This window comes from Cupressus sempervirens, chromosome 10, assembly GCF_028749045.1.
Source record: "Cupressus sempervirens isolate cs-2001-9-10 chromosome 10, ASM2874904v1, whole genome shotgun sequence".
NCBI classification, from domain to species: Eukaryota; Viridiplantae; Streptophyta; class Pinopsida; order Cupressales; family Cupressaceae; genus Cupressus; species Cupressus sempervirens.
The window spans coordinates 285,353,135-285,425,223 of NC_143127.1; positions in this window are offsets into that span (position 1 = coordinate 285,353,135).

Consider the following 72,089-nt stretch of genomic DNA (forward strand, 5'->3'; position numbering starts at 1 on the left):
AGAGATATTTAAGTGAGGATTTTATTTTTAATTAAAAGGGGATTATTTTATTTAATTAAAAGAGAAGATTTTCTTTTAATTAAATAGGAGCTATTTTATTTAATTAAAAGAGAAGTTTTCTTTTAATTAAATAAGATTTAGAATAAGATGATCAAACCTTAGGAAATATTGAAATAATTGAATTAATTGAAATTTTATCAAGGAAAATCATTTGAATTGATTTAATAAAATATTGCAATGCATTGATTCGAAAAATTGATAAATTGATAAATTGAAGAATGGGGGCCCATAGTCTAGGTGACCATTTTAGGGTGCATACATTTTCCCCTCTTTGACTGATGTGTGATAATTTGAGGAACACATATAGTCAAAGAATAAATTTGAAGTGTGAGGTTGATTTGGGATCACAAAACAACACAGATGTGTGGTCAACTAGGGGACACAACAAGACAAAGAATACAAATTTTGAGAATAATTTTGTCTTGACAAAGACAAGGTTGTCCTAGGTGGACCAAAGATTGATAAAGCTAAATCAAGGATTGAATTTGGATAGGTACTACCCCCTTGTGATCGAAATCAAAATGAAATAGAGGAGAAATAGCATATTGATAAATTTGATCAAATGGAACTAAAGATAAGGTTCTTGATGTAAGATGAAAGATATAAGGCTCATAGAACTAAGGTAGATCATCAAGAATTAAAGATTATGCCCCAAATTTGAATTAAAAGAAAAGAACTGGAGTGAAATTGAATGGAAGATAGAAGCTTGGATGAGGTGGAAAGAAATGGAAAGAAGAATGAGAGTTTTCCTCAAGAAAGAGAATGCCTCAAAATCAATCAACTATTTGAGATAGAAAATTTTGATTGAGATCATGAAAGAAGATAAGGAAATGAAAATCAAGACATGACCATAGTTGATTAAAATTCCACAAGAAAGATGAAGGAAAACCCTCTCAAACTCATAATGAAACCTAAAAATGCAAATTAACATGAAGTATAACAATGCAAGCTACATGAAAATGCAAAGGTGTACTTGCAATAGAGAAACTATAACATTGGATTTTATATTCATCATTCATTAGAGAATATTAAAGAACTTATTTTCATCATTGGGCCATTATTAACAGACATCGTAAAATCACACAATCATCACTAGTCACAAATGCAACTATGAAGATATGAATGTTAATTCTATCAGTTTGGAATGTGAAAAGATTCTAACATAAGCATCAAAAACATAAAGGTCAAGATGACTTCGATGTTAGCTTACCTAATTTAATGTAGCTAAACCACACTCACATCAATGCATAAATTTTGGGATGACCATAAGAACGATTGTGCAAAAACAATCAAGGATGATGCCTCAAATCTCTTAAGTGTTTCAAGGGGACAACAAGAGACACTCTAGAGTTTTAAGACCACACCCACAAGCAAAAAGCAAAGAAAATTATGCTCCATGCCCCAAGTCCTCTCACTATGCATACTAGAGAGAATTATTAGACAAGGTGACACAACAAAAATTAATAATAATTAGCACTCAAAGAAAAGATCATGACATAGCTCAACCATTAAGTGTTTTTGTTAAAAACTTTAAGTGTATTAACTAATACTGAGTTCTTAGGATAAGGATCAAATTCTTGCAAGTAGGTAAGATCACATGACAAAACTAGGTAGGACCAAACCAATAGGTGTTAAAAAAACACTCAATGTTAGGGGCTGTATTGAAAAATATAGTTGGGGTGGTGTTGAAAAACATAGTTTGTGAGGTGTCCTAAAGACTAATGCATCGAAGAGACCAAATCTAACATAGTTATGCACCCTAGATAGAGACAAAGACCAATTCCAAACCAAGGAAACAAGGACAAGGAACAATGGAGAAAGGCTAAGTGTTGAGGACACATGCTAAGAAATAGGGGTGCAAAGGCATCGAGTAGCACTCATTTCCAGGTTTTCACCACTTGGATCTTATTGCAATTTTTTTTCATTTCTTTTTGTATTTTTGGAATTTTTTTTTTTTTGGAGATACATTAAAGTGCCTATTGCTAGGTTTCCATTAAGATGATCATTTTTTAGGACATCTTCCAATTTTTAGAATTTTTGACAATATATCATTTTTTGGGATTTTTGAAATATATCATTTTTTTTAAAGGATTTTTTTAGGATTAATAAATATATACAAAGGATTCCCCCAGGCATCATGGATAGAACTTCTTTAAGTGCAAGATGTTGATAGGATAAGGGAGTTGCTCTCCCTCTTCTATAGACAGTAAATAAGCACCAGACCGAAAAGTTGTAATGATGTAAGGTCCAAGCCAATTAGGTTCAAATTTACCCTTTTGATCTCTATGTTGTTGATTCTTAGGATTTTAATATAGGACAAGATCTCCCACCTTGAATTCTCTAGGGAAAACCTTTTTGTAACTCTTGAAGTCTCATGGCATGGTAGTCTTCATCTATAATAAAACCTTTGAGAGAAACTCTGAGTGAATGAATCTCAACCTCTAAAGGTAACACTGCTTCAATGCCATATGTGAGGGAAAAAGGAGTAGCCCTAGTAGGAGTATGAATACTCATTCTATAAGCCCACAAAGCCATATTTATCTATAAATGACAATCCATACCACTTTTATGAACTATTCTATGTAGGATTTTTAGAATGGCCTTATTTGATGCTTTTTCTTGACCATTTCCTTGTGGAAAGTAAATGGAGGACCAATGTTTTTTAATCTTGAATTTCTTGCAGAGTTGTTTAAGGTCCTTATATTTGAAGTGGCCTCAACTATTATTGATAATTCTAGAAGGTACTCTATATTGACAGATGATATGGTTCAAAATGAATAGAGTGACTATCTTGGCTGAGGAAATAAAAATTGGGACAACTTCTATCGATTTAGTAAAGTAATCAATAGTAGTGATAATAAAATTGTGTCAACCTAATGAGTTGTGATGAATCTACTCAACAAGATCAAAGCCTTGTGTTGAAATGACCAATGAGAAATAGAAGGAATGAGCTCCCTACCTAAAGCATGTATCGGATTACAATGTTTTTGACACTTTTCACATGCCTTTGCAAAAGATGCTACATCAATCTACATCATGGACCAATGGTATCTTGCCCTAGGAAAACTTTGGGCCATGGAAAGACCATTGGAATGTCCCCCACAGATTCCCTCATGGATGTCAACTAACACTTGATTGGATTCTTCCTTTTCTAAGAATCTAAGAACTATTCATCTAAACTCCTCCTATACAAATCACCAAAGATAAGGGAATGGCGAGAAGCATTTTAGGTAAGGTTTCTACATTTCGATTGGTTAAAGGTTTCAGGTATAATACCATCATGAAGGTATGAATAAATGACACCATAATGGGATGAATCACAACCAAAAAGGGTACAAATAACATGACTTTTTGGGAATCATAGATAGGGTGGTGTAGTTCTTCCACCAAAATTTAAATCTAGATTCATGTTGCTCTAACTAAAGAAGTGAAGAAAGTGTAGGCATGGCATTAAATACTTAGTTTTTTTCTTGAGGTATTTTTTGAAATGTGACAAATGTAAAGTATCATCTCAAGGAATCAACCATCTTCTTGTAAGGTACCGGGTTCTCATTTTTTGTTAGATGTTCATCATTGGCTTGGTTGATTATCAGCTGTGAATTTCCATAGATGTGTAACTCTATGATTCTCCAATCTATGGCCATCTTAAGTCCATTTGTTAAAGCTTCATAATTTTCTAATGGTGACAAGGACTAAGCCAAGTGTACCATCTGTGGAGCCTCATCTGTACCCAAATTGACTACTTGTGTTGGTTAAATAAGCACTGAAGATTTATCTTGAAAGTAGCTAGGTAGAAAATCAAATACCTCATCCTTATGCACCTTGAAGAGGTTTTCACCCTTGGATACATCATTTATTTTTACTTTTTTTGGTTCTGACACCACCACACAGTGGTTTTCACCATCTGAACTCTTTTTCTTTTTCTTTTCTTTTCTTTTTATTTTGTGACTAAGGTACTTAATGTCTAGCTATGTCATGTTGGCAGTCAATTCACTGGTGGAAGAGATAATGAGCTCACTGGCATTCAAGTAACAAGATATCTCATAGTCATTTTGAAATGTTAAGAGCTTAGGTTCTTGATAGTGTTGGGACCAATCAATAAGGTTGGGATGAGCAAGGGGTAATTCAATGACTGGTTCAAGGTTGTGAATATGAATATTTTCATCTCTGGTCATAGAAAATTCAGAGTCCATCAAATAACTTCCTAAGCTACCCAAATCAAGATTCATCCTAACAAGCGAAGAATCATCCACTAAGGCAATATGTGAGTTCAAATCCTCTAATCCTACATGTGACTCATTAGCTACCTTGGGTTGAGAACTATAAGAGTGGATCACATCAACATCTGTGTAAATTGTGGAAGGCTTTGAAAAGGAATCCCATTCATACTCATGTGAACTCATTTATGAACTTCTACTACCATGCTTACACCATGAAGGCTTGGGATGCCTTAATGTCAAAGCTTTAATATCATCAAGGGTAACACCTTCTCTTTCCACTAAACTATCTGAACTTGATTCATTTTGTTCCATAATTGCAACTATCTCATGAGTGGCTACACTATCTAAATTTTCTCGAAGGAGACTAGTGGAAGGAACCCAATCTTCAAACATATCTTATTTATTTTCCAAATTAGGTACATATTCTAGTTCATCTTCACTATCCAACATCTCAAGAATAGTAGTAGTGTTCTTATTATTATTTGAAAATCCTAGGCCAACCATCTCCTTGGACTTGCATCCAAAAAGAACATGATCAAGGGGTTCAGCTCTAGCATCCAATCTATGACTTAGAGGGCCATGTCTAGGATAGCCCATCTATTGACAAGAGCATACATTATTCCATAGGCCTTAGGAGAGGGAGAGAAGTTCTCATTGCACATATATTTCTCTTCCCTATAAATCCAGTCTCTAACAGCTACATCCTCTTTCTCATCTTGAATAGGCACTGAGAACTATACAAATGTGTCAAATAATGTTATAGCTAAAGAGGAAGGTCTCATTTCTTATGAAGGTTTTCCATAAGACCTAGGAAAAATCAGTAATGTTGTGAGGAAGTTGAGTTGATACCCTCCCATGCCAAGTTCGATTGATTTGAACTTGTCTCTACATTCAACTAAAGCTGCATTAAAATCATCTACTTCTCTATTGAGGGAAACATGAGTACTTGCTGAAATTGAGTTAATAGATAAAGTATTATCCCTAGGTATAAAAATATATATTTCATTGTAAGAGAACTTAACATAGTGATGATAGGTAGATGACACTACTTGCATATCATGAATCCATGGTCTATCAAGTAATATATTGTATGCAAGGGGACCAACATCAAATATTTGAAATAAAATATCTTTCTCAATATGGCCAATCCTAATAGTAAGGATGAACAACCTCTTTAAACTTCTTTCTACCTCATCACAAGCTTTGATAGTGATATTTCTTCTAATATCTATGACTTTTTTAGAATAACCCAATGTCTTTAAAAGACTCAAAAAAAAATATCAAGCCCAACACCACCATCAATAAACACATACCTAATAGAGGTTTTTTCATGAATTCAATATGGAGAGAAAGATTATGTGGGTGGGTCAAAAATTTAGCATCTTCCTCTAAAAAGGTGAGGTAATGAGGGCTAGCAATATGATTAACCATGTTTTATAATTGATCACCATCCAAATTGTTGGGAGCATTCATTGTGTACAAAGCATCCTCAAGGACTTTCTTATGTCTTAGAGATAACTCTAAGAGCTCAAAGATCAAAATATGAGTTGGGGTTCTTTGCAACTAATTGACAAGATTATAGTTTGACTTAGGATTGACTATTGGCTTTGAGGTAACATTCTTAAATTTCACTTTCTTTGGCTTACTTGGTTGACTTGAATTGGTTCCTCTAATGAAAAGGGGACATTCACCTCGTGTGACAACATTGAGACTTTGAGATGACACTCTAGAGTAAGGAACCCTTAGCACCAAGATAGGTTTTTCATCAAAGATAGGAGAAGAGTCCATGTCTAGATTATAACCATAAGGATCTTTATTTCTCATCATATTGACATTCTCCACATTCATGTAGGTGTAATTGATCTTATCTTTTCCATTCTTAGGTTTAGAGGTTTCCTCCTTATCATAATTGAGAAAAGGTTCTTTGAAGGTCGTGTGATCAACATTAGTGTTCAATAAATCCACTTGAAGCTTACCATTCTCAATAACATCTTGAATGATATGCTTGAGTTTCCCACAGTTTTCAACATTACGTCTGATGCTATTGTGAAACTTGAAATAGGCTTTCTCATCCCACCATCATGGCTTAACCTCAGGTATATAGAACTTTGTGGGATCAAAAGGATGCACCAAGTTGTGAGCAATAATCTTTGTCAATATCTCATCATACAATTCACCAAATGTTGCAAAATTTTGCCTTTCTCCCTTTGACCTATCTTGGTATCTTGGCTTACTTCCTTGTTGACTAGCACTAACCAAATGAAGAACACCTTGATCATTAGATTTGGAGGATTCAACAACTCCATCATTGACCACTTGTTTATTTCTATTCCAATATGAATTCTTTCCTTTATCTTTGTTGTTGTTTCTTTGGCCATTGTTGTTATTGTTTCCATGTTTAGCCAAAAATCATTGTTCTTTCAAAACATCCTCATTTCTAAATGTGGTTTCAAGCATTATGTCAAAAGAATCAAAAAATATCTTCTTAACTTAATACCACATTTTTGGAATCATGTTGCTAATAATGATTTCAATCTTCTCTTTTTGATGGATAGTTGTAGAGTATCGAGAGCATTGTTGTCTCCACCTTTGCAAGAAAGTGACAAAGGATTCTGCTTGATTTTTCTTTGTGTTACACAAGTATAATAGGGTAATAGATCCTGAAAGGTTGTATGCAAAGTATTGAACAAATCTCTAAACAAGCTCTTTGAAAGTCTTAATAGGAGGAGTTAATAACAAGAACAAATTTCCATAATCAGTCATAGTAGAGAGATGCATATCCTTATTCAATTGTGTGCCATATTTTTGCATCAACATTTTGAATCACACTCTGTGATCCGTCATCAGGATAAGAAGAGCTATAGGAGATAAATGATTGATTGCAGACTAGTCAGGAGGACTTATGTTAGTGAAATATTTCATTTCTTGACCCTTATGAGTCCTTGGAAACAACCTCATAAATTATGATTCTTCATGATGAAATTTAAAGTTCATGCTATAAAATTGATGTACATGATCACATGGATCCCCATTCCCATCATACTTGTCATATTGGGGAATCTCAACCTTTCTAGGAAAGTATTTCATATCAACACTCTTACCAAAAGAGTTAGGACAAATCAAATCAAGTGAGAAGGAACTCTTATGTGTCATGAAATTGTCCACAATACTCTTCACTTGATTAAATTGTTCTTCCAAAGATAGATCTTGCCTCCTAATTCTTTTGTCTGCATCATAGTTGTAAGGAACTTTAGTGCCCTTATCGATTAGATTCTTTAGGAATTCATCTTTATTTTGATATATATACTTCTTCACACACTCTTGGAAAGAAGGATCTTTTTGCATTCTCATAAAATATAAAGGGTCATGATCAAGATTCAAACTACCTCTTCCATACTATGAACCATGGTGAGCATATTATGAAGGTTGTCTTGAAATCTTAAGAGGTTTTGGTCTCCTATAATAATCATGCCTTGCACCCCCTCTTCCTTTAAGGCTAGAATATTGTGAAGGTGTTCTTGACCATCTTCCACTTTTTAGAATCTTAGTAGGGGTGGATGGAGGAGAGTTGTTTCCACCACCAACATTAATGTTGTTAAATTGATCATTAAGTTGTTGAGCCAAGAGTCTATCTTGATCATCTTGAAAAAAATTCCTTTTTATTTCTAACAAATCTTGTCTTTATTCTTCCATATGCTTAAATTTCTCTACCTTCATATCTTGTTCCTCCTGGAAGGCTTTCTTTTCACGATTGAGTGTATTAAGTTCGTCACTTGTGTACATTTCAAATGATTTGAGTAGTGAACTTGGTTTTGACTATCTAAACAAGTTGTTCATATATGTTACATATGGATTACGAGGATGATTTACCCAAATTATAATTAATTGAAATTGAATTTTAATGGAAGTGAATGTACAAGAAATTACTAAGACTCTCCAAGCATGTTATCAAAGAATCCAAAGGTTTATCTTCTCAACAAGTATGGTTTCTAACTCATTGAATCCAAGAAAGGTCACTAGCAAAATCAAAGATTACTAATTCAAGAGGTCAAAACACAACAACCCAAAGTGAAAATAATCTTCCAATAGTTGGGTAAGTGACCTAATTTGACTCAGATCAACCAAGGAGGACAAAAAATGATAGGATAACAAATCAAGAAAGGTTTCAACTTGGGAACTCAGTTTTCTTGTTCATTTTAATTGACCAACTAGATGCATCAATAAATTTCTATCATAAATCAGGCATGTATGACAACATTCAAGGAGTTCAAGAAAACATCTACAAGTAATGGGCAAGGGACAAAATAACAATGTGCATAAAGAAGAATAGTGTCTTAGTATTTATCTAATCCCTAGAACTTTTCCAATCATGCACATAGTCCTAGAAAATAAAAATTGGGTTGCACTATGGTTTTAGTAATAGTCAAATATTCAACTCTTGCAATCTCAAGTGGGCAAAATCCAATCCTAGTGGACCAGGATTTTGACACATTTTGAGAATTTAATCAATCAGAGATGCTAAGGAGATCTGATAGCCCAACAAAAGAATACACTCGTGGAGATTTCTTCCACAAGAAAATTTATATAGTGGGTGTTGCTACCACGATGAAAATGGCTACTACTGCTTGAGGTTCCATCCATGTGGTTTACCCAATAAAAGGAGAGTCAACTATAGTTAACCCTCTCTAATCAAGGAAGACTCACAAAATTGGACCACATGGGAACTTGGTTCAGATTCAAGGGTTCCAAGTTTCTAATGTACCCAAAATGGAACATAGCATAATCCTCTAGCTTCTTCACCTCACCCAAAAATAGCAAACAAATTCATTGACATGCTAATTTTAAATCACTTTGCTGAGGTTTAGAAAGTTAACAACAATCACCACCAATCCCAAGAGAGAAAGTACCAGTAAATGTCAAAAACAAACCAAGTGAGACAATGAAATAATATCAAATCTTTCCCTACCTACAAAGGGATCTATCATCAATAAAGAGATTCAAATGTAAGGAAAATGAATGAATCCCACTCTCTTAAGATCACCACAAATAGTGTTCATAGGTCCTAATTACTATGTGAAACATGTATGCAAGAAAGAAAATTTAGGTCTAATTTTAGAGCACCAATCAAAATGTGAATTATAAAAGTATGTAAAAAACTCAAGCCAAACACACAAGAGGTTCATTTTTAATTCCAAAGTCCAAATGTTATAGAGATGTATAAGAATATCTCAGACCCAAAGCAACATGTGCATATCACTCCACTGATCTAACAAACCAAGCAAGCAACAAGAAAACCAATACAAGATAGATGTCTTATGCAAACCCTAGGTTTAGATCTCAAAATATGATTTTTAGGAGTAAAAAAAAAATAGAAACCTTTCTAAAAATGTCAAAATTTTAGAAAAGAATTTTCATTTATGCTCTAGGGACCCATTTTTCCAAAATAGACCACTATTTTTAAAATTGAGTGTTTGAGCCCTCATATGATCTCTAAACTCAAAACACAAAGAAATAGCCCAATTTAGAATTTAGATACCTTTCCAAAATAGTAGACTTCTCAAAAAAAAATTCTAACTTGCATCCAAATATGATTTTTCATGAAAACTAAAGAAAAAATTATAAAAAAGACAAGTTAGCTAAAAAAAAAAATGAATTTTTAAATGAAACTTCTTTGAGATGTCACCAACCTACAAACAAAATTTCAAACCAAAGCACCAAGCCATTTGGGCAATATGATCAGATCTTTAAGATCTAGGGGTTTTTGTCTCCAAACAAATCTACACAAGGGGGTTAGTTCCAAAAATAGCAAAAACCAACATGTATAGGTGGGTTGCCCCATGGTAGGGGCCAAAAAATGTGTTCTAAAATGTTGACACACTATTGTGAATCATTATATCCAAGATTTTTCAAGAATGAGATTCATGGAGTGCAAGGGTTTGTACTAGAGGCCCTCAGTTTGACCTAGTTTGTGCCCATGCAAGTACACCATAAAATGAGAGATTCAAAGATCAAAATATGCATGCAAATGAAGATGCAAGCTAATCTAAATGATAATAGTGTAAAGCAATGCAAGAAAGGAAATATAATCTATGAAAGGAAATAACAATGCAAGATTAACCTATGAAGCAAATATGATTCTAAGCTAATATGAAAATTCAAGGATGAAACATGATGATGGAAGCCATGGATGCATGAGAGAAGAAGACAAAAAGAGAGAAGTTGCAATGAAGCTCTAATATCCAAACCCTAAGGTTTAAACTCCTTCTCCAAAATCACTCTCCAAACCTATAGCATAATAATAAAATCTTACTCTATAGCAACTAACACATATTCTTCTTATTATGAAATGAGAAGGAGAGGGCTCCTTATATAGTCAATTGTGGAGGTAGGAGGCTTCTCACAAAAAATATGGGATAATACAGCTTGATCCGTGTATGACAAAACTCCACCAATGAGAAAAGAGAAGTGTTTAACAAAAAAGTGAAAAGAGGAAATTAAGGAATCCCACTTAGAAATATGTGCATTTAACTATAGAGAAAAAATGATTTATTTATTTATTTTTATTTAATTTCTTTACTTTTTTCATCACAAAGAGATATTTAGGTGAGGATTTTATTTATTTAATTAAAAGAGGAGATTTATTTTAATTAAATAGGAGCTATTTTATTTAATTAAAAGAGAAGTTTTATTTTAATTAAATAAGATTTAGAATAAGATGATCAAACCTTAGGAAATATTGAAATAATTGAATTAATTACAATTTGATCAAGGAAAATGATTTGAATTGATTTAATAAAATATTGCAATGCATTGATCTAGGAAATTGATGAATTGATTTAAGAAATTGATAAATTGAGGAAGGAGGGCCCATATTCTAGGTTACCATTTTAGGGTCCATACAAATATAAATATTCCTTCTTAGAGGATGGACCTTGTTAGGAGTCTATAACAACATTTAGCATATACTAGTCCATGTTAGGACACTTTGAATCCCTGTTGGGAGATTCCAAGCTTGTTAAGAGTTGTGCCAACCCTATTAGGAGTTATGGAAGATAGCTAGACCCACTACTCAAATAGCTTTAGGGGAAAAATAATTGATCCCACTATCGAAAAGATCTCTACATTATTCCTTGCAAAATAATAGAAAAGAATAGTACTACTCCTTCCTAATTCTCTATCCTATCAATCAGACTTCTGCTCCTTCTAATCTTGTAACCAGATTATACAATTTGCATCCAATAATCCCTTGGATCACTTACACACATTCAGTAAATACTCTTCTCTTTTGTTCACTTGATACTTGTTCAACACATTCGATACTCCTTAAAACAAGGAAAACATCTTTCCTTTATACCATATCTTCAAAATAATTCCTTGATTCACCCTTGAGTCTTTCCCAATTAATTATAATAAGATAATTAATTAATTTACAATTACAATAGCATTGCCAACTCATAGTCTACACAACTTCTCACACGTATGACACTAGGGCTTGTCTATCCATTGACATCATCATCCAACTATCATAAGTCACTGGCTGAGCATGAATCAAAAAATTATGTCTCTGCTAGAAGAGATAATGCAAACATCTGTAACTACTTCTTAGGTGCTCTATCTCTGAACTTCTCTCTATAAATCAAGTACAACTTCTATGCATCCTCGTCTTATGTGATATGTATTTAACCACATCATTAGGATATAGTGAGGTACATGTCATGGAATGCACATCACTAGACAATCAAACTATTGTCTATACAACTAAGATCTTTTTCTGCTACTATGTTGGTCTTCAAAAACTTATTGCTATGTTGACATCAATGACAAATACAATCATGAATGCAATGTGTCAATACTCTCCAATGCTTAAGATACACCCCCAAAAGGAATATTATCAATATTAATGCTAACACCTCCCATGTAATAACTCTCCAAGATCTCTAGGATTATTGTTGCTCATGAGTGCATTAGGAGTATCAAACAGTAACCTATAAAGGTGATGAATCCTAACTCCAATAGTTATGGATTACTTCCAATCCTTATGCTTGATCAACACATGTGTCCCTCTAAAGAGTAAATTATACAACTTATCCTAAAGAATAGATACAGAAATCAAATTCATACCTAAGCATGTCACATGCAACACATCATGAAGTGGAAGTATCTTTCCATGCTCCCTCTAAAATTGAACAGTCCCTTTCCCAACTAGGTTGAGTTTGGAAAAGTTTCCCGTAGAGATTTGGATATTGGTGTTCTCCTCCTTATAACTAGAGAAGTACTCTCTAACTCCTATCATATGAAATGATACCCTACTATCTATACATCAAACATACTATGAGGTTGAGATAACCATACAAGCTATGAGTACAAAATCATTTTTCATTCTACTAGAGAGTCCTTCTACACTTGTTGAAGCTACCATTTACTTCTTTCCCTTCTTCCTTTCTAGGAAATCACTAACATAGTGACCATACTCTTGATAACCAAAAAACTTGACCTTAGAAAGGTCCTCCTTCTTCTTCTTCTCACTTTGTTAATTTTATCCTTTGATAGACCCCTTCTTTTCTTTTCCTTTTCTAGCTAGGGTAATGTTTTCATTTTCCACCTCACTTGTATGGCTCTTGTTAGCCCCATTGACAAGACTTAGTCTAAAATCCTCTTGAGCAAAATCACTCCATAGTTGATCCCAACTCGATAAGGTTTTGCATCCACTAACAACTTGAACAAAGACATTATATTTCTTAGTAAGCCCATTTTGGGCTAATCTTACTAACTTATCATCACTAGGGATATCTCCAACAATTGATAACTCATCCTTGACAAGTCTAAGCCTTGTAAGGTAACTTGTGATGTCTTCTCACTTCTTCATCCACGTATTCTTCAACTTATCTATTAGAATCACCTTCTTGTTGGTTGTAGCATTCTGGTATAGATTCAAAATGGCATCCCACATTTTCTTTTTTATGTCTAGCTCTGAGATATGTGGAACAATATCATCCTTGAAACCATCAAGGATTATCATCCTCACCTTGGCATCATCCTTCTTTTATGCTTCAAGATGTGTTACATCTGTAGGTACAACTACAACACTGATAACATAATCCTTGATACCATTCTCTTGCAACAATAAAGAAAGTTAGACCTTCCAAAAACCAAAATTTGAGACACGATCCAATCTGTCCTAATCTCTCAAACCAGCTGAAGCTATCTCAAGGAAATAAAAGAATAATAAATGTAAAGAGATCAACCTGCAACACTACTTTGATACCATATAAAAATTCCTATTGCAGCCACTAATTAATAATCTCATATCTTAAATTATTATTTAATTGTCAAAAATAAACTCACAAATAAAAAATAAATAAATAACAAAACTACAACTTTTCCAAATAATATAGAAATAAATAAGCAATACAATGACACAATATTTTTAGAAAAAACCATCCCTAGAAAAACCCTAAGGGAAAACTAGTTCTACAAATGAGGAATTATATTAAGTTCAACAAATCAATAGATACAAATGCCTCTTACTAGTAGAACTCTAATAATTCCCAATTTTTCATTCTAATATTCCTCTACTACTATCCCCAACACTATCACTATGCCCTTGCTAACAATGTAAGACAATTTTCTATCACTACAAACTCATTTTCTAACACCACAAATGCTTCTCCAAATGCCCAATGACCCCCTTATATACTAATTATGTTGGAAAACCAACAACCAAGATCAAAATTAAAGGTTGAGATGAAAAAAATCAACTTAACAACTCTAACCAAGTTGTTTTGTAAATGCTTCTAAAAGGAGTCAATTATTTTACAAATAATTGTCCCTAATCTAAATAATTAGTTAGTAAAACCATTATTTGCTAAATATTTGCATGAGGATGAAAAGTTGTCCAAAGCTACCAAAACTAATATCCACCTTGTGGAGACATGTCCTCTTATGGATATTTCTATTCATATCCTTTATAATGCAAATTATGATTCTATGGAAAGACATTGAATTCAAGATATGTTCTTCCCTTTAAATTTTGGCAACTAAAAATGTCAAATTTTAAATTACAAATCATTATTTAGTACTTTAAAATATTGAATTGTTATTTTATACACATTTGTAGTGATCCTACTTCCTCGCATGGTATCCAAGCTAGATTGCAAATGTAAGAAAACAAGATACAAAAGTGCTAGAAGTGGAGAAAAGCATACAATTGTCTAAACCTTTAAAACATTTATAATTTGATTTTTGTCAAACTAAAAATATTTTGTGATTTGTGTTGATGTTGTGTTTCCTTTGGTCTACATTGATGTTTCACATCTGGCTTGGTTTGAACAATACATTTTCTAGAAAGATATAATCTTCAATAATTATGTGAATGGTTCATATTCTCTACATGGTAATAGTAGTAGTCACAAAAAGTTAGCACTATAATATTCAAAAACTACCTATTTCAAAATATGGAAGGCATATGTCAAGCTCTCTAAAGATTAAGTCTTTAGAAGATGCACATGATCATATAGTGTTGACAAAACATTTTTTTAACTTTCTAGTTTTATAAATAAAAATATTGTAAGTTTCAAGTTATAAAAAAATATTGTATATGGTGTGATTTTTTTGCTTGAGTGTTATCCTGATAAGGGACAAGCATAAGAAGTTCTAGTACATGTTGAATTTGACTCAATAGTTGAAGTTTTTGAATTATAAGTGTTGAAGATAACTAGGTAGAGTTGTAAGAAGTTTACAAAAGAATAACTCTCTCAACCACCCAAATTAGTTTAATATATTTTTCTATATGAGTTTGTAATCTTTTTAAAAATGATGTAGAATTATCATTGCAATTTTATACATAAAAAATCATAGTGTATATGGCATGATTTTGGTTTGGCAGCAACCACAATTTTTTCAATAGTATAGTAACAAAACAATAGGAGATAAGACATGAATATTGAGCACACTAAACATGGATATGACTTGAAGTTTTAAAAGAGGTAGAAAATACTATCATTGTTGAGTGTAAGGAATGCTTACAAAAGACACTATGGAAGCGGGTATGATCAATTGCATAGTAGCGACCATTTTAACTAAATGTCAAACACCCCTATGTTAGTAATAATGTGGAGCATAAATTGATTTAGGATCAAAGGAAATATTGGATGAGGAGCTAAGAATATTGATGTTCAAAGTGCTAGAAGCATGAATGCTGATGATATTCCTATGGGGGGGTATTGTAGATATGATACTATGATGATATGCTACATTTATGACTATGTTTTTCATTGATGTCAACATAGAAGTTTTCTGTGTTATATGATAGAAGAACAATGAAAAGATCAAGTTGGTACAAATGACTAGTTGAGTATTCCCACTATTTGAGGTCATGGAAGATACTTCTGAGTAGCTAGTATATGCAGTTAACATTAGATGAAGAAATGTTATGTCTGGAAGAAGCTATATAAGTTTTGGTGATATTTATTTTGAGATAAAGTTTACATAGGCATGTTCTAGTAACCTTGTTATATATCTTAGTAGAACTATTACTCTGAGAATCAAAGTTGAGGATGTGAAGCACACATGTTGGTGATGGTGTGGCTAAGTTTGATCATCATAATGTTACATGTATGAAAAGATATTCAAGTTGTAAGGTGGAAGATTAATGTTATTGCTAAGTGTAACACATTCTTAATGTGGTCCTATAATAATTAATTGAGAAGATCTAATAGTCAACTTAGGGAATTGTTTTATGGACTTAGTATAAAGGAAGGGAATTTTAATTTATCATGTGGTATGGAATTGTATCAATGAGAAGTGATTGTAAGAAGCAAAGAGAGTAGAATGAGAAGTTGAGAAAAGCAGAGTGGAAGTGAAGGTAACTTCATTACCAAGGTTCTATTATGTAATTTAAGGTTTGATATTTGGATTTGAGGTTCATGACCTAGTCTACAAGGTCTGACAGTGATTGGTTTGATTGATAGAATAGAGGAAAGAGGAACTTAACAATAAATTACTTGTTTGGGTAGTGAGCTCTTCTTGTAATTGAAATTGCATGTTTGGGAATTGGGCTCTTCTTGCATACATTGTACTACAACTCCTAACAAGGTTGGAATCTCCTAACAAGGATTCAAAGTCTCCTAACAAGGACTCATATGTACTAAATGTTGTAATAGACTCCTAATAGGGTCCATCCTCTAACAAGAAATATTTATATTAGTACATCATCTTGTGGGCATCATTCCCACCAAGGTTTTCCCTCTGATCAAGTGTTTCCCTAGTTAACATATCCAGTGTAATTCTCTATGTGCATCATATTATGGTTGTTGTTTACTTTGATTGAATGGTTAAGTTTATTTAAGGAAGATAAATATTTTAATTATTGGATAACTAATTCACCCCCCCTCTACAGTTATCTTGGTGGACTATTGTTTCTAACAATTGGTATCATAGCATTAGGTCCTTCAAGATAAAGTTTAACAAATTTTGGAGATTCATGGAGAGAATGTTCAAGAAATATAGTCTAAATTTTGATGGAACAAATTATGATAGTTAGAAGGAAAATATGAAGACACATATGTTGTGTATGGGTCTGGGATATTGGATCTTGAAAAAATCAGAAAAGACAATCATTGCTGAAAAGGTTTTGGAAACTTGTCTTGAGGAAGAAAGAGGTCTTTTTATGTGTGACATGAGAGCTAAAGAAGCACTACTGACTACACTTCCTAAAATTTAATACAATCAGGTAAAATCACTTGTTACTTCACATTTGATTTGGAAAGCTTTGGAAACTAGTTTTGAAGGTGATGAACATTCTAAGAAGTTGAGGCTACAAAGTTGGATTTGTGCAATTCATGATGCTAAAATGATGGAGGATGAATCCATAGGAACATATGTAGGTAGGATATCAAAAATTACTACAAGTAGTAGATCTCAAGGAGAAACCAAAGAAGATGATGAGGTGATATGGAAGATACTAAAAAGCTTAACACCACCATTTAAGCTAGCAGTTTAAATGATACAGTTGTTGATCTCTTGTAGCAAATATTTCACTAAAGAAACAATGCTTGGAAGACTTGAAGTAGTTGAGAATGAGCTTAGATAGTCTTGATAATTGACTAGAACATAAACAACTTTTAGTGCCTTGAATATTTGACCTAGTTTATCAAGGAGCACAAGTGCTAGAGGAGATTTCTAGCAACAACATATTTGATGAGGACAAAAAAATTGAAGAAGGAATAGCCCTTTTGGTAAGAAGAGAAAAAGATGGTTAGAAAATATTTAATTGTTGGACATGTAATGAATATGGTCATTATGCATCTAAGTGTCCTAAAAGAGAGAAAAAGTATAGAGGTAATTTCAAACCTAGAAGATATAGAGAATGTCTATATGCTAATGAAGAAGATGATTCTAATGAACATGTAGTAAGTACTAATGATGATGAAATTATATTTGTACCTATTAAAGAAGAAAGTCTAGAGAAAATGGCTTTGGTATCATAGGTTGAAAAGAAATTTGACTGGATAATTGATAATGATTGTTGACATCATATGACTAGTGTGATGGAGGCATTGTCAAATTTGGAAACAATGTAGCATGCCAAGTTAAAGGTATTGGATCTATAAATCTTGATGGTCAAACTAAAACTAAGGATGTATATTTTGTTGATGGTTTGAAGAACAACCTTCTAAGTGTTGGACAACTAGTGGATAAAGGTTATCAGTTGCAATTCACAGAAAAGGCATGCATGATTAGAGACAAAGATGGAAAGGTAATTGGAATAGGAACCAGATCTAGAGGTAATATATTTTAGTTGAATACTATTGAAATAACATGTTTGGTTGCAAAAGTAGATGACAATTGGTTATGGCATAAAATACTTTGTCATATAAAATTTGATAGTATTGTGAAGACTAGTAGTATGTTTCCAATTAGAGATTTTCATAAGATTGTAAAACCTACTAACATAATTTGCAAGGAGTGTGTTTTGGCAAAGCATAACAGAACTTCTTTTTCCTATAAGAAGTTTACTACTAAAACAAAATTGGAGATTGTACACATATATCTTAGTAGTCCTATGAAGACTAAAGGATTCTATGGTGAAAGGTATTTTATGATTCTAGTTCATGACTTTTCTAGAATGATGTGGGTTGCATTTTTTAAAGAGAAATTTGAGGCATTTGATAAGTTCAAAATATTCAAGAATAGAGTTGAGAATGATTTTGGAATGAAGATTAAATGTTTAATATTATATAGAGGAGGAGTATTTACTTCGAATGAGTCTAACATCTTTTGTGAAGAAAATGAAATCAAAAGACAATTATCAACTCTGAGAACCACTGAACAAAATGGTGTAGCAGAGAGAAGAAATAGGTCAATCACATAAGCAGCAAGAGCTATGTTAGAAAAGAATGATGTATCCAAGATGTTTTGGAAAGAAGTTGTGAATATAATAGTCTACACTATGAACACAATGCAAGTTAGGAAAGACATAAACAAGACCCCTTATGAATTGTGATTTGGTCACTCACTTACAATCAAGTATTTCATAATTTTTGGTAGTAAGTGTTATATCAAAAGAGATGATGATATTGGTAAGTTTGATGCTAGAAGTGATGAAGGTATGTTTCTTGGTTATTCATTGAAAAGAAAGGCTTATAGATGTTATGATTTGAGAACTAAGACTATTATGAAAAGCGCAAATGTGAGAATTGATGAGAAATTTAGGATACAAGAAAGAATAGCTGATTACAATTCAGATGGTGATGTTGTTACTAAGCCAAGGAATGATGAATTATTCCTTGAGACTAACAATTATTTGTAGAATGAAGGAGAGCCAAGGTAGGAACAAAGCTTAAAACTAAGAGTTGAGATAACAACTCCTACTTTGGGAAATAATATGACAAAGAATCACCCGCCTGAGTAGATCATCAGATGCAGAGATAAAGGAGTGATGACAAGAAGCAGAGTCAATGAAGAACTATGTTTGATATCCCAAGTTGAAGCTAAGAATGTAGATGAAGCATGTAAATATGATCATTGGAAACAAGATATGAAAGAGGAATTGGATTAGATAGTAAAGAATGAGACATAGGAATTGGTCCCTAGACCAACAGAGAAGAATGTGATAGGAACTAAATGGGTATTCAGAAACAAGATGAATGAGCAAGAAAAATTTGTAAGCAACAAGCCAAGATTGGTATCTAAAGGTTAGTAATAGCAAGAAGTAATAGACTATGATGAGAACTATGCTCTTGTGGCTAGAATAGAAGCAATAAAATTATTCTTAGCATATGCAACATATAGGAAATTCAAAGTGTATCATATGGATCTCGAGTCAACATTTCTGAATGGATAACTTGAAGAAGAGGTATACATTGAGAAGCTTGAAGGTTGTCCTTTGATAGATGACAATGGCATAGTATGTAGATTGAAGAAAGCATTATATGGCTTGAAGCAAGCACCCAAAACTTGGTATGTAAGGTTGGACAAGAATTTGACAAAGCTTGGATATAGAAATGATATGGAAGATAGTAATCTGATTGGAAAGAGACTTTTGAGTATTTGTGAGGTATGCTAGGGGTTATGCCCCTTCCTACATTAGAGTAGAAGATGCAAGAGTGCATCAATATAGTGTAATAGAGCACCATTATTTGTCTAGACTGAATGATGGCAGAGTCATCTACAACTTTTTTTGGATGTTGTTTTGAATACTATCTTTAGACACTTGAGCTAGTAAGAATCAGTTGTTGTAGAGTTTGATGATTGTTGAAACCTTTGACATTGATTTCAATGGGGGAGAAGTAAAACATGAAAAAAATCATGGGGGATAAGAAAAAACATTATGAGGATGAGGAGAATAATTTATGATGAAGATTTTAAAAGAAAGATTAATAGTCTTTTGTTGGTATTCTTGGAACTAGATGTTTTTCATCTATGTTGCCATCAATGCCAAAGGGGGAGATTTTTGGAAGTATAAATGCTAATGATATTCATATGGGGGAGTATTGTAGATATGTTTCTATGGTGATATGTTACATTCATGACTAAGTTTGTCATTGATGTCAACATAGTAGTTTTATGTGGTATATGATAGAAGAATAGTGGAAAGATCAAGTTGGTACAACCAACTAGTTGAGTATTCTCACTATCTAAGGTTATGGGGCATACTTTTGAGTATCTAATTTATGTAGTTAATGTTGGATGAAGAAATTTTTTGTTTGAAAGAAGTTATGTAAGTTTTGGTGATATCTGTTCTGAGATAGAGTTTATAGAGGTGTGTTCTGGTAAACTTGTTATATCTCTTAACAAAATTGTTACTTTGAGAATTAAAGTTGAGGATGTGAAGAAGACATGTTGGTTATGATGTGGCTAAGTTTTCTCATCATAATTTTACATATAAAAAAAGATATTCAAGTTGTAAGACAGAAGATTAATCTTATCACTAAGTGTAATGTGTTTTTAATGTAGTCCTATAATAATTAATTGAGTAGGTCTAATAGCTAAGTCAAGGAATTGTTTTATGAACTCGATATATTGGAAGGAAATTTTCCTTTATCATGTGGTATGGAATTGTATTGATGAGAAGTGATTGTAAGTAGCAAAGAGAGCAGAATGTGAAGTTAAGAAGAGTAAAGTGGAAGTGAAGGTAACTTCATTGCCAAGGTTCTATTGTGTGATTTGAGGTTTGGAATTTGGATTCTAGGTTCATGACCTAGTCTACAAGGTTTGATAGTGATTGGTTTGATTGAGAAAATAGAGGAAACAAGAACTTAATAATAAATTACTTGTTTGGGCAGTGAGCTCTTTTTGTAATTAAAATTGCATGTTTGGGTAGTGGGCTCTTCTTGCATACATTGCACTACAACTCCTAACAAGGTTGGTAGAACTCCTAATAGGGTTGGAATCTCATTCAAGGATTTGAAGTCTCCTAATAGGGACTCATATGTACTAAATGTTGTAATAGACTCCTAATAAGGCCATCCTCTATCAAGGAATATTTATATTAGTACATCATCTTGTGGGCATCATTCCCATTGCGATTTTCCCTCTGATCAAAGGTTTCCCTAGTTAACATATCTAGTGTAATTGTATATGTTCATCATATTATGGTTGTTGTTTAATTTGGTTGAATGGTTAATTTTATTTAAGAAATTTTTTTCTTTAAATTTTTGGATAACTAGTTCATCCCCCTCCCCCTCTTAGTTATCTTGGTGGACTATTATTTCTAACATAAAGGGAGTTTGAAAATCCATCACAAGCAACCTTGTACAAGGAGGTCAAAAAAGTTGATATCATATTCAAGGGGAGTTTGGCATTTCATTAGAAGTAACATTGGATGAGCTAGTCAAAAGGCTAGTATTTATTTATAGAGGAGAAGTTCAAAGTGTGATCCCCCATAATACATTCTTCTTATGAGAGAGAAGTTTGAGGTTATAACCCTTATTCTCTAATATGATTCATGGTGGATGTCATGACAATACCAAATGAGAGTATTTGTGGCATCTCCATGTAAAAAATTTAATATCATGTGTGTGACTACATGATTTGAATGGGTTTTCCCCCTATGCACATCATGATGAAGTGACAACTTCCAAATCATTATCACTTGTATTTGTTAAAGTTATTGGAAGGTGACGATCTTACAATAATTTAATCATCTATTATGATGGATATCTTATAATCTCTAAGTAGATCATGATATATTATATCTTGCATGGTGGATTAACTTCCTTAAAAAAATCATGAATTTAATTTGTTCCTACTGTAAGTATTATTGAGGATACATATGTGCATACCTTATGAATATAATACTCTTATGATAAGTAGTATTAAAGATACATGTGCACATACCTTATGAGCATTTTGAGTATTTGGTGAATATCAAGTGGCTTGATATTTTGAAGCCATCACTCATAGTACTTGGTGAATATCATGCAACATAGTATTATGATGTCTTTACTCCTAATATCATGATATGATATCTGAATTGTGGGTATCTTCTAATCAAATATATACTTAATCATATTGTCTTGATAGTGCATTGATGTAATATTAAACTCATGTGTTTATCCTCCCTAAGAGGGAGTGTTGATGTTTTGTAGCTTCCATTGGATAAAATATATATTGAAGATATGTGTGTGTGTGTGTGTGTGTGTGTGTGTGTGTGTGTGTGTGTGTGTGTGTGTGTGAGGGTGTGTGTGTGTGTGTGTGTGTGTGTGTGTGTGTGTGTGTGTGTGAGAGAGAGAGAGAGAGAGAGAGAGAGAGAGAGAGAGAGAGAGAGAGATGTGTGTGTGTGTGTGTGTGTGTGTGTGTGTGTGTGTGTGTGTGTGTGTGTGTGTGTGTGTTGTGTGTGTGTGTGTAATACTATTATTAAGGAAATTAGGTGTAGTTTATAAGGGTTGAAATTTGATTAGAGATTGGGCATGAAGAGGAACCTTTTCATGAGATATACCCATGAAAAGGCATGTCTCCACCTTGTGGAGATATGTTTGTTCATGTCTATGTTTATTCACACCCTTTATAATGAAAATCCAATCCCAATGAAAGACATCAAAATCAATATATGTTCCACCCTTTGGAGTTCAGCGAGTCATGACTACAATTATCAGATTTAGAATTACAAATTATTATTTAGTATTTATCAATATCAAATTTTCATTTCATACACATTAGTAATGATCCTACTTCCTCAAAAAAGAAATATATCTAAATTAATATAAATAAAGTTGATTTGATTATGTATGTTTAAAAAGAATAGCTAGAGTTATTAGTATCTTTTAAGTGAACCATATGTAAAGTACTTTGTAATTTTTTAATGTATATAATATTAAGATTAAAAACTATCTTTAATCATTAGAATCTATTATCATTTGATAGATGTTTAGAATTAGAACAAGTTGTGTAGTTCATCTTTAAAAAAAAAAATTGATTTTTTTCTTTTTATTGTTGAATTTGTGTTAAATATCAAGGAAATATTTATGGACACTTTTAACGAATCTCTTATATTGGGAAGTAGTTTCTTCTCTCTTGCTTCGGTCAAATATTTTGTTTTACTTTTATAATAATTATAATACCACTTTAAAATTAAAATGGAAAAGAATAAACCATAAACCTATCATTGAGTTGAAAATGCACCTTAAATATAATATTTTTTATTCTATTAATCTAGATGTTGTGTAAATTATTTGTATTTTATTTATATGAAATGTTTGGAGATTTTATAATTATTCCTTAAGGTTTTTCTTCAAATAAGTTATTGTAAATACAAAAAACCAAAATTTTTAAATATATGAGCCATTATCAATAATGATATTTCTGAGTTGAGTCATCTTGGGACTTTATAAAGCACTAGTGATTCTATTTAGAGACAATAGATTCTAGTGACATCTAACAAAGAAAAAGATATGAGCATAAATTGGTTTGCACTTTTGAGATTTTATAAAAGCCAAAGAACAAGGTTTAAGTTGGATTTGTTTAAATTGTGTATAGAAGCTCGATATTAGAATAACAATTTCCTCAAAAAAATATAAATTTAAACCTAGAATGTGGGTTTTGTAAAAAATGAGACATTTGTTTTATAGATGTGGAAAAATAGAAAATAAAGAAAAGCAAGTTCTAAGAATATATTTTTCCTTGGTATATCCTCATTTCCTAAGTATTTTATGATAGCCAAAGTGCAATATTTATATGAAAGAATTGAGCTATCAAAGGATGAAAAATATTGTAATATTTGTGGATTACATTTGAGACTCATTATTCTCAACTATTTTTCAAGATTTGTAGACTTAGACATCATGCATCTTGACCAAAACCTTCACTAAAATTAAAAGTTCTTCCATCTACAAGGTCTTAGGTTTTCTCTTCATTCAACTATTTTGATTTTTTTTCTAATTAAGAGATTTCATATTAATATTTATGTTCATATCCCTAAAATGGATGCATCTAGTTCATTTGAAATAGACAATTCTCAAGTGAGGCCTTTGTTCTACAAAAAAATATCAGTTAGAATAATTGGATATTTCCTAATTCACTCTATTATACTTAAGCTAAAATTTGGGCATATAATAATTAATTCTTTTATTAATTATTATCATGCAACCTAGGTTAGTTACCTATTAGGTTTTTCATCTCCTTTTATAAGGATTGATCTCTTTGTAATTATTAATTCACTTTTGATAATAGCATTTTCTCTTTTCACTCATCAAGAATGTCTCATCTATGGATTTGGGAATTCTAGCCTCCATAGCTTTTTGCTTCTCTCTTTTGTGCTATGTGTTTGTATGCATATGAGTCTTGGGATTTGTGGGGTTGAGATTTCATCAATTTCAACATGGTATCAGAGCTCCAATGTTCATGCCTCTATTCTCTAGATGAGAGATTTCACATCAATTTTCAAATATGCGACTTTTAGATGATTTTGTATTGGATCTAGGGGACCTATATTTAAGATCACTTTGAGCCCAAATGGACATCACCATTGAGCTTAGAGCACTTGAAAACCCTTATTTTCATATGAAAAATATCCAATTTGGATGTTGTTGAAATCTATGGCAAAAAGATTTTAGCCTAAGGTCATACAGCCTTAGGCTCAAATTTTGGTGTGATCAAGTCTTCATTTATTTAAGAAAAAAGTAGCATTTTTTTTCAAAAAAGAAGGAGGCTTGTTTTTTGGGACCCACAAGTGCTATTGTACTGTATGGGCCCTTTATCCTCTATGTAGTACATATAGCTTGCACCAGTCAAATTACAGTCATTGTTTTTCTTGGTGCAATTTTTTTTAAAAAGTCATGGATGTGAATTTTCTTGGGGACCAACCCTTTATCTTTTCACATGCCTGTACATATCTTTGATGCTGCAATCAGCTCCTGGATAACTTGTCTTGGAGAAAGGTATAATATTTTTAGGAATTTTTTGAAGATCTCAATGCCACATCATCTTGTGATTCATGGGTTCATGTCAAGTCTCTACACATAACTGATGTCACTAGGGCTCTATTTTTGGGATCCACATTGTTTCCTTATAGCCACAAACATTTTTATTGGGCACACATTTTTTGGTGGTCTTTTGGGTGGTCATTTGCAGGCCTACATGCCCCCTTCTTCTTTGGGATCTAACCCATGCCTTCTTCTACAATGGTTCCAAGTCACAATCTTGGCTCCATTTCCTAGCTCCCTTAGATTGAGATCTTGTTTCCATTTCATGTGCTATCATCCTTTAGATGCGGTTTGTGTATTTTTGACTAGTCCAAGTTTTGGGTTTCGTCAAGAATTGGGTGCCTATCTTTTTCTTTTCTTTTTGGTGGGGTGGGGGGGGTGTTGGCTTGCAATATTTTAGAGGCCACACATATTCCTTGGCTAACCCTTTTTTCTGTTGGATAGGTTTTCCAATTAATGGCCTTTTTGGTGATCTAGCTCAATTATTGGGCAAATTTATCTCCTCTAGAGACAATGATATTTTTCATTGTCTCACGCATCTTTTTAGTCATTGTCATGAGATTTGGAGGTTGTGAATGAGTTTGAGGGAATAACATGCATTTATTTTGCGATGCACCATTTTGGCTGGTCAATGCTCCATGTTAGCCTCCTTTGGGTCCATACACTACATCAACACTCATTTAAGTGCCTCTTTTCATTGCACATTTTTTACCTTTATAAGGCATTTTTTATGAACTTTGTGCCCCTAATTTCATGGCATTTTGATCTATGAACAACATGTTTGAACCAAGGTTTGCTAATAACTTTGGCTTTTGTGTTGTTGTTTCACATGTTTATAGTGGTTTCCTTTATGATTATGGTTGAGTTCACAAGTTGTTTAACATGCATGAGTGGTTTTTCCTAGCACATGGAAATTTTTGCAAATGGTGGTTTGACTATTATAAAGTTTACTTAAAACCTTCTCACATTGGTTTCCATTTTTAAAAATGGTTCCTGAGTTATGATGTTGATTTTTTAGTTTTGAAAATATATGCACACATTTCCAGCATATGTGGAATTTTTTTTGTCTACTAGCTTTTTCTTCTAGCACCGGCCCTTTATTTTCCAGCATAGTATTTCTGGTAGCTAGATTTTCCTCTTTAGTAGGGGTCATTTTCAAACATGTTTTACCTCAATGGATATTTGACCATCAAATTTGTGCTTGTCACCTACTGACATCAGCATTGCATCAACACTCCTATCACTTCTTTTGGCTCTATTTGGACCTACCTTCTATTTTTCACTCATATCTTGGGACTATGAACTCCATTCTCCACAAATGAGATATTGTCAGAATGTTGGTTTTGAGCCTATCATAGTGGTGGGGATAATTTTTAGTTTTGATGCTTTTTTTAATTTCTTTTTCTACTATAAAATTTAAGGGTTCTATTTTTCACTCTCAAAGAAATATCTTGAGCATCTTATCTCTAATTTGGGAGTTCTTTATATCATTTGAAGGGTCTTTTAGGCTCTTTCCAATGGTGCTATTTTTTTTTCCAAATTCTTCTCTAGGCACATTCTATTTAGTTATTTGCATTTTTTCATTGTGGTGGATATCTTGGTTGTTTTAGGTCCGGGGATCAATTTTGTTGCTTTAGATGATTTGTAACAAGTTGTACTATCTATTGTATCAACATTATTTCTCTTCTAGTCTATTTCAACATCATTTGTATACATTCTTCCAAATGCACTAAGATAAAGTGTCATATTGCATCAATATTTTTGTTTTAGTTGTTTTTCCTTTTTTTTCCTTCTTATTCAAGTAGTGTCATCTAAGGACACTCATACATATTATTGTATTCTTCAGATTCATTATATCATGTACCTTATAGGATATGCACTAGTCTAATTAAAGTGCCATGTGGGTTGATGTTTTTCCGTTGTTTTCCATATTCCTTCATCTAGTGAGTGCCCCTTCTATGAAATTAGCCTCATGATGAGTCTAAGATTAATCAATTCATTCACACATATGTATTATTTTTTGTATCTTGATCATGGTTCTTTGGCATGTAATCCTTTTGACCCACTTTTCCAATTTCCTATTACCTCACCCTTTTCTACATTAGGGGGTTCTTCTATTGATTCTTATGCTTCCTTGGTTTGATGGAGTGAGTTATGTATTTAGTTTTTGTTCCTATGTACTAGGTTGATGCAATGTCTAGGTACCTATGCATTTTGGTGAGATGGATCATTTACCATATCGAAACTCTTCTTTTTGTTCCTACTTTGGTTGTAACCTTCCATGTTTGATTGATCATCTCTTCAGGCTTTAGTGTTCTATGCCATCTAAATCTTCAAGTTCTACCTCCTGATTCAAGTAGTGTCTTTTGAGAGAACTTATGCATATTATAGTCTTCTCTACCTAGTTAGGTTCTATTTTAGTGAAGTTTCTTCACATTAGTAGTTACTTTTGACAGAGCTTTGTAGCTTCTATATGCTTTAGTAGTGTTCTACATGATCATCTTTTGTTCCTATCTTCTAGGACATTCCCTAGTTTGCAGGCTTCTTTAGTCCTTTACTAGTTCTTTTAGAATTCTTTCCATCTCTTATTGCAGTAGGGATTTTTCCATGTGGTTTTCTCTATTTCTCCTTTTTACAGAGTTTTGGTTGTGCTTGGGTACCTCATTTGGCTTTGTTGTAGAGGCCCTAATATGCTTTCAGTAGTAGTTTTTAGGTTTTTAGCTACTCTCTAAGTTTATCTTAAGGGAGGTGTTAGAGTAATTATGACACAGGAAAAAGGATGAATAACTAGGGCCAAAGGCTCACCCAACTATCCAAACCACCCTGCAAGAGTTAACACAATGGAAGCAAACACAAGGAATAGCAACCAAAGGAGGAAGAAGAGTGAAATACTTTTATTGACTCATCAAAATATCTTAATACATGCCTAGCTGTAAGGCCTTCTGGGTTACAACCAATTACACATACATTCACATTCAAAGATCCAACTACAAATTTCCACTTTCAGTTCTAGTTTCTAATCTTCTTCTCCAAAAACTTACCTAACTCTAAGCCCAAAAACTCTATATATACTTGCCAAAATGGCTTACATATTATTCTAGAATATTACATAAGAGGAAGGATGACTCAACAATAGTCTAGACACATTCCAAGAAAATATCTTAACATGAATGTCACAAACAAAATAAATCCTCTAAGTCAGCTCGCAAAAATCACATCCAGATGCTGACACTTGGCATACATGAAGAATCACTTGGCATACACTAGGTAACTCAATGAATGAAGAGTCACTTGGCATACATTGCATAACTTGGTGAATGAAGAGTCACTTGGCATACACTAGGTAACTTGGTGAATGAAGAGTCACTTGGCATACATTGGGTAACTCAGCGAGTGAAGAGTCACTTGGCATACATTGGGTAACATAGCGAATGAAGAGTCACTTGACATTCACTGGGTAACTTAGTGAATGAAGAGTCACTTGGCATACACTAGGTAACTCAACAAATGAAGAGTCACTTGGTGTACACTGGGTAACTTGGAGAATGAAGAGTCACTTGGCATATACTGAGTAACTCAGTGAATGAAAAGTCACTTGGTGTACACTAGGTAACTCAACAAATGAAGAGTCACTTGGTGTACATAAGGTAACTTGGCCAATGAAAAGTCACTTGGCATACATTGGGTAACTTGATAAATGAAGAGTCACTTTTCGTACACTAGATAACTTGGCAAATGAAGAGTCACTTGGCCTACACTAGGTAACTTGGTTAATGAAGAGTCACTTGGCGTACACTAGGTAACTTGGCAAATGAAGAGTCACTTGGCATAAATTGGGGCTACAGTAACTCAGCATCCACATGTAGAATGAACAAAAATGAGTAGGATAACAAGGAAACCTAGGATACTCCTGCATTAGACAACTAGGGTTGAAAGAAATGATTCTCTTGAATCATTGAGACATCACAATCTGAGTGGAATCCAACTCAAATTGAGAAATCCATGAAGCATCTTCAATAGGCTTGTTGTTCCACTTTACCAAATATTCATAGTAATATTTTCCTCTTGTGCTACTACCAACTCTTTGATCAAATATCTATTCAACATCTTCAATCTACTTCTTAGGATAATATTCTAATACAACAAATTCATCATCTAACTCATGATACTTATATAAATAAGCAATATTGAATATAGGAGATATATCCATGTCATCAGGTAAGTCAACTTTATTAGCATTACCACTGTCAAACTTTTTCAACATCTTACAAGGTCCAAATTTCTTCATCTTCAACTTACTATATGTTCCAATTGGGAATCTTCCTTTCTTTAGATGAACCATCACCTCATCACCAACTTGAAAATCATGGTGTCTTCTAGACTGATCAACATTCTCCTTATACTTCTGATTACTTTTGTAGACACTCAAAAATGGTTTGCATCTATGACTTCATCACTTCTTCATGCTAATTTGTCCCATTTTCTCATTCTACTAGCTTTGATCTTTTGGCCAGTTTGACCATATTTTGTCATTTGTATCCCCTTTCACATCAATTTCATATCAACTCGAAATCATATCAAATCAACTTGGAATCACCCCAAATCAACTTGAAATCACCCTAAATCAACCCAAACTCACTCAAAATCAGTCCTAATCAACTCAAAACATATCAAACATCCGAAATCAATCATCATTTATCCGCTCCTAGGCATTGTTGTGGCTTTCAGTGTCTTGGAAACCTATCAACTTATCAATCTTATCAATCTGACCTTAGTACTGTCATGGCTTTCAGTGCTAGGTCAAAATATCATTCATGTCATTCAATCTTTGATGTTGTTGAGGCTTTCAATGTTAGATCATGGCATCATCAACCATTTTAATAATATTGACAATTTCTGTCAGTGTTATTATGATCAAACCTTATCAATCAATTTCAATCCTATAGCATTTACAATGTCGGTTAAATGTTACATATCAATTTATTCATGTCATGTGCCCTTGGCATGTTATCAATTTTGATCTATCAATTAATTTGACCATGGTTTTGGTCTACCTTTTCATCATCTTATTTGATATCCATCATCCTCACATTTTCATCAAAAGATATGGTCGCATTCATTTAATCAATTTGGCCAATCATCTACTAATTTTCTCTATAGGATTAAATAACCCATAATTTAATCCTATTCTTTCTAATTATTCTTCCTAATTATCATCCTCAATTAATTAATTTTATTAATTAATTGGTTTATCATCTGCAAACCATGGAAATTCTTAATTTCCTAAGTTCCATTTTCCATCATTAATTCCATTTTCTACTAATTCTTATTTTGTGGAATAAGAGGATTTTTAATTCAAATATTCCATAAAATATTGCATCCTCATGACACTTGGATATGACACCTCGTGGATTCTCCTTTGACACTTGGTTGAGATTTTTCATAATAAAATATTATTACCTCTTACGCATGTCTCTATTTGGCTTCTTTGTCATAGATTCTTGGCTTTAAGTGGGTTGAGTTGTCTTATGACGCGTCATAGATTCTCTTCCACATTTAGCCAAGTTTGACTTGCATGTGTCATAGAATCTCAAAATTGGCATATTCTGTCATATGCGTCATAGGAATCTCTTACCACATTGCACATCTATGGGTGACAAATCCAATGCCCTCACTTTGAGTGTTGATTATAAAATGAACACTCTTCTCTCATTTTGGGGTCTCTTGGAACGAGAATACTTAAGTCTTGAGTCCTTGAATCTTTGAGTTTTTGAGTCTCTACTAATTTTCATTTTGCATTCTCTCTCTCACATAAAATCACACTTCAAGTATTCTCATGGAATTATCACTATCATAGGCTTTTTCTTCAATCTTGTGTGCACTATAGGCAAATTGGAGCTACAATCATTTGGAGAAGAAAGAAGGACATGGGAGCTACAAACGGAAAAGGGAGTTTTTGATTATGTTTGCTTTCTTTTTTTTAGTTTGGCTTGCATGGTAGACTAGTGGGTGCTAATACATGTTGATTGAGTTTGTGATTTTCTCATAGTGTGTTATGCATTTAGCCCATTTTTCTGGTCCTACATTTGGTGAACCTGACGTGAACATGCATATCTAACTTGGGTTTTCTTGTTTTGTGCTTGTATGTGCAAGGAAGGAGCTCACTTGGAAGGGTATAATGATTATCTGCTCTTCCTTTTCACACATAGATTAATCAGGGGGTCTAGTAAAATGCTTATATGCTATTTTTTCATACATTTTGTTAGCTTGCTGTCCTAGGGCGCACTCTGCTCTGTCAAGGCGCACTTGGGACCCCTGGGAGAAATTTTAGGAGCCTAGAAGACACCAAAGCCTCTTTCTACTATTTCCAACTTACCAACTATGCCCATCTAGGCCCCAACTACATCATTGATGCAGTCTGCACTGTTTGGGCACACTTGGTAGTGTAGCTCTGAAATTTTCAGTTTTTGGGTCTTGACTAGGCACCCATTTCACCACACCCTGCACTTGACTTCCCAACTACACCCTAAAACCACCAACTACACCCAACTGGGCCCCAACTGTATCATTAATGTATTCTACACTGTTTGGGTGCACTTGGGGATGTACAAAGCCATTTTGGCCTTCTGGGGAGCAATTTGCACTGTCAGAGCACACCTAGGTTCATAGTAAGCACATGCATCAATCAAAATCTACATTTCAAGTTCCTATCACTCTCTAGGACATAGATTAGGTGATTTTTTTGTTACAGATGGTCTATTTGCAGCATGTGGCAATTGTGGGATGAAGACATGATCATAAACTACTAATGCTTTGTTTGCAGGACGTTGTCAAAGACTTTGTGTGTCTTTCAAAACTATGTGTGTGGATTTCCTAGATTAGATAACATTTCGTTTGGTTCTTAAAAAGAACCTTTTTCTTTTCTTCCTAGCATGTCTATGGTGTTAGATCCCTAGGAGTTGCATTGGACGTATCCTCTCCCCTCACCATTCATGGATCTTGGGTGTAAGAGAAATCTGTGTAACTTCTATAGGAGGCCTGCCTTGGACCAAGATACTTGATATTGGGTATGCCAGGGGATGACCTCAGAGTGGTAACAAGCCAAAGCTAGGTCAACATTCCAGCCGCTATATAAAACTTGATTACAGTGAAAGTTGTATCGGCGGTATTGCTACGTGATAGCTCTCCTCAAGTACCCTTGTGGTGCGCCAAACCCCAGTTCTCGGGGCTGGGATACCTTCTGCGAAAGCTTATCATTCACTTGCTAAACGGAATGCCCTTACTAAAAACCATGTTTTAGTGGCCAAAATCCTTTCTATCCACTGGCTCAAGGGGTCACCCATGCCCGTGAAGACATCCTACATTCTTGTGGTCCTTAGTAGAGGCGACAGTCCCTTAGGAAGTCATGCCCCTTGGGAAGCGGATCTCAGTAGCCCCAAGAAGTGAGTGCACTATAAGGGAGATCCTGTGGTGCCAAGATCCTAGGTTGTCTGCTCTAGATAAGCATGGTTGAACTTTGGTTCAAGTAGGAATTCAGTGGATACAGTCCTAAAAGCCTAGGTTGTGGTGTGTTTGTTAACTTTCACAACAGCTACTCTTGTCTTAATGTGTCTTGCATGTGTGTAAAACATAATCAAGATAAAAGCCAAACTTTTAAATTTACACCTTGGATATCATTTGAAATTTTCAAAAAATCACACATTTCCAAAACATTTCAACCTTATCAAACTTTGCCAACATTGATTCAACACACTCAAAACATGGTGACTTGTGCTCTTAAATGTGCTTAGCAAAACGTAGATCTCATATTTGCATATATTTCACTTGCATTCACCCTAGTCCAGGCTTCATTCTTACATCATATAGACTTCATATTGCACCTTTTAGTTCTCATTTAGTATCTATTACCTTTCTTATGGCATCCATTTAGGTTCAGTTTTACTTTCCTTAGTTTTTTTGCATTCCCATCTCAAAATCAGCACTTTGCATTCACCGCCTTGCATCTTTGCATACCTATTCATCATATTGACCACTTTATCCATCATTATAGGTGTCCTAATCATCATTTTGAGCATCCAAACTGGCCCTAACACTGTCCTCTACCATTTACCTCTCTATGATATCAATCCTGAGACCATAGCTTCTAGAATTGCCTCAGTTTTAGCCCAACTTACCAACTGTGCCCAGAAACTACCATCTGTGCCCAACTAGGCCCCAACTGCATCATTGACATAGTCTACACTATCTAGGTGCACTTGGTGGTCCTAAGGTCTAGTTTTGGGTTCCAGATAACATTTTGGGGCTTCAACAGTGTCCTTAGGTACCTGGTTAGCTCCCCTTGCACTAGCTTGCCCAGATCTGCATTCTACAACACCTAATCTTCATCACCTTCACATAAGACATCATTCTATATGTTATAACCTTCATTTTTCATCTCCCAACCTATCCTAACATCAACCCCAACATCCTAGCTTCCTGGCATGTCAGTTTGGTAACCATACCCCTCAGAATTAGCAAACATTCTTCCTAGCTTACCAACTGCACCTAGAAACTACCAACTGCACCCAAACTACTCCAAGTGCATCAATGATGCAGTTGGTACTATTAGGGTGCACTTGGAACTATTAGGGCACACTTGGCTACTTGCATGACCATTTTGGGCCTCCGAACTGCACTTTAGGACCCCAAAACTACATCTAGGAGCCTCTAGACCTACCCATTCTGCACTTGACCCAAAACCGCATCTTGCACCCAAAATCCCCTTTTGCATCATAGGCATTGTCTATATCACATATATGCTCAGCATCACCACCATTTAAAGTCCTCTAAACATCATTTTGAACCCCCAAAACCTTTGAATTTAGTCAAAAATCTAAACAAAGTATGAGTCTTAGAGTATCTCCTAGTGTTGATAGATAATGGATCTTGACTAGTCTTTTTATCTTTTCTTATCATTTTCTTTGGTCAAAATTTTTCTATGTCTTGATAGATTTGACCTTGTCATCTTTTATCAATTTGATCCTTTCATCTTTTTGTCACTTTTTGGTCAAGATCCAAAGTCCTTTATCACAAGGTTAAACTCCTAGACAAAATACTTTCTAAAAGGTTTTACCTAAGTTCAAAACTTTCCATATACCCTTTTCATAGCATAATCATATCCCTAGCATCCCCAAATGTCATTTTGACCTACCCTACTAGTATATCCCCTTCATATTTCATTGATCAAGATCCTTAGCATCATTTTCACTACCAAACCCTATCAAATTGTCCATAAACGAAATTACCTTCTTGAGCATTTACCCTCATTTTGCATGTCCCAAATGTCATTATGAACCCTATAAAATCATCATTTTCATGATATACCTTGCATACATCAACCTTTATCATCCTTAACAAGTCCAAAACATAACCCTAATGGTCATTTTGCATACTTTAGAGTCATTTTCATACCCTCTAGTCAAACTTCAAAACATCACCTTGCATTTTGCATTTGCATGATATCCCTAGGAAATTTTCAATTTTCATATCAAAACCATAATTCATTTAGCATTTCCTCACATTTCATAAAATTCCTAAACAATTAAAAATCCCAAAAACACTCATATCTTGCATACCCACCACTCTTTGTACTCTTAGGTATCATGCCAACAGTTACTAGGAGACAAGCAGCTCAAAGACCAGAAGAACTCTATCAACCTTTGTTTTTTGAGGCACAAGCACAACCAAAACCTCATCCAAGACAAAGAAAGAGCAAGAAAATCTAACAAACCTTTGAGGAAGACCAAATCGAGGCATCACAACCATTACTATCAGACCCTTTGAATATGTATTCGCAAGATCCTCATAATCAAGCTATGGTACAACAAACCTTGAAAAATGCACCTATCATGAGATTTCCTCCATACACTTCCCCCAAACATGGGATGGTTCAATGGATTCCTAATTTTGAACCTATATTCGTGCCAATGCCACCAAGAGAAGGAAGTGTACCAACCTCACTTGAAGATGAACAATCACATTCATTTGAATTCAGCCAACCTAAAAAATCAAACATACAACAAGGTATTGTACACCTAAGTGATGACTCTGACACTGATTATGGCATCACTGATGAAGAAATGGCTAGGGCATGTCAAGACAAAAGTTTTCACAAGAACTTCAAACATTTGGCAGCACAAGAAATTGTCAAATTTAACCCAAACTTGGAAGGTCCTAGGTCCAAAAATCAAACCAACACAACAATTGAAAACATCCAACCCATGATAAATTTGGACTTAGACAAGGGAAAACAACCTTTGGAGTTTTCAAACACAATAATGGCACCTATAAGGTCCCATCAAGAACTAATAATTGTAATCCTCCAAAGTACATTTGAACACATTAATGTTAACCCCTTGTTTGATGAAATACTACCAATCCCTAAACACCCCAAAAGGACATTAAGACATTATTTTAGTCACATGATGCAACAACAAGATGCACCTAAAGGTACCCATGCTCTAGGGATGCCAGACATACCTTCTTTGGAGGCAAATCAACAAAGTACACCTTTGCTCCTAACATTACCCCATGCTATGACATCAAACACTATGGAGCCTCTCACAAATACAACATGTGAAACATCAAGTGCAACCATCCCTATAGATGCACAAAGGAAAAGTCTTATTGACATTATGCCCATTCCCAATAGGGACACATCTCATAGTGAAGTCAATATGATGTCGCAAGCAGGAACATCTAAAACACAAAGGTACCAAAACAACAATACAAACATGACGTTCAATTCTCAAGGAGTTAGTCAACCCCCACGACAAAAACAACCTACAATGGTACAAGGACTCAACACTTCCAAGGCACAACCAAGTCTACATTTTCTTGACACACATCCCACATATCAACAGCAACATCAAATGCAACAACAATAACCACAAGTGGGAAAAACATCCAACATTCCTAACACGCAATCCCATATGGACCCACTTGACTTACACACAATTTATCAACAGCAATTTCAGCAGCAATTCCAACAACAACAAATGATGTTTGCTAAACAATAAGAGCAACTCAAGAAAAAATTAGAATACTAAAGACACCTTGAGCAACAAATTGCATACCAGCAACATTTTTTACAACAACAACATGTGCCACAACAACCTCAACAAATACCTCTACAACAACAACCACAACACATGGCACAACAACAACACATGGTACAACAATCGTAGTCAATACCACGAAAAGTGCCACATCAAATACCACAACAAGTACCCCAACAACAGGGATCTTTCTATCTTTGAGGTGCCAACATACCTCCACCACTTGGTGACACTTCATCAGACTCATTAGACACAGAAATGTCAGAACCAAGTAGACATAGTTCTCGCCACAGCAAACGGTCTACTCATAGACACAAAAGACTTGAAGGAAAGACCATCATGCAAAATGCCAATGAAGAACTATTACAACAATTCAAACAACTTTCCAAACAAGTCGAGGCATTGGGAGTCCAAAAGAAATAGGCTCTATATACAGAAAGGGACCTACATCCTAATCCATTTGATACAAGTCTGTATATGCCTCCATTCCCAAAACACTTTGAAGCTCCAAGGTTTTACAAATACTGAGGAAAAGGAAACCCTATTGACCACATTAGAGAATTTTTTGCTTCATGTACTAAACTCAGTGATGAACCCACTTACCTTATGAGATTGTTCCCTCGTTCTCTAGGTGGGCCTGCACTTGAATGGTACTCCAAAATTCCTGGTAATATCAAATCTTGGTCAGACCTAGCAGACAAGTTTATCTCCCACTTTTCCTTTAATATTACAAATGAGGTAACACTTTTTGATTTGTGCTCAATTAAACAAAAGGCAGGAGAGCCATTCATCACATTCTTACCCCATTGGAGAAGCTTAGTTAGTCAATGCTCACTAGACATTCCTGAGGAACAACAAGTAAACTTGTGCATTGAAAACTTAGTCCTAGACTTAATGTATGAAATCAAAATCAAGAGTCCAAGCACCATTTCTAAATTAATGAAAAAAGGGGCTAGTATTGAAGATGCTCTTATCCATAAGGGAGTCCTCAAGATAAACAAAGACAACACAAACACCAACTCGTCTAATGACAAGGAAATTTTTTTCTCCAAAAACAAGAATGTGACTAATGATGGTATTGTGGATGCTCGCACAATTAGCATAGCACAACCTCAATTGACTTTGAAAGGTGAAAAGCCTACAAATTTAGAAACTCCTAATCAAACAATACCTCAACAACAGAAAACTGAGACTTCCACACAAGACAAAAGACATCCTAGAACCAAAGATAGGAAATTCACACCATTGGGAATACCACTTGAGACTACATTACAACAGTTACTAAGTAATAACTTCTTGCAGCTACCCCCAATCAAAGATGAACCATTAACTAAAGTAGATTGGTGGGATGAAAAAAAGTATTGTGATTACCATTGCACCAAAGGACACAATACTTCATCATGCTTCCAATTGAAATATGCAATACAAGACCTTATTGATTATGGTGTAATTAGAGTTGATCCATCACTATTAGCATCCAACTCTAATCATACTATTTTCAAATATCCTTTGGGTAATCATGAAAAAGAGAAACCCTCAAGTTCAAACTCAAACTCACAAGGTAATGTGAATTACACATGTACTGGCTATGACTACACCATCAATTGCTTTAATGAGTTTGACTTCTACATATCCACATTCACATTGAAGGCTGAAGACCCTTGTTGTGTTGTCACTACATGCCATAGCAAGATTACCCTACCTAGAGCCCCAGCTAGACCTACTACTTCTACTAGACCTGTACCCCCATCTAGACCTACTGCTCCTACTTCAGCTAATTATAGCCTTGTTGAACAACTTGGCAAAACCCCTACACAAATATCCATTTTGGACCTCCTGCGTGCATCCCCCCAACACCAAAAGATCTTGGAGCAAGCCCTTAAAGAGTTAGTTGTCCCTGATAACATTGATGTTGCCCAGTTCCAAGCCATGGTTGGGAACCTATCTGCATCACAACATATCACTTTTTCACCCCGAGATATTCCTAAGGACAAACCTAACCATAATGATCCCCTTTATCTCGAAGTCTTCATCCATAATGCCAAAGTTAGACATGTCTTAATAGATGGAGGAGCACGACTAAACATCTGTACTCTTAAGGTTGTCAACAATTTGGGTTATTCTAAAGATGATGTAGATCCCTCTCGAAGAATCACAATAAAAGCTTATGATGATGGTGAATGCTTCTCCAAGGGCATCATCACATTACCTGTCAGAGTTGGTCCTGCTATTGAAGATACATTGTTCCATGTCCTAGATATAGAAATGAATTGCAACATGATACTAGGACTCCCTTAGCTTCATGCTATGAAATCAGTCCCTTCTACATATCATCAATGTCTGAAGTTTTCCTATTACAATGTAGAGGTTACCATCCTTGGAGATCCAGATCCTTTCTAGTTTTGTGCTAATCTAAGAGATGCTACTGCATACCAAATCCCAACAAACAATGAAGCACAACCCACAAATTCCTCTAAGTATGTGGATGCTGATATACTACTCAGTAAAGCCAAGGAGAAGATGAAGATTGAAGACAATGGCTGTGGAGAGTACTTTATGTCTCAAGTCTCTCACATTAAGGAGTCACCACTTTCTCCCATCAGTACAAAGAATGATACTTCTATCAATGAGAATACATCCATATGTATTGAGAAAGAAAAATTAGAATGAGAACCCACTTTGATATCTCCTAGAAAGTATGGAATTGGGTTTACCATCATGCAGAAACAAGGCTATGATGGCTATAGTGATCTTGGATCTCAGAAACAAGGAATCATTGAACCTATCACTACAAAAGTACAACCTCCTAGTTTGGGGCTTGGATTTAAACCATTACAAATAGGTCCTCCTAGTACCACAGTACCTACATGTAAGACTATAGATGTTTCAAATGATGAAAAGGCATCTGAGGATATCCCACTTAAAACCAACAATCCCCTAGCCTCTGAGCATAACCCCAATGACCCAGTTGAATCAGTTACCCATATATCTACCTTCAACCAAAGCCCATTCAACACTGATGATGACATCTCCTCAAGTTATCCTGAACCTTTGGATTGGGACCAATGTGGACCACCAATTTTTGATCGATTCGACAATGATGACATGCTTATAATAGAATTTGAAGGCATTATGACTGAAGATCATAAAGAAGCATTTTCTCCTAAAGAGAACACATTGGCATATTTTGGGGAGCCAACTCCACTTTCTAGTTACAAAGAAAAAAGAGAAAAAGATAGCAAGCATAGGTATCTTGGTGAAAATCGAAAAGTACCATTAGACCATAAAAAATCAAAAGCTAAGCAGCTCCTAATGATACAAAATGAAAAATATGATGCCATGAATATTAGTGTTCCAGTGTTCAACATGCCACAAAGTCTTTTGGAGCTCTCTCAATCAGCGTTCATGCAGAAGGTCATTGGTCTCAACCCTCCCAACCCTCCCTTATATCCCTTTGTTTATCCCCCAATCTAGCTACTTAATTTGTCCTATAACCAAAATTAGTCCTTTATCCATCAAGCCTTTGCATATGTCATCATCAGTGACATCCCACATGACATTTCTATTGACCCATTTATCCTTAGATGCCTTGATTAGCAAGAGATAGACATTTTCTTCCATACGGTACATGATGGTATCTCTCAAGGCCTTTCTAGTGGTTTGATTTTAGCTACAGACTCGGAATGATTCCTATGTAGTTATGGTCAGTCATGGATCCAGAGCTCATCAGCTAGCAGCACCAACAACATATATCTTCTCAGTATTTGTCAGTGACATTCTTGATTTCATCTAAAAGTCCTGAAAAAATAGTAAAAAGTCATGAAAAAAGAAAAAAAAGAAAAAAGTGAAAAAAGTCATGAAAAAATGGATGCCTTGATGAAAACCTAGCAAATAGGCATCTTGGCACAAAAATTTGAGTCAAGAGAAAAAAATTGTCCAAAAGTGAAAACTTGGCAAACAGGCGCTTTGGGCAAGTACCATGGTGAAAACCTGGCAAACAGGTGCCATGTGTAATCAGTGTTGCTCCTCCACCTATCAGGATTCCATCTAGTCTTTTCCCCCTCCATCATTCCTCGATCATATCCTTCATATTGCACAACATCCTTGGTCCCTTATCATGGCTCATGAAGTGGTTAATGTCCTTTGTTACCTTATCTAAGCATCACCAATCTGCACACACACTCTGTCATTGGCCTTTGTACATAGTTTGCATCTTGTCTGGGGGCATATTACCTACATGGTGCATAAATTTGAATTTGAACTAGGGGCATACCCCTAAGTGATTTTTATCCATTAGAACTATCACATAATAGATTGGAGCTAACACTTGTTTATGCTTATACAATCCTGAAAAAATCCCCAAAAATCATAAAATGTCCTTAGAAAATCTATAAAAATCACATAATGTCCTAAAAATATCCTTAAAAATTTAAATACAATCCAGAAAAAATCCCTAAAAATCATAAAATATCTTGAAAAAATCCTAAACATTCACATAATGTCCTGAAAAAAATCCTAAACATTCACATACGATCCTGAAAAAATCACTAAAAATCATAACATGTCCTGAAAAACCCAAAAAATCATAAAATGTCCTGAAGAAACTAGTCACGCAAAAAAATCAAATATGCCCAAAAACCCTAAAAATCACAAAACTCATCAAAAATTTGCAATAAACCTTGTACATATTCACTATGGATAACCATCCCTTTTGCGTTCACACTTGCACTTTGAAACTCAAAGCACTACACTTTCAAGACAATCACACTATCTAACCAACGTAAACCAACAATCAATCCAACATGTCACTTCGAACCTATCAACTGAATCCACAAACAATGCTATCACATTATCAACCTATCAAACACCATCTAAACACCTAAACACTAAAAAACAAGTAATAATGGACAAGGATAGTTGTTGGCTCACGCTGTTTAGTGAGTGATTTATTTTTTTCTTTATTTTTCTTTGATCATGTTCCTATGCCACTCGATGATATAAAACTAATCTATGAGACTAGTCGAGATGGTTCATGGTCATCTTTTTTCCATTTTTATCTGTTACAATGTACCTTTGAGAGTCTAGGGCATGTACATATGCCTCAGGAAGGACAAGGTCATTCTCTGTTTGCATCGTGCTTGTTTACACAAAAGGCTTGCATTTGCGCTCTGGCCCTTTATGCCATGATGTGTTGCATTCCCTTTGCCATATCAAAATAAAGCTCCATTTGACATATAGTGCACTTTCTAGTTGCAAAAGTCTTTTCATCATACTAACATCTCCTCATCTCATCTTTCTTTTTCATCTCATTCTCCATCACCATAATCATGTCTTCTAATTCACCAAATCATCTTCATCTTGCATTCATGCATTCCTGCATCATCCTGCATTGTCAATCAACTTTATGTGGCTTTCCACTTGGTTCAACCTTAGTCTAACATTTGTCTCATCATATTTCACCAAATACAACCATTTTTGATGGTTTCCCTCATGTTAGGACATCATTCAATCATTTTGGGCATGCACACACAATTTTGGGTCATTCCAAGTCCAATCGGGCTATTTCTGGGCCTCGAGGCCTTTTAGGGCATAATCTACACTATCAGGGCATAGTTGGGGTTACCAACTACATAATTGATGCACTTGGTCATGAAAAATATTTCATTGATGCACTTGGTAGAGTTTGGGCACACTTGGGGACCTAGGTTATCCAGAATTGCTCCCAAAACCCCTAGGTTGCACTCTGGAGGCCATAACTTTTGCGTTTCAACTCCAATTTATGAATTGTCAGTTGTGTTGGACTCATATATTCCTTTTGAACAAAATGAGCTATTATTTTCATTATTTGGTCACTTTATGGAGTGTTAATCCTTGCAATTACTCTTGGCCTCCTAGTTGCCCCCCGTCATGTTGATTTTGGCCCCCAGGGCCTTCTCGGGCACATTTTTCACTTTCTGAGACCACTTGGGCTTCCCAAGTGCATCATATATGCACTTGGTACTGTCATGGCACACTTGGGCTTACCAAGTTCATCAATGATGCACTTGGTTGAGTTTTGGGCGCAGTTGGAGACCTAAGATACCCAAAACTACTCCCAGAGCCCCTATGTTGCACTCTGGAGCCCATAACTTTTGCATTTTAACTCAAAATTGAAATCCATCAGTTGTGTTGGATTAAAATCTTTGTTACGGACAACATGAAATATCATTTTCATCATTTTGTGTTTTTCTTGAGTGGTAACCCATGCAATCACTCTCGGGCTCCTGATTGACCCTATTTTGCACTCTAGACCTCATAACTTTCACATTTTAGTTCTGATTTTCATTTCGTCAGTTGCTATGGTTTTGTATTCTTGTTTTCAATAAATTGACCTATAATATGCTTATCTTAGTCAATTTCTTGATGGGGCACCCATATATATCATCCCTACTGGGGCATGTTGTGGCTTTCTCATCAGTTATTCTTTGATACAACGCTCTAAATCACATGGCACCAAAGAGGGGCAAAATGTAGATGATCAAAAATGGTTTGCATCTATGACTTCATAACTTCTTCATGCTAATTTTTCCCATTTTCGCATTCTACTAACTTTGATCTTTTGGCCAGTTTGACCATATTTTGTCATTTGTATCCCCTTTCACATCAATTTCATATCAACTCGAAATCATATCAAATCAACTTGGAATCACCCCAAATCAACTCAAAATCACCCTAAATCAACCTAGAATTAATCAAAATCAGTCCTAATCAACTTGAAACATATCAAACATCCCAAATCAATCATCATTTATCCACTCCTAGGCATTGTTGCGGCTTTCAGTGTCTTGGAAACCTATCAACTTATCAATCTTATCAATCTGACCTTAGTACTGTCATGGCTTTCAGTGCTAGGTCAAAATATCATTCATGTCATTCAATCTTTGACATTGTTGAGGCTTTCAATGTTAGATCATGGCATCATCAACCATTTTAATAATATTGACAATGTTCATCAGTGTTATTATGATCAAACCTTATCAATCAATTTCAATCCTATAGCATTTACAATGTCGGTTAAATGTTACATATCAATTTATTCATGTCATGTGCCCTTGGCATGTTATCAATTTTGATCTATAAATTAATTTGACCATGGTTTTGGTCTACCTTTTCATCATCTTATTTGATATCCATCATCGTCACATTTTCATCAAAAGATACGGTCGCATTCATTTAATCAATTTGGCCAATCATCTACTAATTTTCTCTATAGGATTAAATAACCCATAATTTAATCCTATTATTTCTAATTATTCTTCCTAATTATCATCCTCAATTAATTAATTTTATTAATTAATTGGTTTATCATCTGCAAACCATAGAAATTCTTGATTTCCTAAGTTCCATTTTCCATCATTAATTCCATTTTCTACTAATTCTTATTTTGTGGAATAAGAGGATTTTTAATTAAAATGTTCCATAAAATATTGCATCCTCATGACACTTGGATATGACACATCGTGGATTCTCCTTTGACACTTGGTTGAGATTTTTCATAATAAAATATTATTACCTCTTACGCATGTCTCTATTTGGCTTCTTTATCATAGATTCTTGGCTTTAACTAGGTTGAGGTGTCTTATGATGCATCATAGATTCTCTTCCACATTTAGCCAAGTTTGACTTGCATGTGTCATAGAATCTCAAAATTGGCATATTATGTCATATGCGTCATAGGAATCTCTTGCCACATTGCACATCTATGGGTGACAAATCCAATACCCTCACTTTGAGTGTTGATTATAAAATGAACACTCTTCTCTCATTTTGGGGTCTCTTGGAGCGAGAATGCTTAAGTCTTGAGTCCTTGAGTCTTTGAGTTTTTGAGTCTCTACTAATTTTCATTTTGCATTCTCTCTCACATAAAATCACACTTCAAGTATTCTCATGGCATTATCACTATCATAGGCTTTTGCTTCAATCTTGTGTGCACTATAGGCAAACTGGAGCTACAATCATTTGGAGAAGAAAGAAGGACATGGGAGCTACAAATGGAAAAGGGAGTTTTTGATTATTTTTGCTTTCTTTTGTTTAGTTTGGCTTGCATGGTAGACTAGTGGGTGCTAATACATGTTGATTGAGTTTGTGATTTTCTCATAGTGTGTTATGCATTTAGCCCATTTTTCTAGTCCTACAACTTTGTTCCAACCTCAACTTCACTTCCTTATGCAAAGACTCCATAAAATTAGTAAATTCTTCTCCTATAGCACTTTTATTTTCTTCACCGGCAACATCTCTCAAATCTGATATACCTCTAAGATGCATTCTGGTAACGATCTCAAAAGGTGTCTTCCCTATACTCCTATTCACAAAATTATTATATGTAAATTCAGCTTGTGCCAATACCATCTCCTAATTACTTGGCTTATTCCCAAGTAAACATCTCAACAAAGTTTCCAAGCTTCTATTCACAACCTCTATCTATCCATCTATCTCTGGATGGAATGTAGAATTGAACTACAGCTCAATACCCATCTTCTTCCACAAAGTCTTTCAAAAATAACCAAAAAATTTATTGTCTCTGTCTGAAATAAACTTCTTGATAATCCATGCAATCTCATAATCTCTTTAAAGAAAATTTTAGCAACATGCTCAGCATCTGATGTGTTTTTACATGGTATGAAATGAGCCATTTTAGAAAATCAGTCCACTACAACAAATATACAATAATACCCCTTCAATGTCTTAGGCAATCCAAGAACAAAATTCATACTGAAGTCAGTCCAAAGTTTCTCAAGAATAGTAATAGGTGTATACAAACTAGTATTTAGACTCGCTGCCTTTGCAACTTGACAAACTCTACAACTCTTTACGAATTTCTAAAACTAGTATTTAGACTCACTTCCTTTGCAACTTGACAAAACCCACAACTCTTTAAAAATTTCTAAGCATCCATATACATTTGTGGCTAATAATACTTCTCTTTCAAAAAACTAAATGTCTTATCAATTCCAAAATGTCTAGCTAATCCACCACTATGCTTTTCTTTAATTAGATTCAACCTCATAGGACATCTATGAATACACAACTCAATACCTTTTAACAACATACCTTCTTGAATGAAATATTCATCATACTTACTTATGTGGTCTGTCAGATTTGGTGCTCTACACTCTCTCCATGCCTCAGAAAAATTATAATCAACATCATACAATTCTTTCATTTCATCAAAATCAAGAACTTCAACCTTCATTTCAGTCAACAAAGAATGTCTTCTACTCAATGCATTAGCAACTCTATTAGTAACTCCACTCTTATGCTTGATCACAAATGTAAAACTTTGCAAGTACTCAACCCACTTCATATGTCTTTGATTCAATTTATGTTGACTTCCCAAGTATCGTAAAGCTTTATGATCAGTATACAACATAAACTCTTTAGGAATCAAATAATGTCTCCACTTCTTCAAGGCTTGAACAATAGCATAAAACTCTTGATCATACACATAATATTTTCTTTTAGTATCATTCAACTTTTCACTAAAGAAAGCAATGGGTTTACCTTCTTAACTTAATATAGCTCCTACTACATTACCACTTGCATCACATTCCACTTGAAATACTTTGCTGAAATTAGGTAAACCCAATATAGGTAATTTAGCAACCTTTTGTTTCAAAGTCTCAAAACTCTTATCAGCTCCATGTGTCCAAAGAACACTAAAATTCCTTTTTATCTCCCCTCATTGTTTCAGTCATAACATTACAAAGAACACTAAAATTCTTTATAAACTTTCTGTAAAAACTAGCCAAACCATGAAATGATCTTATCTCACCCACATTCTCAAGTGTAGGCCATTCCAAAATGTCTTTAACCTTCTCAGGATCCATCTTCAATCCATCAGCTGAAATCACAAATCCCAAATACACAATCTCCTCTTGTATAAAAGAACACTTTTTCAAATTAATCAACAAATTTTCCTCTTTCAACCTCTACAATACTTGTCTAATATGCTCAAGATGTTCTTCCTTAGTCTTGTTGAATATCAAAATATCATTCAAATAAAAAATCACAAACTTACACAATAATCTTTTTAGAACTTCATTCATCAAACTCATGAAAGTACTAGGTGCATTAGTTAAACCAAAAGTTATAACCAACCATTCATACAAACCATCTTTTGTCTTGAAAGCAGTCTTCCATTCATCACCTTCTCTAACTCTAATTTGATGATAGCCACTCTTCAAATTAATCTTGGTAAAAATACTTTTCTCCACTCAAACAATCCATTTTGTCATCCATACTTGGCATAAGAAACCTATATTTCACTATGATTTTTTTAATGGATCTAGAATTAGTGCACATTCTCCATTCTTTTTAGGTGATAACATAGTAAGTACATCACATGGACTCAAGCTTTCTCTGATCAAACCTTTCTACAACAACTCTTGCACTTGTTTGTTAAGTTCTTCATTCTCTATAGGTGTCAATCTATATGGTGCTTTTTTTGGCAAACTAGCTCCAGGAATAAGATCCATACAATCACTTATGGTTCTTACTAGAGATAAACCATCAAGAATATCACTAGTAATAATGTCTTTATACTCATTTAGAAATTCTATAATTTCTATTGGTACTCGACTGTCACTATCTTTTGTCACTTGGTCATTACTAGCTTCTGTTGCTCAGCCACTACTACCAACACTCAGTCCTCTAGGAACTATGGCAAAACAAACTTGATTCCTTTTAATTTCCTTTTCAAATTGTTTCCCATTAACTATGCAAATTTGTATAGCAGTACAACTAACCTCATATGGACTTTCAATCAAAGGCAATAATATTTGTTTCTTCCCATTTACCAAAAGAGTATTTTGATTCAATCTTTAATCATGTACAACATATCTATCATATTGCCAAGTTCTACCAAAAAAATATGATAACAATCCATGGGCATAATATCACACAAAACTTCATCAAAGTAATGTCCAATTTTGAACTTCACAAGGCATTTTTCACTTACCAATATCTTATGCTCATATTTGATCCATGAAACATGATAAGGTTTGGGATGTTTTAGCCTCTACAACTACAACTTGGTAACTAGCTCTTTTGATGCAAAATTTTTAGAATTTCAACTATCCATAATCACCTTGAAACATTTTCCAACCATCTTACATTTGGTCTTGAAAAGACTTCTCCTTAAAATAAGTTCCTCATCACTTCCCTTATTACATAAGGTTCTTCTCACCATTAGACTTTCTCCAACCTCAAGTCCACTTGGTGAACCCTCATGATCTTCTTGAACCATAGCATTTATGTTACTTTTCTTACTTTTAGAGGATCTACATTCAAAAGATCTGTCCCTCTTTACCATATCTAAAACAATTACCATGAAATCCACCTCTAGAATAGGAATTACCTCGTCCTTAGTAAGAATTAGTGCCTCCTCAATAAGAATTACCACTTTTCCATTTAGTCTTGCCTTTGTCATCATTCTTCCATTTAGTTTTTCCTTTATCCTACATAGAATTGTTAGATCTACCACTTTCTCCATAAGATCTACCTCTACCTCTCTAGAATCTACCACCTCTACCTCTTTGTCTTTGTTCTTTGTTCATGCTTCTTTGTCAAGATCTCCTTAAATTTCAAGGTATATTGATATGCTTCTTCTACACTTTCCAACTTCACAAAATTTACTTCATCCTAAATTCTAGATCTCAATCCATTAATGTACCTTGTAATTTTCTCAACTTCATTCTAGATCTAATGTCCAATCTATAGAATTCTTTAGTATATTCTTTCACAATCATGTCCTTTTGTTTCAAATTTTGCATCTTTCTCAACAAGCTAACTTGGTAATTAGCAGGAAGAAATTTTTTCTTTACCTTGTTCACCATATTTGGCCAAGTTTTGATCTTCTCCTCCTCTCCTTTGTCTATCAGTTTGCAAGTGCTCTCGCCATAGTGATGCATGACCTTTCAACCTAGTGACTACAATCTTCACCTTTCTATTATCAGGAGTTTTTTCATACTCAAAAAACTTATTCATATCAAAGATCCAATCCAACACAACATTGGTATCTAGTTTTCCATCATAAGGAACAACTTCTACAGTAGGCTTTGAATTTTCCCTAGACAATATTTGCAACAATCTTTCCTCATCTTGATCTTCTTCAGGTTCTAGATTATGGTTTTTTGCTACTGCTTCATTATCACTTAGACCATCAAGATGTGCTCCTCTCCTCTGGGCTATCTCCATAGCATCTAATCTAGCTACAATTTGTCTCAACTGATCCAATATAGCATTATCAATATTATTTCCTCTATCATGAACAATCTTTACAAATCTAGTTCCTGCAAGATCGTAACCCTTTGCAAGTTATAGGTCAAATCCTCTTACCAACCTACAACCAAATCCAAGTTAGTATTCTACATGATCCAATCTCCACACGGATGGACTTCAAGCTTTGATACCAACTGAAAAATGCAAAAGGATAAATAACTAGGGCCAAAGGCTCACCCAGCTATCCAAACCACCCTACAAGAGTTAACACAACAGAAGCAAACACAAAGAACAACAACCAAAACAGTAGGAAGAGTGAAATAATTTTATTGACTTGTACAAATATCTTCATACATGCCCAGCTATAAGGCCTTCTGGGTTACAGCCAATTACAAATACATTTACATTCAAAGATCCAACTGCAAATTTGCACTTTTAGTTATGCTCTCTAATATTCTTCTACAAAAACTTACCTAACTCTAAGCCTAAACACTCTATATATACTTGCCAAAATGGCTTATAGATTATTCTAGAACATTACATAAGAGGAAGGCCGACCCAAGAAAATATCTTAACATAAATGTCACAAACAAAATAAATCCCACAAGTCAGCTTGCAAAATTCACATGCAAATGCTGACACTCAACATACACTAGGTAACTCATCACATGAAGAATCACTTGGCATACACTAGGTAACTTGGTGAATGAAGAGTCACTTGGCACAAAAGGATGAATAACTAGGACCAAAGGCTCACCCAGCTATCCAAACCACCTTACAAGAGTTAACACAATGGAAGAAAACACAAGGAACAACAACCAAAGCAGAAAGAAGAGTGAAATACTTTTATTGACCCATCAAAATATCTTCATACATGCCCAACTATAAGGCCTTCTAGGTTATGACCAATTACAAATACATTCACATTCAAAAATCCAACTGCAAATTCACACTTTCAGTTCTTCTCTCTAATCTTTTTCTCCAAAAACATACCTAACTCTAAGCCTAAGAACTCTATATATACTTTACAAAATGGCTTATATATTATTCTAGAACATTACATAAGAGGAAGGCTAACTCAAAAATGGTTTGGACACATCTCAAGAAAATATCTTAACATAAATGTCACGAACAAAATAAATCTCGCAAGTCAGCTCATAGAAATCACATCCAAATGTTGACACTCATCATACACTGGGTAACTTGGCACATGAAGAATCACTTGGCATACACTAGGTAACTCAATGAATGAAGAGTCACTTGGCATATATTGGGTAACTCAGTGAATGAAGAGTCACTTGGCATACATTGGGTAACTTGGTGAATGAAGAGTCACTTGGTGTACACTGGGTAACTTGGTGAATGAAGAGTCACTTGGCATACACTAGGTAACTCGATAAATGAAGAGTCACTTGGTATACACTAGGTAACTCAGTGAATGAAGAGTCACTTGACATACATTGGGTAACTCATTGAATGAAGAGTCACTTGGCGTACATTGGGTAACTTGGTAAATAAAGAGTCACTTGGTGTACATTGGGTAACTTGGTGAATAAAGAGTCACTTGGCATACACTAGGTAACTTGGTGAATGAAGAGTCACTTGTTGTACATTGGGTAACTCGGTGAATGAAGAGTCACTTTGCATACACTAGGTAACTAGGTGAATGAAGAGTCACTTGGCATACATTGGGTAACTTGGAAAATGAAGAGTCACTTGTCATACACTGGGTAACTTGGTGAATGAAGAGTCACTTGGTGTACACTAGGTAACTTGGCGAATGAAGAGTCACTTGGTGTACATTGGGTAACTTGGCAAATGAAGAGTCACTTGGCATATACTAGGGCTATAGTAACTCGGCACCCACATGCAGAATGAACAAAAATGAGTAGGATAACAATGCAACCTAGGATGCTCTTGCATCAAATTAGATATTTTCTAATTAAGTCTATTATACTAGAGCTAAAATTTGGACATATAATAATTCATTCTTTTATAAATTATTATCATGTAGCCTAGGTTAGTTACCTATTAGGGTTTTGATCTCTTTGTAATTATTAATTCACTTTTGATAATAGCAATTTCTCTTTTTTCTTATCAATAATGTCTCATCCATAGATCTAGGAATTCTAGCCTCCATAACTTTTTGCTGCTCTCTTTTGTAATAGGAGTTTGCATGCAAGTGATTCTTGGGAGCTGTGGCATTGATCCTTCATCAACTTCAACAATATCAACTATTAAATTGCCTACCATCTCAACTCATGTATCACATAAATGTATGCAATAAATAAACTAAAACTTCCCATAATAGACCTTTCACAACTATTTGGTGTGCCACTTACTATTTATCTATCTATCTATATAATAGGAATAAAGAAGGATGGAGAGAAGTTGTTAGCATTCTTTAGAATAACTAAGAGGGGGGATCAATTAGTTATCCAAGGACTAGATGTACAAAAAAAAAATTCATAGCTTAGTGAATCCATATCCATAAAACATATTCATGCATGCATCCATTAGATCATACAATCACTTAAACTTGTAGATTACTATTCTAGGTCAAAACATCTTTGTAGAAATGTAAACATGAAACATAACAAATGTAATCACACATTTGAAGCTAAGATTTTATGTAGAAACTCAATTTGAGAAAAACCACCAATAACATGCTACTTATTCTCACTTTTCTGAAGTGATGTCCTGTAAAAGGCCAACCCTATTAAAGGTTATAATACACATTATTAATGATCTAGTTAGAGGACTTTAGATCATTCACTTGGAATGTCACCTGATTAAAGGATTTACAAATGATTGTTAGGTCAACCTTAATTCAAAGGATTTACCCTAGACTAGTACAATGATTAGAAAGTAATAGTAAGGCTTGATCTAATAACAAATCACATCTCACTTATTGTACAGATGTCTATTTCAGTCTTTCATTCTGATTGGCTTTCACACAATTCATTTCTAATAGCTTGTTCACCCTTCAAGCATTCATGCTCTTAAATCTTCTTTGTTTTCTTACCAATAGAAGTCTCTTCTATTCGGTCTCTAAATGAAGCAATACCTTAGACCTCTTGTATAACTTAGGTTCTCAAACATTGACTAACCTTGCTTCTAATCAACCATCTCTTTAAAAAAAAAATTAAGATTTTTTTTTGTTTGACCTCTATCATCCATTTTAGTATTAGCTAGGATTCAATGAATCTACCCATCTTTTCATTTTAATCTCTTTTAGAAACTTCTTCAATCCTCTTTAAGTTTTTCTCAAAATGGTTTACCATGAATTTTGTGCCACCAACTCATCATAGCTATCTTCCACACCCTTCAAAAAATTCAAGAAAACAAATGAGTCATCTTAGATTCATCAAATCTATGATTTAACATGAATACTCTCATTCAACATCAATATATTGTCACTCAGCTTCCAAACTAGTCTTCCACTTGTCATCAACTAGATAACTCAGAAAACACTAAATTTTATTGGTGCTCAACATCAACTAAACTTTACTTGGCTCACACTATATCACTTAGCATACACTAAACTTTCACTTTACTTGGCTCCAACTTATTTTTTGTTTGGCTTGCACTAACTTTTCTCAACACCTACTATCTAGTTAGTCAAGCTTGGAAAACTCAATTCTTTGTACTTGTTCTTCTAGAATTAGTTAGTGCATCCATCATTTGCAACCTTAAGTAGATAATCAATGCACTATAACATCATTTTATTAATTGATCTTTGTACTCCTTTTTCATACCATAACTCAACCTTTCATCTAGGTTCTTTTGTTATCTCATTTGATCAAAACCTCCTCATCAATCAAACAAATGATAGTACTCAAATCAACTAGGTAGTTGTCTTACTAGCTAGTAGCAAGTTTGACATTAGTGAGAAAATAATGATTGAAACACATTCTCATACTTGTATTAATCTGTTCTCAACAATCTCCCTCTTTGGTATTGATTGAAAACAAGTACCAACAACAATACTGAAAATAAAATGATTTCTTGTGTTGAAATCTCTCCCTCTATCAATAGCTTTGATCTTCTATATAGGCTACAAAAACAAAATTTGATCAATAGAAAATCAACTCATCCTTCTGACTCCCTCATGATCACTTCCTCTTTCTAATATTCATGTACACTATCTCCCTCTAAGTAGATATTCCATGTTTCTGCGTTTGATTGGTACACCACTATTTATCTCCCTCTTTGACAATAATGCAAAAAACTTGTCATCTCAACATGTAGATATGAACATTTTTAGTTTCTCCCTCTATCACCTAGCTTGTGACTAATCTATAGCTTTGACTCTTTGAGTACTTTAGGCAGCTCCTAAAGTAAGATCTACTGCATCAATGTGAAACATATGTCAATTAACAATTGATATAGGGCACTTCTTATGCTTCTTAAATAGGCTTGGACAGTGGTACCAGCCCTAGTTTACCTCTTAGATACTCATGAGCATCCTTAGGTAATTCTTCTATGAAGATATCATCTATTTCCTCTTTCATATTCATATATTCATCTTCACCTCTTTGTCTTGAACTAACTCTCTCATGTAATAATACTTGATTGCAATGTCCTTAGTTTTTTTATGCATCATAGGGTTCTTTGATATATTTATAGCACTTGTATTATCATGGTAAAGTATCTTAGGTTCAATGATTTCCCCCTTCATAGCTTTGAGTAGTTGTTTGATCCACGCAATGTTTGTACAATTTACTGCAGCAACAACATATTTAGCTTTAATGGTAGATTGAAATATGTAGTTATGTTTTTTGCGAGTCTATGTAACCAGCCTTTTTCCTAAGAATAATACTCCTTCAATAGTGCTATTTCTATCATCAATATTTCTAACCCAATCAGCATTAGCATAGGCTTTCAACTCAAACTTCTCATTTTTCTTGTAGTATAGACCATAGTCTTATTTTCCTTTCAGATATCTCATTATTCTCTTAACAACCATCAAGTGATTCTCCTTGGGATTAGTAGAGAATCTTATAATTATCACAACAAATAATACAACATTAAGTCATCTATGCACTACATATTGCAATTTTCCAATCATAGACATGTACAATGTTTGCTTCACCTTAGCTAAATCATCATTCTTTGATAATTTGTATCATATCACCATAGGTGTGCTTATTATCTTGGAATCTTCCAATCCAGAAGTTTTTAGTATCTCCCTTACATACATAGACTAAGTGATGTATATACCATATTTCATCTAATGTACTTGCAAAACCACAAAGAACTTGATCTCTCCAAACATAGACATCCCAAATTCTTTCTTCACTTCATTTGCAAAGGCTTTACATAAAGTATCTTTACCTCCTAATATGAGATCATTAAAAAAAATTTAGATAATAAAATATCTTTGCATTTTTCTATCTTCAAGTACAAATTATTGTTATCATTAGTCCTCTCAAATCCAATTTTCAAAAGATAATTGTGAAGCCTTTCATATCATGCTCTTGGTGCTTGCTTCAAACCATATAAAGCTTTCTGTAGTCTACATACCATGTTTTTGTTGTTAGCATCAACAAATCCTTCTGTCTATTCTATATAGACCTCTTCTTCCAATATGTCATTCAAAAATGCAGATTTAACATCCATTTGATAAACTTTGAAACCTTTGTATGCAAATTAAACAAGGAGAGTTCTTTCTCCTTCCATTCTTGCAACACGAGGTGAATGTTTCTCCATAGTCTATCCCTTCTTCTTGTGCATACCCTTTGTAAACTAATATTGGCTTATTCCTCATGACTTGACTATTTTCATCTAACTTGTTTCTATACACCTATTTGGTGCCAATCTCATTTTTATCTTCTATTCTAGGAACTAGAGTCCATTTCTTGTTCTTCTCAATTTATTCAATCTCTTCTTTCACAGCTTCACTCTAGTCCACATCTTCTAAGTCATATTTCATTGTTTTAGGTTCGTGCTTGCTAAGAAAACCTATATTACTTCTTAGCTTATTTCTTTTCATTGGTCTTAAATCTTTATCTCCAATAACTTGTGCAAAATGATGATATCTTTTGACATACTTTGACAATCTTGGTTATGCTCTATTTTCCTCATTAGGTCTATCAACTTTTGAATCACTGTGTACTTCTCTATTAGGTAATTCAATATCTCTTTCATTTACACTAATCTCAAAATTACAATGTGCCTCAACTTCATTTTGCAACATGACACTTGACTATAGCTCAGTTCTTGAATGTAACTCAACATTCATTGTATGTGACTTGACAGTCATTGAAACTTACTATTGATTTGCAGCTTGATTTTCAACATCTTCATCAGAAGGCAAACCTTCATAAAAGTATACAAAATATTTGTATTCCTCTAGTTCCTTCATCAGTTCAACCTCGTGTACCTCTGTATATTGATCAAATTTCACATTTGCACTTTTCACAACTTTTCTAATGTTAGTATTTAAACACTTATAACATTTACTTCTTGTGGAATAGCCAAGGAATATACCTTCTTCACTTTTTGCATCTAATTTACCATTTCTAAAATCCTTGAGAATATAATACTTACTTCCAAATACCTTAAAATATTTTTAATTAGGTGAGTATCCATACCATAGTTCAAAAGGTGTTGAATGAGTAACTTTCTTGACTTGCACATAGTTCAAGGTATAGACAACTATACTTACAAGCTCTCTCTAGTATTTTAAAGCAACATTATTCTCCATCATGAGTGTCCTAGAACAGTCCATTACATATTTGTTCCTCCTTCTAGCAATTCCATTTTGTGGAGGGTTCCTAGGTGTAGATGTCTATCTTTTGATTCCTCTGTCATTACAAAACATCTCAAACTCATGTGATGTAAAATATCCTTCTCTATTAGATCTCAAACATTTCAGGATTTTACATGTTTCCTTCTCAACTCTTGATAAGTACCACTTAAACATTTCGAAAGCATCAAATTTTTGTTTCAAAAACATAACTGTCAATCATCTTAGAATAATCATCAACAAATAGCATAATGTATTTATCACCTTTGTATCTTTTCACATCAATCGGTCCACACAAGTTAGTATGAACAATCTCCAAAATTCCTTTAGAGGTGTGAGTCTTACTTTAAAACTAGACTTTGTCATTTTTCCTAAATGATATTTTTTGCAAATTATATTTTCAAGTCTCTTCAACTTAGGAAAACCTTGAATCTTCTCATGTTAGCGATACTAACCAAGTTATCAAAATTAAGATGACATAACCTCTTGTTACATAACACACATCATCAAATTCTAGAACTAGACAAGTAGCATCACCCATATCAAGTTAGAATAGATTACCTCTTATTCAATCACCTTTTCCAATTAGTTTTCCATCAGTACCATATATCTTAGCTATCTTCTTCTGAAACTCAACCTTGCAACTTGAACTACTTAGTTGTGACACATTCAAAAAAATATAGTTAAGTCCTTCAACAAAATGGCTTCATCCCTAGTAGGTAGATCCTTAAGTCTATCATCTCCACTCATGAGAATATTCACTCCTTATCTTGTTCTAACAATCAAGGGTTCATTATGAAAGTGGATATTGCTAAGGCCTATGACAAAGTTGATTGGTATTTCCTCTTAAAAAAAATTTCTACTTTTGGTTTTGATCATAAGGTAGTTGGTCTTATTCATCAATTTATCTCTACCTCTTCTATTGTTGTTCTAGTTAATGGAAGCTCATCTCAATTCTTTTATCCCTCTCAAGGTTTGAGACAAGGTGATCCTTTATCTCCTATCCTTTTTGTAATCATGGCTGATTGCTTGGGGAGGCATATTGGGGATTTGGACCATAAAGGTATCATTAAGGGTTCACAACCTTCCTCCCATCCTCTTGTTTGCTCTCATGGAATTTTTTTTGATGATACCATCTTCTTGTGTAATGCTGAAGTTAAGGAAGCCAAAAATTTGAAGCAAGCTATTAACTTATATTCCTCTACCTCAGGTCAATTGGTTAATTAGAATAAAAGTGTTGTGTACTTTATAAATACCCCTATCTAGAGATAAAATAAAATTGCTAAAATCCTTGGATGTTCTATAGGATCCCTCTCCTCTTCTTACTTAGGCCTCCCTCTAGGTCTGAAGATCCCTGATACCTTTTGGGAAGATCTAATTAACACATTTAGTAAGAAACTTGTGGGATGGAAAGCGAATCTTTTAAGCTAGGCTAGTAAGTTAACTCTTCTCAAAGCTTGTCTTCAAAGCATACCAACTTATGCTTTAAGTCTCTTTACAATTCTACTAAATTTGATGAGTCTATTGAAAAAATTCAAAGAAATTTCCTTTGGACTGGTGCTGAAGAGAAAAGGATAATGCCTTTAATTTCTTGGGATAATGTTTTCAAACCATTAAGAGAAGGGGGTTTGGGAATCATGAAAATTAGATGCATGAATGATGCTCTTTTAGAAAAACAAGGTTGGAGAGTCTATCATGACAACAAAGAGTGGAGTACCATTTGGAAACAAAAGTACCTCTTCAATGCTAAATCCCTTCCTGATTTCCTCTCTCTGCTCTTGATGTTTTTCACCCTTCCTCTAAATGGGGGGTTGTTCAGGGGACCAAGAAAACTCTAGGAAAAGGATGTTCATGGAAAATTGGTAATGGGCTACAAGTGAAATTTTGGGAAGATATTTGGTTAATGGATCATCCCTTGTTTGAAGATTTCCTTGACAATGATCTTGTTGACCGATGCAAGAAGAGATTTGGCATATCAGTAAGTTATTATTGGTAGAATGATTCCTAGGTGAATTTAACTGATGTTGATCAAGGCTTCAGAAATATCCAATTATCTCTCAATGTTGTTGCTCTTTATCCTAATCTTGAGAATGAGGTTATTTGGCATGCTGACCCTAGTGGCCATTTTAAAGTATCTTCTATATTTTCCCCAAAGGATAAGGGAAGTCAACCTCTTTGGTCTCATGCCTAGATTAAGGGTCTCATTCCCAAAATCAATATCTTCTTTTTTATTCTGCTTCAAAATAAAATTTTGACCCTAGATATTTGCAAAAAAGAGGTATTAATGTGGCTAATAGGTGTATTTTATGCAAAAATGGTTTTGAAGATAGAGACCATATGTTTTTCAATTGCTCCTACACCTAGCAAGTCTAGATTGAGATTCTTAACTTCTAGGGTATAACATGGGTCCATCAAAACAATGTGGAGCTCTCTTTTAGAAGCTGGCTTTGCCCCTCTAAGGATCCTGAAGCTCTCTTTCTTTGGAAACTTACTCTCCCTCACCTTTGGTGGGGAATCTGGAAAGAAATAAATAATCAAAATTTTAGGAGTAAAGATCTTCCAAGATGGGTGTTTGGTCAGAATATCATTAGAGCCATCAAGAAGAACTTTAAATCCCAAAGAATTTCTGAGTAAACTTTCCATTTTGAGAACCCTTTATGATCTGAAAGGTCCAATCTGAAAACTGATAATCCAAGATTGAGTATAAAATGGAAGGCACCTCCTTTTGGATGGATCAAAGGGAATTTTGATGGAGATGCTAAGGGAAACCTAGGAAGAGTGGGATGTGGAGGGATCCTAAGAGATGAGGTGGGTAATGTTATAGATGCTATTGAAATCCCTATAGGTAAATCTAATAGCCACATTGCTGAAGCTACTATTGCCCTCTACACTATTAAGCTAGCTGTCAATTTGGGATATTCCAAATTATGGTTGGAAGATTATTCTTTGAACATTATAAATACCCTAAATAATAAAAATGCAATCTTGTGGTCTATTGAAGCTACAGTTATGGAAATCAAAAACTTAATTCAAAAATTTGAAAAGGTGGTCATTTCCCATATTTACAATGAGGCCAATGGTGTTGCTAGTTGGATAGTGAACTATACTATTCAAATGGGGCATAAGGTGAGGTGGCATGAGGAATTAAAAAAGCATGCTGATCTTAAAATGATTATTAATTATGAATCCTTTCACTTTGAAGTGGGAAAGATTTGTTTGGATTAGCAATTTAATGATTTGGTGGAGTGGCCTTATGGCTATCAGATTACCTTCCCTGAGGAGGTACATTCATGTGAATGTAATGTGGTCTCAACACGTATCTTCTAAAAGGTGTCCTCCAAATCATGCAACTAAAAACTAGTTTCCTTTCAACCTCTTTCTGTACTGTATCTGGGTGTATTTGGTTTTTTGTTTGCTTGGCAGAATGGGGGGTTAGCTACAAAAACAAGAACCAAAAAATGTGATGACTAGAAGGCTCGTCAGGATGTTTGGAAGATTATTCAGAAAGGGAAGGTGGTTAGTTATCTAGAGCATTTGCATGGCTTCAAACCCCATATCACTACCGCTTTCTTTAAAAATTGGGCTGATGACAGAGTCACTCTCCATGGAGTCACTATGAAGCTTACTAAGTACTTTATTGGTGAGGTCATGGGGCTCCCCACGGGTGGCATAAATTTTTCAAAATAGACCAGTATCTCCAATGCAGCCTATAAATTTTTTTTTGAAGACAGATGATGAGGAGAAGAAATTGGAAAAGAGTGGAGACTTCTTTGATGTGGAGCAAATTAAAGGTATCTGGCATGATGTGGTTTGTTGAATTTATGAGTACTTTATCCTGGATGGTAGGAACAAAAGAGTTCATAAATTTCATTTTGTTTTTCTCAACCACTTTAGATACAAGGATAGAATTTATTTCCCTTTCTATCTGTGTTTTTTCTTGCTTTAAAGTTTATTTGCCCATAGGAAGAAGGAGTCTCGACCTATTTTACATAAAGGTCTGATACTTTTTATTGATGGCTTTTGTAACAATAAGTCCATTGCTTTGACTCCTTCTAACAATCAGAAAGGTTCTCAGTCCAAGAAGTGTGAGAAGGATGAAAGAAAAGGTAAAACCTAAATCCTCTAGTTCTCAGAAACATATTGTTGAAACTGAGTCCGAGTCAGAGAGTTCTGAGGGTTCTGAGAAGGATATCTCAAAGGAAGAGGAAGGGATGGATTGGGGAATTCAACTCAAATTTGGAGGGATATTTGGAAACAAAAGGAAAATTTCATTAAGAAAAAGAGGAGGATACATCATAGGGTAACTCATAACAAAGCATCTCTGACAATGTAGGTAATCAGACTATGTCCAGGGGGGGTGTTAATGACAAAGATAACTTAACTGATGACCCAATTACTATGAAGTATGTCGATCATATGGTTTAGGCTTTGACTCCTACTATGGAAATTGGAGAACAACAAAAGGAGGATCCAATCCAACAAGATGCCCCTATTGAGAATAGAGAGGAGGTCCAGATGGATAGGGAGGAACAAATGGGAAATTTTAGTTCCCCTCTACATGAGAGTACTGATGACATTTGTGACTCTCCATAGAGGGACAAAACGCTTTCCTTCTTACATTCTACCAAGCTCAAAGCAGGCTCTATTCTCCAAGTTGATTCTTGGATCTATAATGAAATTATGGGGCTGAAGAAGAAAGTGGAAATTATGCAACACAACCAGGATGCTGATTGGGCCATAATTAATCACTTAGAGGTACAAATGGGAGATATCCCTAAAAAAACTTAAAGATTATGAGTTAAATCTTAGAATGCTCATCAAGGAAAGTGGTACAAAAATGGAGTAGATAACATCAAACATTTGTGCCGCTGCAGCTAGCCTTATAAAAATAGTTAATGAAGATACTATTTCTTCAGAGGGCCCAAGTAAGAGGACAAGGTAGAGTTTGAAGAAGAAAGCCTTGCAAGCTGCTGCAACTTCAGCTGCCAACTCCATTCAAAACATTGTTACGATCGAGAAGGAGGTTGTCAAGATGATTATAGAACTACAATAGAAGCCTTAGGTCTTCTGTGTTGTTTCTATTTATGTATAGGTCCTTTTTCTAGTCTATTTTTTTGGTTTTCATATCTGGTTTTGGTTCTATTTTCTGGTAATACTTTATTTCAAGATCCAGGTCCTTGTAAAACCTTGATACTTTAATAGAACTTTACTAGTGGTTTTAGGTCCCTGTAAAACCTAATTTTCATTCTACTTTTCAGTAGGTTTCAGGACTATTCCTGGTGGTCTTAATTTTCTATCTTTCTTGTTTTTGTTATAAGGGTTTTTGGGCCCCTTCAAAACCTGCTTTTACCGTAATCTAAAACATAATAAGATTTTTCACATAAAATCTTTTTTATGAGTTTGATAGATCCTTTTCCTTTTATCAGATAGGGTGCATCACTACCAAACCTTACACTATTTCCATTATAATAATTCAAGATAATGAACTTAATTTTATCTGTAGTCATGTCATGTGAAAATCCACTATCAATGATCCATCTATCATTCTTATTTACACAAGACACTAGTGGAGTTGTGTCATCCTCATTAGAATCATCCTAAATTGCAACATACACCACTTCATCATCATGATCGCCAATTCCATCTTTGATTTCATCTTCTGTAATGCAGGGATAACATTAAGAAACCTCCTTTGGAAAAACGTATAATTTTTTGGTGAATCAAACATTAGTTCAAGGGAAAAATATTAATTTCTATTAGCGAATTAATTTTTTCAAGTAGGAAACAAATTAATTTTAATGGAAATTTTTTTTCAACTGTATGAAAATTCTATAAAATACTAGTGAATCTTTCATTATTAAGAAAATCATGGACATAAGTACACATACCTGGAAACCATGATTTTATTATTATTATGATATGGATCCTAATTAATTATCAAACTTGAAGGTTAAATTTATACCACTTATATCATTATAGTTTCCCTCCAAATTAATGGATGGTTGTATGGAGGCAACATCCCTATTATTTATAATCATTGCAGGTTCCTAAATAAATTTCCTAAATCCTATTTTGGGCCTAAATTTTAAAAGGATATCAAGTTTTAAAGAAATTCTCAAAAGTAAAGACACATGTTCCACATCAAATCTATTTTTAGCCAAAGTAGAAAGGATAAGAAGTTTCATGAAAAGTCTCTAGACTAGAGACACATGTCAAATCTACATACTTAACCTACAACCTAACTTAAATTTTCACCAAATATTGGCTAATATGACATCAGTTAAGATAAGAATTAGAAATTGTAGGTGAATATATATAATTTACCATGTGGAAAAAATAGATTACACTAGTAAATTCATCACAAAAATACAAATACTTCTTTATTATTATTAGTGATTGACCTATCATGGGACCCAATTTTTATATGGTTTAGGTGACATAGCCACCCCAAAGTGCAAAAAAATTAAGCAAAATTTGGGGTCCCTAATGAGTGAGATAGTCAATTGGAAAATATTATCCTCTAAATTTATCCATGTTGCAATGTAGCAAGACTTCTTACCTTTTTCTTTGTAATCTTTATTATCCTCATCTCTTATGCTTCTATATTTGTCTCCACCTTTGCTATTCTTCTTCTTTAGACATCTAGCAACAATATGACCAACCTCATTGCAATCACATGATATGTAACTTATCTTTGAATTTGCCTTTACCTCTATGAAATCTCCTTGCTAGTAGTGCTTCAAGCTATTCTACATCCTCCTCATCTGTATCACTATCACTAGAAACATATTTTACCTTTTTCTTCTTCTTCTCATTAGGTTCCTTCAATTACAACTTAGCTTTGAAAGAAGATTCAACATTGTAAAATTTGAAGTTATCAAAATTAGATAGCTCAAAAGTAGTGAGCCTACCTACTAGACCTCCAAGAGTCAGATTAGAACTTGGTATACATCTTAGTTCTTGTATTACAAAAATTCTAATAGCATAGATGGGAAGTAGTGTTCTCAAAAGTTTTCTTAATATAATATCATCATCTATCTTGCTAGTAGATCCTCTTATAGCATTAGACACATCTTTTATTCTAGAGAAATATTAAGCAACATTCTCACCTTCTTGCATCCTCATATCATAGAACTTACCTCTAAGAATTTTAGATTTAACTCTCAAAACATTTACATCTACTCCATAGATGGTGTGAAGAGCATCCCACATCTTCATTGCACTATCACAACCCTTGATGTCATCAAAATCAGCATAACTTAGGGTAGAGGCAATCTCCAACATTGTCTGATTGTGTTCTTTCTTCTTTTTCAAATCTTCACCAATTAGGGCTCTAGAAGGGTCAACATGCTCAGTGGTGATGGTAGATTGCACATGGTCTCCAAGACCTCTTAGATGTAACTTCATCAAAATTTTACATTTAGGAATGTTGGCCCTCTTATGCTTAGGTACCTCTATTTTTGACATCTTGATCTTTTGCTTCTAGTACCTTCAAACTAGTCCTCTTAAGAAGATGGCTCTAATAAAAACTATTAGAATTCTTTAGAATAACTAAGAGGAGGGTTGAATCAGTTATCCAAGGTCTAGATATACAAATAAAACTTTCATATCTTAGTGAACCCATATCCATCAAACATATTCATCCATGCTTCCATTAGATCATACATTCACTTAAATTATATATTATTGTTCTAGGTCAAAACATCTTTGAAGAAATGTAAACATGAAACATAATACATTTAATAATACATTTGATATTAGGACTTTACATGGAAACCCAATTTAGGAAAAACCACCAGTAACATGCTACTCATTCTCACTCTTATGAAGTGATTCCCTGTGAAAGGCCAATCTTGTTAAAGGTTATAATATACATTATTAAATGTGACCTAGTTAGAGGATTCCAATCACCCTATTAGGAGTGAGCCTTGTTAGAGGACTTTAGATCATTCACTTGGAATGTCACCCAATTAAAGGATTTTCAAATGATTGCTACGTCAACCTTGATCCAAAGGATTTACCCTAGATTGGTACAATGATTAAAAAGTAACAGTAAGGCTTGATCTAATAATAAATTACAACTCACTTGTAGATTACAAATCTTTGTTTCAGTCCTCCATTCTACTTGGCTTTCACACACTTTAGCTCTAAAATCTTGTTCACCCTTCAAGCATTCATACTCTTAAGCCTTATCACTTTGTTTGTCAATAGCAGCCTCTTTTGTTTGGTCTCTGAATGAAGCAATACCTTAGACCTCTCATCTAACTTAGGTTCTCAAACATTGACCAACCTTGCTTCTGACCAACCATCTCTATAAAAAGAAAACTAAGATCTTTTTCCATTTAACAACTATCATCTATTTTTTGGGTTTGATAGAATTAGGTAGGATTTAATGAATCTGCCCATTTTTTCATTTTAATCCATTCTAGAAATTTCTTCAATCCTCTTTGAGTTTTCCTCAAAATGGCTTACCATGAATTTTGTACCACCAACTCATCATAGTTGTCTTCCACACACTTCAAAAAATTCAAGAAAATAAAATAGTCAACTCAAATTCATTAAATCTACAATTTAACATGAATACTGGCACTTAGCATCAATATTTTGTCACTTGGCTTCCAAACTATTCTTCCACTTGTTGTCAACTAGATAACTTGGCAAACACTAAAGTTTACTGGTGCTCAACATCAACTAAACTTTACTCAGCTTACACTATATCACTCGACATACACTAAAATTTCACTTTACTTGGCTCCAACTAATTTTCTACTCAGCTTGCATAACTTTTCTTGCCACATACTATCCACTTGGTCAAGCTTAGCAGACTCAATTCTTCTTACTTGTTCTTCTAGACTTAGTAAGTGTATCCATCCTTTGCAACTTTAAGTAGATAATCAATGTACTATAACATCATTGTCTTAACTGATCTTTGCATTTGTTTTTCATACCATAACTCAACCTTTGCTCTAGGTCATTTAGTTATCCCATTTGATCAAAACCTCCTCATCAATCAAACAAATGATATTACTCAAATCAATTAGGTAGTTGTCTTACCAGCAAGTACCAAGTTTGACATCAATGACAAAATAATGATTGAAATACATTCTCATACTTTTATCAATCTATTTTAAATAGAAGTATACATGCATACATCTACATATATATTGATCTTTCCCTATCCCCTTTTTATCCCTATATATATATATATATATATAACTTCCTCTCTCCAACTCTCCCAATTTGTCTCTCCCTCTTTCTATCTCTATTTTTCAATCTCCAAATCTCTCTAATTGTTCATCTATGTGTCTTCTTCTCACTCCCTCCTCTTCTCTCTCTATTGCCTTATTACCTATCACTCTTTCTTGAAGGATTTGAGCAATACAAATCCACAAAATCTGAAGAACACCTACTTGCAAGAACCTATCATAGAGAAGAAAAGACAAAGAAGAGGCAAAGGGTCTGGCTTTGAGAATATGAAAATTATATTATCAAGCTAAAAGAATGAGAGATATTTACAAAAGATCAATCCATATAGAAGGAGATCAAAAAACCTAAAAGGGAGACCCTAAGAGGTAAATGACATTTATTAATTACTAATTAATTATTAAATAGAAATACAAGTGCATAAAGGGAAATATTAAGAAGGAAGTAAAGGTAATTTAATAGATTAATTTAAACTAACACTATACTCTAACACCCAACACCCCCCCCCCCCCCCCTCTTAATATGAGCAAAAATGCAGATACAAATAATGAAAAAAAAAACAACAAAACTATAATGTTGAAAGAAAACTCGGGTCCTAACAATAAGGGCTTATAAGGTACCCACTTATAGCTAATATCTATGAAATAGAGAAATAGGGAAAACCACATGGGAAAACCCCTACTCCAAAAAGAGATAGCAAGAAAATAAGGAAGGAAGTACTCATCATTGAGACCCCCCAATGACAACTTCCTTCACCCCAAGCATAGAACATAGCTGAAGATACTGTGAGGATGAAAAATGTTTGGTGAATATATCTACAACCTACTCAGTAGTGGGAATGTACTCCAAGATTAGAGAGCCATCCTGAATTAGATGCTTGATGAACTGCATGTGAAGCTCAATGTTCTTGGTTTGTTGATGCTTAACTAGGTTGCAAGAAATGTGTATAGAACTCTGATTATCACACCAAAGAAATATGGAACTATTAGGAGGAAATCCAAACTCTATCATCAACTATGAAAGCCATAAAACCTCTTGAATAGCTAGCATAGATGCATGTACTTTGCCTCTATATATGATAATGCATGAGCATTTTTCTTCTTTAAAGACCATGTGATAGGACTAGAACCAAGATAGAAAACAAATCCAAAAGTAGACTTCCAATCATCAATATCACCAGCCCAATCTAAGTCTATGTAACCAACAATGTAAGGATCCCCTTATGTGTAATGAATGCCATAACATATAGTACCCCTAATGTACCTCAAGATGCATTTGGAAGCTTGCTAATGACTCTCATGTGGATAATGGAAAAGTCAAGAGACAAGTCCAACCACAAAGGAAATATCCAAACATGTGTGTGTTAGCTACAAAAAACTACCCACAAGTTGTTTGTATAAAGTGAAATCTACTATAGGAGTAGTGCAAGTGGTAGATAGAACTACACCCAACTAAAAAGGTGTGGGACCAGGCTTGCAATCGAGCATGTTGAATCTATGAAGAATATCAAGATCATATTTTTGCTAGAGCATGGCTATCCCATCTAATGACTGAACAACCTATAGGCCCAAAAAATAGTGCAAAAGACCAAGGTCTATCATCTCAATTTGACTTCTCAAGGTTCATTGAACACTCTATATCATGGAGGATGAGCTACGTATAATGATGAGATTGTCTACATAAAGAACAAGTATCAATAAGTTATCCCCATGACTCTGAATGTAAATTGTAGGATTAGAATGACACCAAGTGAGTTGTGAAGCAAGCAAGAAGGACTCCATCTTCTCATACCAAGCCCAAGGGGCCTTTTTGAGATTTCATAAAGACCTCTAAAGCCTGCATACCAATGAATAGTTCTGTGCAAAACCATGAGGTTTCTCCATATAGATCTCTTCATGAAGGTTTCCATGCAAACATGCACTCTTCTTGTTTATCTAAAAAATTGTCCATCCCCATGAAGCTGCAAGAGAGAGTACAAGCTGAATAGTATTCATCTTGGCAATACGAAAAAATTTCTTCGAGTAATCAATACCCTCAAATTGTGAAAAACCCTTTGTAAAAAGGCATGCCTTATACATGTTAATAAAACCATCTATAGCATACTTGGTATAGTACACCCATCAACAACAAACCAACTTTCTTCCTTTTAGAAGAGAACATAGATCCCATGTCTGGTTCTTCATCAAAGAAGAGTACTCCTCATCCATAGCCCTATCCCACTCTAAGTCTAAAATGGCATGAAATAATAGTCCAGTACCATAAATCTAAGCACATGTACAATGAGAATCTAAAGGATCACCTACCATAGGTCATGTTGCATCAATAGTAGTACAAGCCCACTTGGACACTCACTAAACAACTAGTGGAGGTAGTGAAGGGGGATCAATATCATGATCTTCCTTAGAGGATACATAATCCTATGGAGAAGAAGAGGAATTATTGGGTAGTGAGGGAGAAGATGGTGATGGAGGATCCATCTGAGGACGATGATCATAAAAGTGAACATCTTGCTAAAAAATGACATCTTTGGAAATAGGATTAAACATCATGTATGCCTTCACATCCTCACAATAGCCAACAAAGATGATTGGTTGGCTCTTCTCTCCATGGATATTTGATGAGCATCTACAATAAATTCCCAAGCCTTACTACCAAAAATGTAGAATGTAGAAATGTCAAGCTTGACATGAGTCCAAGCCTCCTCAAGAGTCAAATGTCACAATTCCTTGTGAGGCATCCAACTCTGAATATTGTTGGTACAATTGATAGCCTCAAGCCAAAATGAAGAACTTATATCTCAAGACTATATCATAAAATTGGCCATCTCCTGTAATGTCCTATTCTCTCTCTACAACCCCATTCTATTGAAGGGTATGGAGAATTGTGAACTGATGTTGTAAACCATGCTCAGTGCAAAAATCTTTAAAAGACTGATTCACAAATTCCTTGCCATTGTCACTATGTATACACTTGATAGAAAGACTAGGCTACTTCTCCAAAAATGTCTTAAAGATTTGAAATGAATCAAAGATATCAAGCTTTTACTTCAAAAATTACATCCATGTGTGTCTAGAGAAGTCATCTATGAAGGTAAGAACATATTGAGCACTTGAAAAGAATAGAGTAAGGAATGACATAAGATCATGGTGTTTCAACTCAAATGGTCCCTTAACATGTGTGGATCTACCTAAAAGAAAATGGATCTCTATGATGTTTTCCAAGTGCACAACCTTGACAAACACTCTCAATACAAGAGATATGAGGTAGCCTAAGCACTAGCTCTTATGTACTCATTTTTTGTAGATATGTGTAGTTGACATGGAAAAAATGCTCATGCCAAAGCTTTCTCAATGTGTCTACATGATCAATAAGAGAAACACTTGTAGAATCAAACCTCTCAAATCTATCAAACCGATATAAGTGAAACTAAAGATTAACATTCTCAATAGTAGCAGCCAAGTCAAAATCATGGAGGTCTCAAATAACCACATCATGTGGTGAGAACTCAACTATCTTACTAGAACTAGAATGACAAATCTAAAATATAGATAGAAGGTTCATAGAAATGGCTAGAACCAAGAGAACATCATATAGTAAACTACCCTCTAAAGTGATAGTTCCTAAACTTGAACTTGAAACTAAAAATTGTGTAGGGTCACCAACTATAATTTGTGTAGTAACACTTTGAGAAAGTGAGGTAACCAAATTAAGTGAGTATATCATATGGAAAAAGAACTTGAATCAAGTATCTAAGCAATTGTAGAAGATAATTCTTATGTAGATAAAGCATGTCTCTTTCCTAAAGGAGGAGGAGGTGGCTTTAGAGAAGAAATACTATGCTGTTACATGGCCTCCTCTAAAACCTCAAGATGTTTCCAACACCTAGAAACTAAATGTCCTTCTTTGCCATATAAATTGCAAGGATCACCTATATACTTCTTATTCTTGGAGGAAGACTCACCAGACTTAGAAGATTTACCCTTTAGAGTTGGTTTTTGAGCATATGATTTAGGAACAGATTTTGAGTAACTCTCACTACCTATTGAATCTATCTTTGGCTTTGTTTTTTTCTTTTACTTCCTTGTAGATGTCTAAGAAACCAATGCCTTTTCCTTTCAACCTTTGATAGTATCCAATTGTGTAAGCTTGGAGTGGTCTCTAGTCAATCAATCATAAAAGACCTCAAAAGTGGGCATGGTAAATCTGAGACCCAATGCATCCATAATGGAATGGAAGGTAGAAAATAAAATATAAAAGTTTCCTAGAAGCTTTGATAAAATCATATAGATGCACTCCTTATCTTTCTTCTCTTTTTTGCATCCTTGTAAAAAAGTTCTTTGTTGTTTGAACCTCATGAGAAAGTCCTCAATAGAGCGGAAAGCATTCGGTACAAGAGAAGTAAGATCTACCTCAATCTAAAGTGCTTTGAACTCATTAATAGTACCAAACAAGTTCTTGAACCTATCCCATATTTCTTGAGGAGTGCAACACTCATCTAGATGAAACTATAAGCTATCTAAAACACTCAAAGAAATCAAACCCATGGATTCATCCATATTATTCCTATGCAACAAAGTCTGATATTGATTCTGAAGTACTAGGTACATTGTATCTAAACAAGACCACAAACCCTTTGAATATAGAAATCATTTCATAATAGATTTCCATGTGTGACAATTATGTGGGTTTAGAAGTACTAGACAAGAAGAGGCCTTGGCCATTATTTTAAGAAAGTATTTTGAAGTTTTTTGATATACTAATATTGTATTAGAAAATAATGAAAAAACACCCCCCACAATGCAAAAAGTTGAACCCCAACTTCTAGAAGGAATGTGTATACAAGAATACAACAAAAATACTTTTGTTGACTATTACAAATACCTGGTAAAAAATATTTGTGAAATTAAAGAGAATCTAGAAAGTTCTTGAGAAGATCTTTCCAACACTTCTTTCAGATCAAAAAATGGAGCTTAAACAAGCAAGTTACACCCTCGAAAGATAGAAGGAAACATCTAACTTCAAGTGAAAAAATAGGTACTAAACTAAAAAAAATCCAAAATATGTTCACCATCATCTCCATCTTTGTATCATCCTTCTAATGCTTCTTTTAGATCCAAAAAATAATTCTATATGCTCAAGTTGAAGCAAAAAAGACTGACAAGGGCTCTAGAATGCTAAACAAAATTTAGACCCTTCAAAAAAATTGAAAGAGGGCTAAAAATTTAGCTCCCAGCCCCCGATGTGATTGTGGGTTGGGTAGGGAAGTTGGAGGTGGCCCAATAGTGGAGATACCAATAAATGTTAATGATTGGAGACCACACGAGTGGTTAACTATTGTAGAGGTTAAAACTTCACGTGGTTTTGTAACTATTGTGGTGGTTTATAAACTTTTGTGAAGTTTTATAACAAATCACAATTATTTTTTAATATATTACTTGTTTTTTTTAGTTTCTCATCTTTGGAGTGAGTGATAGAGGACATGCGACCCTACTATGCAAAAAACATTTGCTTCCCTAGTCAACATTATCCAAAATCAACAAATTTTATAAGAAAATAGGGGTTTTGACATCTTTTGAATCCAACCACGAGGTTTTTTTGGCCTCAAAGTGCTCTAAAAATTAGAGACACCCCTATTTTCAAAGAAAAATAATCGAGAAAGGTTAGATCTATTCTATCAAACCCTCATTCTTCTTTTTCTCAAAATAAGAACAAGCTACAATAGGTTAGACATTGATACCATGAAAGATTGAGCATTACAAATCCAAAAAATCCAAAGAGCACCTACATGCAAAAACCTTACACTAAGAAAAAAAGATAAAGAAGATACAAGAATTTGGTTCTAAGAATATGCAAATTGTATTATCAGACTGAAAGAATGAGAGATATTTACAAAAGATCAATCCTTATAGAAGGAGATCAAAAAACTTAAAAGGGAAACCCTAAGATATAAATGGAATTTAATAATTACTAATTAATTATTAAATGGAAATGCAAGTACATAAAGAGAAATCTTAAGAAGGGAGTAAACATAATTTAATAAATTAAATTAAATTAGTGCTTTACTCTAACATCTCTATATATTCCTCTCTATTCATCCTCTTTCTCTCTCTCTCTTTCTATATGTACCTTTTCCTCTACCTCCATCACTTTATCTATTTTGCTCCCCTTCCTTCCTTTCTTTACCTTCATCTCTATCTCTAGCTTTATCTCTACTTGTCCATTTCTAAACATATCTCCCTCTCTCCATATATCCATCTCCCTCTTCCTATACCTCTATATATGCCTCCTTTGTCTATTGCAAACATATCATGAGCTTATAGGTAACAGAGTCTAATTGTCTTCTTAATTTGGGAATATTTTTAGTCATTGTTGAATATCTAAGAGTGAATGCATAATTTTATTTGAAGCCATCACATATCCATTAATACTTATATTGTACAAGTAACAATATTTGTTAGATGACCTATTGATTATCCTCATGTATTGCAAATAGGTAAACAAATAAAATAGATCAAAGTCTCCATTTATTAACCTTTCATACATCTTCCACATATCCATTGCACACCAAAGTAAGATTACTATTTTTTAAGTATTGTATATGAATGAATCCAAAACAAAAGTCCATACAAAAGACAAGATCCTATTTAAGTATATAATAGAATTTGGGCCTTTTGAAAATTTTAGCTATTTTAGTATAAAAAATCATATTTTTAATAAATCCATATTGTCTCCCAATGAACCATATAAACTAAAATCCACAATCCATTGATCTTTCCAATAAAACATTAAAAAAATTCCACATAATATGATCTTCCCAGAGAACCATAAAGAAAAATCCACATTATATACATTTTAAATGGATAGATCCTCCCAACGAACCATAAATACTGAAATCCACATTGTAGATAGTATTAATCTATTGATATAAAATTGGTCTTCTTAATAAACCATTAAAAAATAAATCAACATATTATGATGTTCCAAATGAACCATACAAAAATAAAATCCACATCATATATAGGGTAAGTCCATCCATCCTCCCAATGAACCATACACACTAAAATCTATAAATCCATTGACCATTCCAACCAATTCAAATTATAGCTAGTGTCAATCCATCGATCCTCCCAATGAGCCATAAAAACTACACACACAACATAGGTATTGTAAACTCAGTTATGGTTATACATAGTCCACACAAAAATTGATACATAGGGAGAAATAATATGCCTCAAAAGGAGAAGATTGCAGCATTGGCATCAATCTTAGCTTTGGCATTGATAATGTTATCAACAAGCAACTGTTTGCTCTATTTTAGGCTTAGTAACACATGCTTTCTAGCTCTAAAGTGCTAAATGATTCTTATTCTTACGTACAAATATTGATATTGGAGTTCAAGCTTCAAAGTATGCCTAATTAGGTTGGAATGAATAACTAATAATTCTTTTAATCTCGTCTTTATTAGATTTTTTCTTTTATATGATTTGTATTCATGGTTGTTTGTATTAGGTGAAAATATATGAGCATAAGGATGCAAAAGAAAAGAGCCATGCCCAACTGATTTAGGAGAAAAATGTGA